Raw genomic sequence first — 72,089 nt, forward strand, 5'->3', positions numbered from 1 at the left:
ACTCCCGGAGGGCCAACTGATTGTGGGAGGAGACTTCAACTCAGTGGTCTCTGGCCACCTGGATCGCTATCCACCCCGTGACATCGGTACTGCGAGCAGCTGGCCTACAAACTTCCTTGAGGCCCTAGGCCTCATGGATCTTAGGAGGGCATACCACCCTGAGTGCAACCAGTACACGTTCTATTTGGGGGCGCACACCTTCTCTAGAATAGACTACTTGTTAATGCCTGCTTCCCAAAACGACGACAGTACGAGAAATACGACACATGGCGAGAGGGATCTCCAACCACTCTCCGGTGTGGATACATCTTGCCCTGGGTGAACACAAGAGTGGGGAGTGTAGCACCTATTAACCCGTGGTACCTCCGTAACCCTGCAGTTAAAACTGCACTTTAACAAGCTTTAGACCACTATTTCCAGGACAACGAAGGGTCCATCTGGTCTTCCCTGACTCTTTGGGAAGCATTTGAAACAGTAATCAGGGGGCAGGCATTATAGGCTATAGCTGGAGTGCATAAAGAGAAATTCAATGACATGGTCCGCCTCGAAGCAGATCTCCGCCTTGAGGAAGAAATGGAAGAAGTGAACCGGCAGGAGGAACTCCAAACCCTGCATCTTAAAAGGGACGAGTACAAAGCAATCCCTACAGATATGGCTAAGACCTTGGCAAGGTGCAGGGATGGCAGACTATATGATCAGAAAGATAAAGCAGGGAAACTGATTGCATGGTTAGATCAGAATGAGAGAGCAAGTAGGCTGGTCCCAGAACGAAAGAGTCGCTCCGGCAATATGCTATCGGATCCCCAGGCCACAGTTAATGAATTTGCAGATTACAAAGTGGTATACACAAAAGGCTCGGAATTACTGGAGGAGGACTCGACAGCGCTCCTCGCTGATATCACCTTACCTATTCTGTCAGATGAGGAACGACAGACTTTAGACAGTCCCCTTGCAGATGGCAAAATAGCACAGGCGATAGGGAACCTCCAACCAGGCAAAGCCCTGGGCCCTAATGGGAAACCCATTGAGTTATATAAATTAAACCCAGATAAACTTGCCCCTCATCTCAAAGCCATGTTCGAGGAAAGTAGAAAACGGGGTCAACTCCCTCGCGACCAGAGAGTGGCAACGTTGGTCACCATTCACAAGGAAGGAAAACCAAGGGATATTTGATGTGGGGATACTCATTTGGCTTACATCTGCCCCCAATTGTTAGGTCTGGCCTGGAAAAAGGCTTGACTTTTTCTTCTACCTCCGTTGTCCATCATTTCCCTCCCCCGCCTCCTCCCTCCGTGATTCATTGTCTGCCTCCCCTTTTCCAGTCGGACCTTTCTGTGTCCCCTGAAGTACTTTCCCACTTGCTGGTTTTTTCTAAGTTATGCTATGCTTTAGAAAATGATGTAACTATGTTATACTGTTTCCCTTTCTATGTTATGCGACACTCCAGAAACTGATGTAACTATGTTCTGAAACAATGTCCTACCTCATGTAAAGCGCTCCGATACCTCTGGGTCTAGCCAGCGCTATATAAAACTTTTCAAACAAAATAAATAAACATGCTCATTCTATGGACCAATTTCCCTCTTAAACGCAGAACCCAAGATCCTAGCTAAACTACTGGCGAATCGGCTTGCTCAGGTCATATGCAAACTGGTGCATCCTGACCAATCCGGCTTCATGCCTCATCGTAACACAGCTTTAAATTTACGTAGGCTACATGCGGTTCTGGGAAGACTGGACACAATCCAGGAAGATGCGATTGTGGTCTCACTGGACGCCACAATGGCGTTTGATACCATTGAATGACCATACCTTTTTGCAGTACTTAAAAAGTTGGGCTTCGTCGGATGGGTGGAGCTCCTCTACTCGGCCCCACTAGCACAGGTAGTAGTTAACAACAAGAAGTCGGATGTGTTCACCCTGGGTCATGGCACTAGGCAGGGCTGCCCACTCTCGCCCTTGATCTTTGCTCTATCCTTGGAACCACTAGCGGCATGGATACACAGAGACTCATCGATTAGAGGGCTTAAGTGGATGGAGGATCGTAAATCTTTGCATGCTGATGACATTCTCCTTTATCTCGCCTCCCCGAACGCATCACTGCATGTGGTTCTCGACAGTTTTACTAACTTTGGGAAAAACTCTGGGAAGTAACTAAAATGGAGCAAGTCTCTACTGTATGTCTTGCATGGGGATCCTCCCACCCCACTTCAAGGTTGGCCCATCCAGACAGCACAAGAGGGCTTTAAATATCTGGGAATTTTCATCACCTTCGACACTAAACGTCGCTACGAACGCAACCTCCTCCCCCCACTGCAAAGATGGAAGCGCAATGCCACAAGCTGGAAGGCACTGCTGTTATCACTTCTGGGAAGAGCTGCGCTCTCTAAAATGTTGTCCCTGCCGCGCATCCTATATGTCCTGCAGAATTCCCCAGACCTGGTCCCGGCTAAGTACTTTAAAGAAATAGAGAGCATTCAGAGAGAACTGCAGTGGGATGGTACACCCCACATTGCTTTACACAAACTCACACTTGGGTGGTATGACGGCGGTATAGGGCTACCAGATATTAGAAAGTACTATTGGGCAGCCCACTTGGCAGCGGTGAACCACTTTACCTACCGCCTTGGAAATGATCCCGGGTACAGAATGGTTAGATGGATACTCCCCAGTGGGAACTTTAACAGAGCGCTCTACTCCAAACCTCGCAAATACTTCCGTACGGGAGCAACACAAGACTCAGTCCAAGTCTGGCACACCGTGCACCGTAGCCTAGGGTGGGACCGAAAACTCACATTAGCCACCCCATTATGGGACTCGGAACAACTGGGTACCCTGGGGAGGTCAAAGGGGTTTGATAAATGGAACCTTATAGGGATTTCACAGATCGGCGACTTATGGGAATCAGGCACAGTGGTAGAGTTTGCTTCACTCCGGCACACACACCAACTGGCAGACACTGAATATTTTAGATACTTGCAAGTCCGACGCTCCCTCCAATCGAATCTGCCAGAGGGGACCTCTCCCACCAGCATCCTCCCCCCAGAGGACAGATTGCTTGATGGTTACCTGCCAGATAAAGTAATCTCCCTTACCAACAAAAAGCTTATCAACAATACTGCAGATCCCCTTGTAGCACTGCGGGAGAGAGGGGAGAGGGACGGGTTTGAACTGGATGATGAGGAGCGGCAAGAGGCAGTAGCCCCCCCCCCCCAGGGAAGTGGTGACCTCATCCAGATTACGGCTTGTCCAACTGGACAGGTTGGCACATAAGGGCAGGGCGACAGACGACCAATGCAAGAGACTGTGTGGCCTAGAGGGCTCTTTTATGCACATTATATGGGAGTGTGGGTACATCCAGAAATATTGGAAGGGGGTACATGACTGTATGAGCGAAGTGCTGGAAATAGTGATTAGGCCAGAAGCAAAGAGGTGCCTTTTGAACGTGTGGGAGCCCACAGACCTCAACAGTAAAGATAAGATATGGGCAACCTCGGGCCAAATGGTAGCAAAAAGGAACATTGCACAACTATGGGGGGCAGCAGCACCGCCGAAGATTAAAGCCTGGAAGGCAGATATGGACTGGTGCATGATCAGGGAAAAACGGTCTACATAGCATGAGGCTGCCCTAAAAAATAGACCGCTATCTGGGTCAAATGGAATGCTTATCGTGGGTATATCTGTGAGCCACCTGTCCTTCCTTCCCAAGAAGAGCCAACATCACTGTAAATAGAATAACTTATTTTGTCTCAGTGTAACGGTGCTTTGTAAAATGTTTCTGTCATATCCTCATAACTGTAATATTCATCTAAGTGACTGTTTGAAGCTATGATCAACCGACGGTTAATTAAAAAAAAACGATTACCTGTATAGGTAGGATTTATAAGGCACATATACTTTTTGTTCTTAGACAACAAATAGGTATAGCATAGCCACCAGGGGGTTCCTACATTTAGGTTGTCCCATAAAGAGGCGTGTTTGTTGCAAACATCAGGGGGCTCTTCAGGATTGCCTGAACCTCTTTTCTATATGTACATATATTTTTTAGAACATAGTGGCCAGCCAGTGATGGATTGCCGACCCTGGACTGGAGCATCTTTTTATCTCAATTGAACTCCCCAGATATACAGTGGTGTCAAATAGGTATTTAGTGGTTTGGTACAGGGGTAAATAAAAAGCCTGTACCTGCTATAAAGAATGCATAATAAGGATATGTATACCTTTTTTCTTAAAGATATGGAAAATTATCCATGAACAATTTAAACAAAAGAATACAGCTTGGTACCGAATGCATTAGCACCGGTAAGCTGCATGGAAATTAGTATGACTACACTTGAGGCTGCACCGGGTGGTGGAAGCATGACGGAGGCATGAGTGTTGTTAAACGCACTGTGGGATGTAAGAGCACTTATAGTTAGTTTAACAAAATTGTGTTATTTTAATATTATATTTTGGTTTTTCACCACAAGTACCTATGTAAAGTTGTTCGTAGACACAAAGTGGTTGGGGATAAATGTAGTATTTTCAAGATATTAGGCTTCCCAATATGTGAAAAACGCTCTCATTTCTTTTTAATATGATAGGTTTTAAAGAACAAGTTGTGTTTTTTTAGTAAAAACAGAAAGGAGAAAAGTTAATTACATGTTTGTCCTGATAAAGGTGGTCAGATTGATTTTATCCACCGAAACGCGTCGACGTTGGAAACTGTTAAATTTGTTTAAAACAGTAAAGACTCAAAGAAGGAAAATCAATTCCTCTGTGTTGTGCTGTATATAATTGCAAATTAACATCCAAATGACAAATCTGAATGTCTTATGATATTCCTTTCATGTGTACTGTTTCGTGTGGAGACGCGCACTGTGTCTTGAAGCACGAGCCACAACATTGATGGTGTGAGGCATTTGGTTGTTGATAGATTAGCATGAGCTCTGCACAGCCCCTAGATTTAAAGCGTTAACAGATGCAGTGAGATCAAGCATCATGCAAATAAAGAAATTTACCTTTACTGCTCGATCTCCAGTGTCATTTCTACATACACGTACCTGCATTGGTTCCATTGTAGGTTAGATGGAATGTAGTGCGGAACACCAAATCAAACACAGCATCAGCACATGGTTAACTATTCTTGTAATTACATTGTCTTTCCTCAAGCAGATTATCAAACAGATTTGTCAATGAGTCAGAGCAATTTGAGCTAGTATCAGTTGGGCTAAAACATCTTATAACTACTTTTGGAGTCCCTGAGGAGAAATAGGATTTGTTTTTCCTCCAACTAGTTAACCTTGGTTGTAAACTGTTGAAATTGTGCATCATGGGTAGGCCAAATCTCCAATGTTTTAAAGTCACTTGTGGTTATTTTACTCCTATTGGGAGGGAAATGGTTTGAACTGCACTCCCTCTTGCAATGTGAACAAGGGGGGAATTTATAAACATTTACTGTTGGGTCAATCAAGTCTACCTACTGCAGCACTACGAGCGAGAAGACTTGAGTCTGGCAAGTGTACTTCATAAAGAGTAAGCCCCATTTATTTAATGTTACAATGCTATATTATTTGCAGCAGAGGGAACTACAAGATTGAATGTGAATTACTAAAAGAAAATCAATACTTAGCCGTCTTGTTTTATAAGACAATTTGTTCAGAACTGGTCTACTGTGTTATACAGCATATTGTTCTGAAGAGAAGCAAAAATGAATTTGCCCAACCTTGTTCAATAAGGGGTATTAATCTGATTTGGTACAAAGCCATTCAAGTGCACACCTATGTTTTATTCATCCACTAAATCACTCATTTTACTTCAAAGAAGTAAAATGGCTGCCTAATGCAGACAAACATTTGCTCATTTTTTGCACAATGTCTTGACTACATGTAAAATAAAATCTAGCAGCCTGGCAGAAAATAAAAAATAACAGAATATGTGATCCTTGTAGTTTATGTTCGATTCAAAATCTCACACATATAATATTTGTATGTCCTGCACGGATGGAATCTAGAGGGCAATTTTTAGGTCACCTGTTTTTAATCAAGGAATTGTAGATCTGTGGCTTCAGAATCTATAATCTAAAAGCGCTCCACAATAAGTTTACGTCTTTCATAATTTTTATCTTTGTAGTGGTGTTTTTTTTTAATGGTTGGATTTCAGTTTCTGTGGAGGCAGATTGTACTATATACTGAATAATGTCAATAATTCTGTACCCTGGGCTTGGCAAACCCTACAGTGCTACAAATGGTCATGGCTCTTGGATCAGAATGTAATAGTCTTATGAGATAGTTGTTTTGTAAAAAGGGTGTTGTCTGTGCAGACACACATTCATTCCAATTTGCCAATATAATGCTTAGCATGTTCATTAAGGAATAGAGTAGCTTTCTTGTGACAGACATTGGGTCTGGTATGCAGCACATTTGTTGCCATCCTCAAATTCTCTTGGGGGAGGGCGAGTGTGGGGTGTTAACAGCCTCTTTTGGCAGTTCCTTAAGGGGTTGCCAAACTCCTTCAGTTCGGTCAGCCATTAAATGCAGAGCAAGAACAGGGTTTGGTTCTAGCACTGGATTCAGAATCTGACATTGTAAGGGTTTGACAGCATTTATCCTAACGAGGAGACTATTCTTTTATACTGGCTTTAAGTTCTACATTCACCTAAGCCAGGGAAACCCCACTTGTTTCATAGCAGCCTCCATTAGTTTGGGTCTGCTGAAGTCTTAGCATACTGGCTGGCTTTCCGTTCATATTTAAAATATAATGACATGTCGCAATCACAAAACAACCCAATGATCAAAGGTATAAATAGAGGGAAGGCCAAATAATGGCAACTGATGCATGCAGGTATGGATTATTGAGGAAATAAGCAACCAGATGGGGCGGGATATTGGGAGCTGTAGGAAAGAACAGGGAAAACGTTGTATTACAAACAGTAGTACAAGGAAATGATCCCTATTTTCCCATCCCCTTCTAAACTTTCCCAAGCACTGCAAATAACTAGTAGTGCAAACATCCAGCTTGGACCTTTAATGTCAAGCCACCCATGGAATCCAGTTAGTTAATACTGAGATGAAAGAAATTAGTGTCCATTAAGAAACAGCCTCAAATCATCATACCAAAGGATTGCTGCAAGGGTAGCTCACAAAAACAAGAAAAAAAACAACGTAGCCCAAAAAACAAAAAAAGAGTTTCTACAGTCTCGATCTGGGGCAGCGACCTTGGTTTGGTCCGCAATCATGTGGCTGGCGCCCATCTTGGTTTGGTTGGCTGTTACAGACTTACTCATATGTGTCACAGGCTACTGGCATACTAAAACACATAATCCAGTGAAGATAATATACTTTATCTCACAACTAACCCTTAAGTGAGCAGGCAATTTATTTATGGGAGCAGGCTTCCAGTAAAATGTGGAGGCTCTGCACCATAAAAGACATTAGGAGTTTTGCAATCTCCCTGGGACATGGAAGACTAGTGCAGATGCTGCCTTTGTGTTCTTGTGGAGTGTAAGGTGGCAGAGCTCCAAAGCGCCACCTCTACTGGGATGGCATCTTTATTCTGAAAGCAACAAGGAAATAATTATAAATCAGATATATTCTTTTGGCTACACTGGGCACATGCTTCAAACTAGTCCTTTCCTATTACTTGACGAAAAGAGAAAACCTTTTTAAGACTGCCATGCACTAGCACAATCAGTGGGAATCTGGGCAAGGGAATTGGTAAAGGACGGGATTCCTGCCGGGTAGGAAGGTAAAGGTTAAAGTTAAGTAAAGTAACTGTAGACAAAGAGCCCCTTTGAAGGGCTTTGCATAAAGACATAACATGTTCCATGTTTTTCAACCACACGACTGCTAGAATGATGTGAGAAATATCCGAATATCAATTATGTCTCCAAGAGACACAGTGCTAGAGAACTTTTCCTTCCCTTAGATAGGAGAAGGAATCTTGGCTTTATTCACAGATTGTCTTTGGGAGTTAGTAGGGAAAATAGAAATAATCTTCAGCAATATGTGTTCAAAGTAATATTTGGCTGCAAATGTAAAAACCTACAATGCAAAAGCACGATCACATGTAAATGAGAGTAAGACTAAGAAAAAGAAGCCATGAAAAGGCCTAAATGGGATGGCAGAAATCAGATGTCTAGATAGAGAGCTTATAATATCTAACTGATCATAGAAATAGCCACTGAATATTAAGTAGCTTTATGTCTTCAGCAACTATACTGGTTATTTTCTCCATATAGTGGGGGAACTGGGTGGGGGCGGGGGAACGAGAAATAGCAGATACCACTTTTTGTTTAGTGTATGGCAGATAACGCTCAAAGAAAATGTCTTATGCGAGAAATAATTAAAGCAGTTTTGGAAAGAATGCAGAAGAATCTTCTTTTGTGAACTGCAAAAAACAGGTTTGTTACTTATTCAACGTAGACTTTATTTGAAAATCTTTGATGTTGGGATTGCTTTAGCAAGGCTTAATGCAATTCAGAAAAACATAGCTCTATAAGAGAAAAAAAGAACCATAGCAAAACTCTCTGTCCAAAGTTTTATTATTAACTCTTGCTAAGATCATTACCAAGTAGCGACATGTCTAATATCTTAAGGCCAAGTCGCAAGTTGATTGGAATTTTAGCATTACCTTTCTTTTTTTTTTAAGGATGTTAGGTAGAGTGGATCTTGTAGGCGCTTTTTACTTAATATATGTAAAAATAGATCCTTAGCCCATGATGCACTGCACTTTTGTTTTGCAATGACTGGACTATTAAGATGTTTTGGTAGTAATCTGAATAATTGTTTAATGTTACGATGTTGTATTACAGCATTGTATGAACTACTTGATGCTGAATTTAATGTATGAAGGCTTTGCATGCCTATGTGTGATTTTAAAATACTAATTTCTATAAAATGAATTATTGCAAATACATAAATACTTAAATTCTACTTATTCAAAATGGTTGATACCAATGAACGTCTTCTCCCTCCGTGTACAATACATTTGAATAATTATGTTACTTATGCAGAGCCTGAAGGGGGAGAAAGGAGACATGAAAGCAGGAGTGCGTCAACTTTGTATATTTTGATTAATAAAAACAGCTCTCTAAATATATCATAACTATTCATAAGGAAAAGAAAAAAAAAAAAAAATCACATTATACTTTGACTTGTGTCACATGGATGTGTTCGGCCCAGTTGAGAAACGCCATCATTAAATGCTCACATTATTAAGTTGGCTTCTCTCCCTAACCACAGTGACACTTGGCACACGTTCATTTGTGTGCACACACAGGATAACATTCCTCAAATTCAGTTAGCTCACAATACCACTTCATAGGCACTCTAAGTTCAGCACGCAGGATGTTATTTGTTTTTGGCTGCTCAGCGACAGAGCTATCACAGCAGAATAAACAATAGTGGCCTGACTAGGGCTTCGGCATGGTAACATAGAGGATGCTTTATATACAAGACATCAAGCCTTTGTATATTTAGAGGAGCATTTCCCTGGCACTGAGAGGTCTGTCCATGCCAGAATTCCAGCTCAAATGATTCCTGATCTCATGTGAGGGATGCTGTCCAACTCTACACCAAGACCGGCAGCGAGCTGACACTTACCCATAGTATTGGTAAGTGAGACTCTGACAGGGATTTGGCAGACCCACTCACCTTAGACATGATAGGGTAGAACACGCTAGGTAGGAGTACACTGTATTACAGTACTTGTATGCAAGAATACCGTTTTCTGTAATCAACAAAATGGTTACATTGTTCATCTTCTTCACCATTCTCATAATGTTAATCACATTATTCTGTTTTCTTCTATTCATCATTGCAGCGTAAGTATTTTACTCAAGAATCACAATGCTTCAATGAATATTGAACCGCATACGGTGCATTTCTTGTGTATCTCTTTGGGTATGCATAAATAAATGAGGAAAAGGGTCCTAGATCGGTTACCACAAGTTCCTTGGGGAGTCAGGGTTGTCATGTTCTGAGGTACCACATCCATTTGCTACCCTGTAAGGATAGGAGTACAGACGGTGCACTGTGAGCTAGCAGGACTAGAAGCCAACATATCTTGAGGGGTGCTAAAAATCAGTCTTGCACCAGTCCAACATTTATGTTGTCCAAAAAAAAAAAAAAAAACAGTTTTACTTGAGAAAGTGTAAGCCGTATGACACTTGTATTCAAATTAACATCACATGGATTATTTAAAAAAATCATTAGATGCACTTCAATAACGCATTTAAGCCTTCTGCAGCCTCAATCCTCGAGTATTATTAAACAAAAAAGGCAGATTGTCCGAGGCCATCCATGCTTCACAACGCCACCTATAAAATAAAACGTACTATCAATTAAAGGAAGGCCAGGAAACATAAGCTTTCATTAACTTTTTATTTCATGAATATCCTCACTTTCTTGCATCTCCCGATCACAACAGAATCTTCTGCAAAGTGCATGGCCTACAGTAAATTATATATACTGATCGGCCTCTCCGCAAACCATGATAATCCTTAAAAACAACTTTGAAGGTTACCTCAGCAGCATGACTTGTTGATTCTAATGTACTGGGATGTTATTTCTGCGTAACTGACCAAAATTGCTACAGTAAATGCAAAATATTTTGTGGTCATCTACGAACAAGTAATCGTTATAGGATACAAGCTTGCACACAAAGGAAAATGAAATAACAGTTTTTTTCATGCTTAAACTGAGACTTGTTAAGGAGCCAGGACATGGACCACATGAAACCATTAACATTTTGTTAAGTTGTAAATAAGCAGTTAATTACTGCACTAAATGATGACTGGGCAGGGAGGCTTAAGCCCTCATTCAAAGTATTACCAAATTTAAGTTTGAGCAATTAAAGAGTAAATATAATTGCTGGCAAACCAATCCTGTAACTCTCTGGCCAGATAACCTGTCACCAAATGTTATGGAAATGCCCCTCTGTATGAGTGTAAGGTATAGGCAGGTCATCATGGGACTAGGTTTTATTTCTTCTGCTGAAAGCACTGGTGGCAGCAGAGCTGCAAAACGGACACTACATAATTTTCAGAATCTTAAGTACAACACATTAGAAAGAAAATAACTGGCTTCAACAAGCTACTGTTGGATTGTTAGAAAGCAGGGAAGACAAGAGTCTTGTATTAATTCCATTGGTTTTGTCGAGATTGGCACTGTGTCACAATGAATACATCCATGTATTACAATAAAGGAATTAATACTAAAGTGTTCAAATATTGTGCAACACAGAATATCATGCATCAGAAACTCCGCTCTATTCTTCTTTTGGAAAACAGTCTTCTTGTCAACGACCATTTCAGGGGTGCGGATGATTGACATGTCACCGTTTGACTATTAGTAATAGGGGACATCTTAGTAGCATGCTTCAACTTTCATCTTACCATCTCAAACAATAACTTATACTGCTTTAAAACTCTTGGACATCATTCGTCTGTTTATCTATTTTCAAGCACAACATTGGTTAAAACACAACGTTAAGGCACAAAAAAGCAGAATGACAGAAAACAATCTTAGTTTCGAGCAGAGTAGGAAAGTAGATATCTTTTCAGTGCTTTTAGGCAGAACTTAGACTCAGTTTCTACAAAACATTACGTAAAAGGGAGACAGATTCTCAAGACTGAATGAAAATTGTTTACAATTTTTGGTATGAGAAAAGTTACTGCATGTGATTTCTAAAAAAAAAAAAATAGTATTTCATATGCTTTACACTGCTTACCAGGTAGAGCTCCACTTTAAGAACCATTAATACCCACACTAAATATTTACAGTTTCTGCAGAAAGACTAAAGAAATCTTCCTACTAGAAGCTTTAAAAATCACTTTGCATTGGACGAATATTGACATCCGTGAACTCAATGAAAGGTCTGTGGCACAGGTTACATGATAATGAGTCATGGTGTTCAAACCCCTACAGACCAAAACGTCAGCATTGCTGTGGTTAAGGGCCCGAGCTTTCCTGCAAAGCATCTGGTTTGGAATCTAAAAGCGGAGGAAATTCTAGTTTTTCACAAATAGTCTCTGTTGTGGGTAAAAACTGGGCGATCTCATTGGGCTCCGTGAACAACGGAGGCGGCACGTTACTCAAGCTGCTTATTTTGCTTTCTTTGGATGTATATTCCCTTAGCATGAACTTCTTCGAGGTATCATAGTACAAACGTGTGTCGTTCATCCGGATGAGAACACCGTCGATACGGAGAAAGAATCTCAGGAGCAAGAAAAGGCTGGAGGGCATTACACGAATCTTCACACTGAGGCTAGAAACTCCATGGTCGTGGAGCTCATCTTCAAACAGAAGAACTTCTTCGAAAAATATTATCTGCTCTCTAGCTTTTAATTTTTCAGTATCTATGCGCTCTGCTGTAGGGACAACACTTAACGTTACTGTATCCCCCAGTAACGTTCCCTTGTAGTCTGTGGTGTATGTCCAGTCGTAAGGTTTCACAATTTCTTTGGAGTGCTCCGATTCGGACCTACTTTCCTGCCACTCTTCGGCACAAGCCACTTTCAACATACCTTGATTCTTGTTGACACATTTAAGCGCATCAATGGCATTGAACTCTAATCCAAAACCGCTTTCGTGTTTAAGTCTTAAGACGTTGTCCCCAAACATCATCTCAGGAAGGCAGGGCATGTGCATTTCCTCAGCCAGCTTTTCAACATCAGCTGATTTCATTATGTGTGTCTTCTCTGCAGTCACTTTCCATGGTCCAAAGGTGAAATCCTGCTTGCTGCTTTTAAAACCGTGGATCATCATGTCTAATTGAAATCAATGCACTGAAAAATGAAAAAATAGTAGTGAGCAGACCCGCCACTGTATAATGCTCCATATACAACTTTTTTTAATGCAGCATTGTAAATAAGGCTCACAAAAATATTTTGTTACAAGCAGAAATGGATTTCCATACTCCATTTGGAGAAAATAAAGGTTTTACCCAATTCAAAAAACTAAAATGAAACTCTCTGCTCATTCTTACAAATGTTAACTCTTACATCAATTTAAATGTTTTCCTTAAAATATGCACGTTTTCCACCTACACACATTTGGAGATGCTTCTCAGAAAGACAGACAAAACCAATAGGCCTGGCTTTAATGTGCTTATGCATGCAAACTGCATTTGCGCATACCTGTTTCTTTAGTACGTTGGACATACTGACTTCGCCAATGCTTTTTTTTTTTTTGCTTTATAATTCAATTGACACAGTAAGCGCCATAGAAGAAATGGAGGTGAAGGTTCTATATCTGTACTTCCACAACACTTTCCCATATTACCTTTTTTTTGCTCCTAGTGCAGTAAAGACCGTATAAATTCATACTGGGAAATAAGCCCGACCATTGGCCACCTGCTACCATCGGAGGGAGGCCTGTTGCTACTGTAACCATAACGTGCAGGGGAAGGGGGGTGTGGGCGCACAGAAAAACGCCCCTGGTCGTAACCCGTGGCTTAGAACATCACCAAAGTGTTATCTGTCAGGGAGCTTTATGCGAAAAGGTTAATTACCAGTGTTTACACATTTCCTTTTAGTGAACATAAAGAACGACACCTGCAGCACAGGGTCACGGGACTTGTATCTTAAAACCGCTACATATATCGCCTTTGAAGATAACAAGGTCCCTTTACCCGATGTGCTAAACCTCCTTTCAAGCACTTTAATAGTAATAACTGCACGCATCAGTTAAATAAATGCCTCATAACTCTTTACTTCAGGTCACCGGTACGTTAGGTCTCGCCTACACAGCATGCATGCGCTACTTAGGAGGACCTTTAGCCGTCGTTCTGCTCTTTTTGGAAGCACATACTCCTGCTTGTGGCGGCATTCACCTTGCGGGAGCGCGCCACAAGCATGAGTATGTGCTTCCAAAAAGTGCAAACAGCTGCTGCTTAGCGCGCGTGTTCGGAAGCATTCCCAGGGCGTCTCTTCTATTCTGTGCACTCCCCCCACCCCTCCCACTTGTCAAAAGAGATGTGTTGAAGAGGAGTCGTTTTGTAAATAGAAGCACCGCATGCAGCACTAGAAAGGATGGACACTGCGCTGGCTGTGTTTGAAGGGGTTTGTTGTTTGTCTGAACTCTGGGACGTTGTCAATAGTCGGGGCACACGTGCCAGTCAGGGGCTGCGGCGGGGAGGTATGCTCAGTTTTCATTGTCACTTGGAGGCATTTTCGGGAATCCAAGGCATGTCCCCCTGAGACAGTGCATGGTTCGGGGCCTCTTCACATGCCCCGTGCTGGCTGCGGTCGGTTCTCTACTGCTGGCTCTTTGCTCTGCTGTGATTTTTTTTTTTTTAAACCCGCACATCTAGGCGTTCACATCGCTGTCTGTGCTGCTGGCAGCTTGGTTTCTGTTCCTTTTTTTTCCCCTTTCGAGTGTCAGCACTGATGTTGAGAGCAGTGCTTGCTTGTTCTTAAACTCTTGTTTACAGTCGTATTGTTTTCTGTTTTCAACGCGGGCCGTGATTTCAATGAGCTATTGCAGTTACTTTGGAGGTTGGTGTTGCGTTCTGAATTTTTTAACCTGATGACAGCAGTGGTTTGTCGCAGTGACTTCTTTTTCCAAGGCTGCCGGTACTTTCTCTTCCTCTGGCAGTGTGACTGTTGAACATAAACTTATTTATGCTTTTGAAGGCAGAAGTCAAGCCCACTAATGCGGACTTCGCAATTTTTCTTTTTAGTGGTGGAGCGGAGATAGCAGCGTGCAAGTGAACCAGTGCACTCACTCACAGTGGTGGCTCAGAGATGGGGGCGGGGAAGCGGTGTCATTTGGTATCCGTCCAGAGTGTATGGATCTGAGGGTCTCCAAGTAATAAGCGGTTCTATTCACTAGATGTTTTTCAACATACCAAATCTTTCAATTACTTGGAGACGCACTTGCTGTAACTAAGATTAGCAAAATCAAACACTTTCCAGTGAGTGGAAACAAGATACATCGATACTCTACATTAAATGCTGATGTAATGAATAGTATATTGCACTCTGTGAGTGGGTGTGTGTATCCATCTATCTAGATAGATGGATAGGTGGATAGACAGACAGGGTGCAGCGTGTAATAGGACATTCATTGCCATTGCTGAGTGTGGAATGACTCCTCGATGTCGCCGAAAGCACAAAGCAATCGCCATCTCTCCACCCCCAAAGATCTCAACGGCTCTCACTTGCCCTCGCCATCACAATGCTCGCCAGACATGGCTTTCCTACTGCAGAACTTCCGACGTGACTGGAAGTGCGCGAGTAGGAAATCTGCCAGTTCAATTGCTCCTGGGACGAGTGCATGTGAAAGGATGCGTAAATCTGCAGCTGAAACGGTGCAAAATATGGATTTGGCTGTTTAAAGGTGCTTGTTTGAGCTGCATTTCTGGCACCAAACAAGTTTCACAGGTCCCCTTCTTCATATTGCATTATGGGACATGTAGTTTCAAGTGTAGCACGACGTAACCAATACAAAACCATGAAAAACGGCGCCCGAAAAACTCCGATGGAAATAACAATTGCCGAGTTGCTAAAAATGTGTCAATCTTATGACAAAACATGATGTTGATAGCTTTTAAAGTATGTGCAAGTTTTGTTTTCTGCACGTTGTATGTAGCGAAAACGTGCTTTACTTGAGCACCAGAATGAATTACTCAAGATCAGATCTTTTCTCTAGGCACGGAGATATTAAATGATTTGCTCTGAATGACAACATGTTGAGCTGACGCCATGATTCAAATCTGGTCAGGTTCGGCTTTTGTGTTGGTGGTGCAATCTCTTGGTTGGCTGCCTTCACAGACGAGTCTTTAGGAAGTCCCTCGTTCTCTGCTCTGGGGTTCATGCTTTGGAATTGGGAAATGGAGGTTCTGGGAGGGAGGGCATGTCAGCATCTGAATGGTGTTAAATAGGCCCTAGCACAATCTGGATAGAGGCGAAGGGACACTAAAGAAACTGGTCGTATAGGGGAAGGAGTTTGATTTAGCCTTTGGGTGTGGGCTCTGAGAGGATGGCACAGTCCAGAGCAGACAGAACTGAGGTTTAGGCAGTTTGTCATGGCCGATGCAGGCAGTTTCAGCTGGCACAAGCAGAGACGTATGAGGCAAGCAGACTGCATTTGAGGTAGCCTGAGTTAAGCAGAAAGGTATGGGGGAAGCAGAAAGAGGTGCACCTAAGTCAGGAGCAGTTTCAAACGAGGCGAACAATTGCAGATGGAGGAGATAAGATCACATTTTTGGACAGGAACCGGAGGCAGTGAGGAAGCTGGTTGCTTGAGCGCCATCTGCACTAGCTCTAGGCAAACTATTTAAACAGTTAACTCGAATTTCGTGAACAATCAAGGTCATCACTGCTCTTCGATAGAAGAGCATACACTCGTACTTTGCGGATTTAAAGGAAGTTACAGGCATGCTGTGTGTTCGTGAAGTGTGTTGCAGCTTACAAAGGGCCTCAGTCTGAGTGTTGAAGTAACTAAACTCCCACTTCACCATCCCTTCCTCTCTATCCAACTCCCCATTTTACTCTGTCTTCTCCACTATCGGTTTGGTTCACTTTCTTTCATTCTTTTGGTCTCTTTCTCTCTCACAGCATTATCTCTTAAATATTTACCCACCTCTGCCTCTTACATTATTTCATCTCGCTGTTCCTCCCCTCCATCTTTCTCTTTACCCCGCCGTTTTCCTTTCTCTCCCTCCTCCCCTCATATTCTCTCCTAACTCCAAAATTCCATCTCTATATTTTTGTTTCTTGGTCATTCATTCTCCCTCTGTCTTTCTCTCCCGCTCACTAATTCTCTTACTCCCAATTTCTGTCTCTCTCATTTCAATATTTATTGGGATACTTTCCACACAAACTCTCTTGGACCAGAATCGGTCTTGGAATTTGGTGCACAGACCCTATGCTGTAACTTGAATTGTCCCGGTTGCCCCCATATGATCCAGACTCTCCTTGGGTTACAAAAGTTTATGTTCCCTTTGGGCATACAGTGAATAGCCATGTGTGAAGAGTGTACAGTGGGGGTTTAGCTTCCCTTGAAAAACAAGCATTGGCATAGCCAATAGGTCTCGCCTTTGGGACCGTATATGTGTTTAGCCATGGAACAGTTGATGTTGTTGCACCAAGGATATTATGCTGCATAACTAAATACTTATAAGTTCCCAAAGGCGAGACCTATTGGCTATGCCAATGCTTGTTTTTTATCTTCCTTAATATGTCAGCACCACTTCACTGCAAAAACCTTTAATTACACCAAGAACCACAGCTTCCCTCCTCAGATTCACTAGACAAGATTGAACCTAATCCTGAGGAAGGTGTTAAGAATTTCAAGATACACCGAAACGCGTCGACACATGGACTAAATATAATATTGTTTTTATGAATTGTGTATTGTATGTATTGGTAGACTATATACAAAGAAATAAGTACATGAAGAATAAAGTGATAGTTGGATTACAATACTATGTGGAGAAGTAAAATATCTAATAAGAATGTCATTTTGCACTGTATTTAATGAATATGTACTTATTCCAAAATTGCTAAGCTTCTATGAAAATTTGTGACTACAGACTTCGTGCATACATTGTACCTAAATAGTTTTTTAAACAAAATATATTGTTTTAACTGTCATTCAAAGCTTATCATTAGATCTAATAATAGTGGAATAAAGAATTTTTGATTAAAATCACTATGTGTATTGACAATTCGTGTTTGAGGAGAAAAACTTGTTTTGGTTCAGTGTAAACTAATATTTTAAATAATAGTGAACCTTGACACATAGGGGAAACTTTTTTTTGTACAGTACAATACTACCTGGTCCCTTCTGGTCCTACCAGGGTAACTCTCATATTTTGAGATTGCAGAGACTTGAACCAGGTTCCATAGATTTGAGATCAACCGCCCTAGCCGTTAGGCCACATCATTTCCCCAACGCTTGTTATCCCTGATCAGGTGTGGAAGCGCTTTTCGGCGAGTAGTAAGCTACTCGGGAACCCAAACAGGGCATCATTGACATTTTAATTCCGCCCACTTCAGTCTGCTCTTTCACATGGAGAACAACTGCATGCCAAAAATACCTCCCACCAGTACAAGGAAACACTATTGCAGTTTGTGCTTTTCAAGACAAACACGTTTTGCAAAAAAAATTAGAAAATAAAAACAAGCAAAGAAACAAACAACAAAAAAGGCCGCATCTTTTTGTAGGCCTGCATACACCTCCACCATCCATGCGAACAATTTGGGAAGGTGCAGAGGGTGAAGCAACATGGAGTATGGGTAGGAGAGAAGCAACAAGAGGGAGAGAAACACGAAAGAGCAACGTTAAGTGCAGTGGCGGAAGAATACGGGTGAGAGAGGAACACGAGATTAGGTGGGGCAGATAAGCACATGGTCAGAGAGGGGACGCTTTGGCCAGCATCTTTTCTGCTAACATGCATTTTGCCAACTGAATTGCTCGTAATACCTTCTTAAAATAAAAACACAGGAAAATCAAAATGAATTAAAGTTGATAGGACAGCATTGCTGCAGATCCCTTTTTATTTTCTCAGTTTTGGGGACAAGAATACCCCCTATATGTTATATGGCACATTACGGTGTCCTGAGAGTCTGAATGCCTGTGTATCTGGCTTATTTTAGCCCTGTCACCTTAACCTAATTGTGTGTGCAGAGGTCTAGGCATATCGCCAGCTATGCAAAGTCCAAGACCAGTCATATAACCAAAGTTTACCCTTATAGTGGACCCAGGACCACTGTCCCTGTCCTTGGTAAAGCCCATGAACAAGTGGTGGCAGTATACCATGGCTTTACAATAGTGTGAATAGACCATTTTATCCTAGGCACAGAGTGCAGCGTACAGGCCCTTCTCGTGTAAAGTTCCACTGTTCTGTGAGTACCCAGAACCTTACACCAGCCTCCTGTGTCAATGAGTGCATGTAGCACATGTGCAGAAGTAGGACTCAGCATAAATCTTAGCTCTGAAGTCAGTGCCGTCCATTGTGAATGTCATGGAGGACGAGGACAACTTCCCCAGACAGTGGAAGTCTATTGCCAGCACTTCTGTGGCTGGAGAATAGAGGTCCATAGAGTGAAGTGAGCAGGAAGAAGTCAATGCTACCTTTGGAAATTCCACAAAAACTTTTGTTAGCAAGGGGCTGCCGATTAGTTCATCCTGCCATTTGGTTTATGGAAGGGGTAAAGGTTGGGACTCTAGATTCTGTGGTGCTAGGTGAGGAAACTTCAAAGTCAGGCCTCTCTTTGTCCGTCCCCAATTAATGCTTCAGAGAGGCTGATGACAGCTAGGTGCAGAAACCTTATATTTCATTGTACCAGTGTTGAGGGTGCCCCAGTTTACCGACAATCCCGGTGCTACCTGCTGTAAGAAGCCTCACTCCACACAAATACTTTCTGGCGTGCACCCTGGCAAAAATACAGGAAAAGGGAACCATCCCAAAACAGGTCAGATGTTTGAAACAGTGGACCCACATCACCTGTCTAGAAGTTGTACATACAAGTAGGAATTAAACCACTGCACCTTGTTCCAGTATCAAGGCCTTCACGACTAAGGAAGGGAGTGCTTCACCGAGTACTTGAAGGACTGTGTGTGTGACCAAGACTGGTGTCGGCCTGACAGCCTGTCTCCCAAAGGTGAGAAGACATCACCTGAAGTCTGCACTTTCTGCTGGAAGAGCAGAGAGTCTACCTAGTGCCTAGAAGCCTGCCTGCAGAATGAGGAAAGAAGTCTGCCATTCCCTTCAGGTGGAACACTGTCCAGGAGTAGCAGATCAGTATGTTCCCAGTACTGAGGTTCACGCAGAGAACGTACACTGCAGGAAAGCAAATCAAGGAGTGACCTCTGCTGCAAAGTGTCCATCTATACTCTCAGAAAGGACTTGGTGGGAGCAGGGACTGTAAAGGCCTCATCATGGCTGCAACTGCTGTGGTAACTGGGTCTGCACATTTGGGGCTGCAAGTGGTTTGGTGAGTGTGCTGACCCAATCCAGGGTGCAACTGCTGTGGTGACTACATCAACTCGATCAAGGATGCAACAGCTGTGTTGACTGCAATGGCCCAACTGGGGCTTTAACTCCTGTATTGACTAACTGCACAGTTGGGGCTAGTACCTAGTGTGGCGTCATACAAGTTGCCCAGTCAGGTTTAGGTCCATTTCCTTGGCAAGATGGGCAGCAACAGCTAGGTCTGCACCTGCACACAAGCAACGGGGCCACCACTCACCACTGACCTTAGCTAAGGGCTGTGAGCACCCAAGTACAGCTGTGCCCGGTCTCATCAGTAGCCCCTCTATCACTGTAATTCTTTATCTGCAAGACAGCAAGGCCACTAGAACTGCAAAGGATAAGCGTGAAAGGCTAACTTGTTACTCATCACATTGGAGATAATTCACATCAGAGTTAAGAACTGTTGAAACACATGAACGGAGTTGGCCATTGAAAAAAAGCAAGAAGTAGATTCATGCTTTTGCTGTAATTGCTCGCGGTTGTGCGGGTAAACTTATTAAGGGTCACCCGGGGAGGAGTGGTGGCAATTGCATGAGGGCAATTAATGGGTGAAGAACTCCAAGGGAGAATTCAAACCAGGATCACTGCCCTGTATTACATTTTATTTTGTTTTTACTACTTTTGTGAGATGAAGAATAACTTTCTTTTGTAAAAAGTCAAACACTGGGCTGTATAGCTATTCTGTATATTTGACTGTTGAGTTCTGAGCTCCTGCGCCACACCTCCCCAAGAAGCCTGTGACTGCTTGCCCTCACTATTTTGAGTCAAATGCGAAATGGGTTGCACTTGGTGCTGTTTCCAGAGCCTAGCAGGACAGGCCTTACGCCACGTCACTATTGGCAAACTAACTAGCTCCACCTCCACAGCCGGGGCGCAGTAGTCCCGACATGCCTTACACAAAACGGGAAGAAATGGAAGGAAACTGCATTTAGAGGCTTATAATTTAAAAGAGCAAAAACGGCATTACACATGTAATGACTCCCAACAAAAGCCACAGAGATTGTCATGGTAGACTATGAAATGTTTCTCCAACAACGTTCGGGGTCGACTCCCTTGCGACCAGAGAGTGGCAACGTTGGCGAAATAGCACAGGCGATAGGGAACCTCCAACCAGGCAAAGCCCTGGGCCCTAATGGGAAACCCATTGAGTTATATAAATTAAACCCAGATAAACTTGCCCCTCATCTCAAAGCCATGTTCGAGGAAAGTAGAAAACGGGGTCAACTCCCTCGCGACCAGAGAGTGGCAACGTTGGTCACCATTCACAAGGAAGGAAAACTAAGGGATATTTGATGTGGGGATACATTTTTGGCTTGCATCTGCCCCCAATTTTTAGGTCTGGCCTGCAAAAAGGCTTTACTTTTTCTTCTACCTCCGTAGTGCTTCTTTTCTCTCACCCGCCTCCTCCCTCCATGATTCATTGTCTGCCTTCCCTTTTCCAGCCTGACCTTTCTGTGTCCCCTGAAGTACTTTCCCACGTGCCGGTTTTTTCTAAGTTATGCTATGCTTCAGAAAATCATGTAACTATGTTATACTGTTTCCCTTTCTATGTTATGCGACGCTCCAGAAACCGAGGTAACTATGTAACAATGTTCTGAAACAATGTCCTACCTCATGTAAAGCGCTCTGATACCTCCGGGTCTAGCCAGCCCTATATAAAAAAATTCAAATAAAATAAATGGACTTCACATGAGAACATGTGAAAATTGATGCCCATAAATCATTCATAAACTGTTCCAATCTCTTCCCCTATCCTGGCTCCAGGTACCTCTTAAATGTATGCCTACACAAAAATAGCTGCTTCTCCTAAAGCACTGCAGATAATGGGCACTGTGAAACTTTCGCTGTAAATATTACAGATCAGGAGACTTTGAAAGTTTTTTTTTTATTTTACTGCTTAGAGCTTTCTCTATTTGGCCCCATCACCGGACTTCACGCTAAAGCAACACGATTACCCAACCAGCACTAGAGAAGCTGCAGACACCGCTACTACAATTTGTTGAAGACAGACTACTATTTATCAGTTCTTGCAACATATTCTGTGGACAATGCTTTAATGAACAGAATATTGTCATTTGCTCATCACAGTAGTTCCTAGGCCAACTCTGGGGAAGAGGGGGAGACAGACGGCTGCCTTTATCACACTTTTGAAGCCAATTTTACCCAGACTATGTTTCACTCAGAGGATAGACCATTCAGCAACACTGAAAATGTACACAATATGTACCCCTGTGGGCATGCTATACCGCTCAGTACCTCAGTTAAACTCAATTTTCTGCTCTGGATAGGCACCAGTTGTCAGCACCTCAACTGCATGTTTTTTGCCAACAAAATATAGTGAGCATATAAGGAAACTCTCATGTGACCATTTAGATCCATACCTCTTAAAAACCAAAGGACTTGCCTCTTTGGAGGCTTCTCCTTGGAAACCTTTTCACTCTGGCACTTCGCACATCACACACAAGAAGACTATCTCCTCTGTAAAGCAAGTCTTGCCACAACTTGGCCATAGTCATATGCAGAACACAAAACAGCATTCCCTCACCAGGCTCTGGAAATCTGTTAGAGACTCCTCTCCTTCCAGTCATGTTAAGGGGCTGCTTGTGAAGCAGTACTGACACACTGACTCTAGACATCAATACCAACATTCTATTTGGATTCAACTCGCAAAAGTGAAAAACAGTTGTAAACAGAATTAACAGATTGGGTTGAGGGGGAGCTTCTCAAACAACACTTGAAGTACACACCACTGAACGTCATGACATCTGGGCTTCAGAGGAACAGTTTTACTAGGCAGCACATACACACACAAAAAAGGGTATCACACTAATGTTACAGATTCATGCTTCTTCCTGCAAAACAATCTAAAGAGCTGTTTATCAGAGAAGAACAGAGTGTTTGCAACAAAAAAAAACCACAACAAACACTGAAATTTACCAGTTGTGGTTAACTATAACTTGCACCATTTGCGGCTGGTGCCAGGTCAAAGGGGAGAGTGAGGAACAAAACATTAAACAAATGATTTAATGCCCGCTGCATTGCTGCTCTTCTGGCTCCACTGTAGGCACAGGCTCTAAGACTGTCCTGCGGCCAATCCCAACGCTGCTCTCATGCATGAGAGCAGCATCAGGATTGGCCTGAACCGCCTGGATTTGCACTCCCAGAGTGACCGAGAGCCTGTGCCCGCAGTCTCCAACCCAGCAACGCAGCTGGATTTGGGGACCGCTTCGGTGCGCATGTCAGTTTGGCCTTCCTGAGACAGCCGGCCAAACCCACACACACACTGACAATAGTGCACCTGTATGATTATCTTCGTTCAATGAGTATCCTGGAAGTGGGATACTTAACTTACTTCGGTTGTGCTTTGTGTGCAACGACATTCTATATGTAACTATTCATTTTAGTGTTACAATTTTTTGGCCTCAACTTTCAAATGGTACAGACAAAAAGGCCTTAAATTTGGGCAACCGATTTCTTCTTTCTATACAGAAATCTGGCACTGTGGATATGAAGATAGAGCCTTCTGCACTGATTAAGCAAAAGTCTGGAATGCTTTATCGGAAGTAGTGAGCAAGTCCTCTTTAAACTGTGTCACTGGAGTTAGGCCCACAGATTCACTCATTCACAGTTCTACTGCTGTGGCCTTAACTCACCCCTTGGCCTACATCGGGTTGATGTGGATGGATTGCTGTGCACTGCATGAATGATGCATCTGTGCTGGGTGTGTGTGTGCCTGGGAAGGGTGCAGTATAGGGAAAATTCAGCATATGCATGTTAAAATGTATGTGCTGGGCGTATGTGTGCCTGTGAGTGGTACAATACATGATGGGTGTGGTGCTGTGCAATGCATGTACAAGAAGTACGAGTATGAGCGCCTGTGAGTTGTACAGAACATGAAATATACAGTGTATGTATGTTAAACGCATGTGCTGAGTGTATGCGTGCCTGTAAATCGTACAATACGTGGCGGGCGCCGGGTTCCATTTTGGGAGACCCAGAGCTTCATGGTGAAACATGGAGAGGAGGAAGAGTAATCCCACCAGACTAATTTGTGTATGGCTGCAGTCCTGTAAGATGGGTAGGACACACTGGAGAGGGGGGGGGAGCCAGACTTCTCACCAACTCTTCAAAGGTTGCATTCAGAGAGGCCACATAGAAGAGGCCTGGGCACATTTTAGGAAGGAGATGTGGCTGATAAAGCATAGGGCGGAGGCCCTAGGCTAATCTTTTGATACAAATATAACATTGGCTGACGTTGAGGTGTAAACTCTATTCACTCCCATGGTCTGTGTTGTGGGGGTATCAGCTTTTGAGTAGCTCCTGCTGTGACAACAGAGGGAGTGAGAACTTCAAAAAGAACAGACACCCAACAAGAACTTCAAAGACTTAAGAGTAAATCACAGGTGGTGTCTGTAAATGGACTATAAGAAGGGGAGCTTGAGACCTCATGCAGTCAGATTACCTGTGTGAGGAGGTGAAGTTCTACAAGACTTCTGCCAGTGACAAGGGTTGGGGGCAAGGCCTGCTAGGATCCCTGCTGGGTGAGGAGACATCACTCAGAGAATCCAAGACCACCTGCCCTGGAGCACTATTGCCTGCCTACTTGCCATGACCACTGGGCCCTGTGAGGAAGAGGAGTGTTGGAGGGAGCGAGGCCCAGTGGGGTCCCAGTCGAGTGGACTCCCTTTACGAGGCGTGAGGAGCCAGCTGCTGAATCTATTGGATCGTTGCCCGTGTGCAGGACAAAGAGGTGACCCTTCTATGCCACTTCTTCATGCGGTACAATAAAGTCCAAACATGGAGTTTTAATTGCGGTTTCTAGGAGTACTAAATACAGGGCTTCGTGGAAGTGGCATGCAGTTTTCATAATACATGCACGTCATTGAGAAGACACTTCAGATTAGCAAGGGCTAGGGTAATATGTTCAGAATCTAGGACTGCTCTAAGCAGGGTCAGCATATTTTGGGGAAGTCAGGTGAAAAGGGCCAACCAGTAATCAAGAAAGAAAATTACAAGAGCATCTACGGCTAATGTTAAGTCTTGTGCAAATAGTACAGCTTGTAAGCGTTTAAGCTTCTGGTGTTTAGGAATTGTAGATTCATCTATGGCTTGGATATGCTCATTGTGGCGGGGGCATTTTGCAGACATCAGATTTCAAATGAATGCTAGTATTCTAAAAGATTTCAAGCCAGATATGTCTGCTGTTTCAACTAAATTTGAGGGAGACAGTGCAGGTCTGATAATGGAATTTGATTCAGAGCTCAACTGATAAATTTGGGTGACATCAGTATTCTAGTACACACAATATGCCCAGATTTTTATGGTCTTCAGCTGAATCAACGTAAATATTGAACAGAATGGGTGTCATTACACAGAACCAAGGCCAGCCAGATGGCACTGGAATCACAGATGGACTAGAATATTTTTATTTCACAAGTACGAAGCAGATAATACTCTCATAGTCCATTAGGATGAGAAGGCAATGGTGGCCTTCACTAAAATACAGAGTATGTTATCGAATAACATGTGTTGCCGATTCTATGTCACAGGCACCCAGACCTCAAATAAGACCAATGAGTGTTGCTGATTCTATTTCACAGGCACCCAGCCCTCGAATAAGACCAAACACCAAAGCAATAAAAGGAATGCTTGAAATAATCTCAGCTTCTGGATATCCATCAGGGCCATATTCCAGTCTATCTTTGTGACCTGGCAATTCGGAATGGACTGTTTCTACTGGATAAGGACTAACAGTGATTTAAATACGGCTTGTTCCTTTAGGAGGAGAAATGGTTGGCAAATAGCAGATAAACTTGAATACTGGTCCAAGCAATTACCAGTAGCTCAGACTCATTTGGGCATTCCAACCATCACTTTTTAGCTTCATTTGAACACTCTAATAAGTTAATTAGCCTGTACTTTTATTTTAATAGGAATACAACTCATTTTTGGAGTCATCGATTACATGAAATGAGAGCCAGAGATGGAAAGGTACTCCTCAAACAGTGGTCTCCAAGATCCGGTTTTTAGGTCTCGGAACGTGATTCAATGTTCATCCTCCTGTCCTTTCACTATCAATTAGCCTGGTCATGTGGCCTTGCAGTTCTAAATATCACTATGCATGCAGCAGCTCACTATTCCCTCCTATTGTTGTTTTTCTCCTCAGCGTTGCAGAATTACATTGAATGACTTTCGGGCAAAGCAGAGTAGGCCATATCCAACCAGCTCGATGTGGCAGTTGCAATGGAATGGTGCAAATTTCTAGTCAATCACTGTTCTATCCCCTTACTACACAGTTCCCCCAAGTCTCCAAAGAGTTTTCTAATTAACAAATTTCTTCAAATATTTTTAACTTTAGTGTCTTGTTTTTGGTTATGGTGCTCTATAGCAACAAGAAACTTAAGTCAACGAGCATTCTATACATATCAAATAACAAACATACTATTTATCCCGAGAGTGGCAAAGGAGTGGAGTAAGAAATCAGGAGGGATATACACTGCATGAAGTATAGGGAACTAACCAATAATAGTAGAGTTCCTGTCACTGCCCCTAGAGCAGTGTTCTTCAATCTGTGGGGCACGCCCCCCAGGGAGTGCGCGCCACCATTCCAGGGGGGCGCGCACTCCACAGGAAAATCTGATGGCTGATATTCGGCCGTAACGGAGGTTTTGAAAACAGCGGGATGGCAACCCTCACACCTTCAGCCCTTGATGAGCTGTTAAGAGGTGCTTGAAGGTGACTGAGAGGGAGGGGGCTGCAGCTTCAGGCGCAGGGGCATCTATTCAGATGCAAACAGCCCTGAATGCGTCTCTGCAATTTAGAGGGGCCTCACACATTCCCTTTCTGCCCAGGGCCCCAAAGATCCTAGAACCGGCCCTGATTACCCCGAGGCAGCACGTGGTTCTCTTTACAGAGCTTAATTACTGTCACTAAATTGTAAGCAAACCTCGGTTCTGCAAACATGCAGTCTATAATTGGAATAAAATAAACAAATGGCACAATCGCACCCACACTGATTAAACAAAGTATGGAGGACAATCAGTTAAATCAGTTATCTTGGAGTATCTCCTTTAAGTACTGTAAATCACAGTGGGGGATGGCAAAACTAACATTTTGGAAAGAGAGACTGTCTTCTCGTTGTCTTGTCCAGGAGGGGGTGAGGAGCCCTACCCCTCCCTGGAATACTTGAAAACTGCATGCCCACCCCTGTGCCCACCCTGGTGGATCCTGTCCAAGTCCTGGAGTGGCTCCTGTAGCGAGGGTGAAGTTCTTGATGGGCCTCTTCTCAAAAAGGCTCAGCTCAAAATTAATATGAAAAGGTGGGCGAGTGAGTAAGTGAAGGGATGGGTGGATGGCTGGATGAATTAGTGAAAGGGTGAATGGATGAATGAAAGATTGAATAGATGGAGAATGAGAGAGGATGGATGGATTGATGAGTGAGTGGAAGGATGGATGAGAGAAAAGGTAAATAGCTGAATGTATGGGTAAAAGGGTGGGTGGATGAGTGAACGGGTGGATGAGTGAACGGGTGGATGAGTGAACGGGTGGATGAGTGAACGGGTGGATGAGTGAACGGGTGGATGAGTGAACGGGTGGATGAGTGAACGGGTGGATGAGTGAACGGGTGGATGAGTGAACGGGTGGATGAGTGAACGGGTGGATGAGTGAACGGGTGGATGAGTGAACGGGTGGATGAGTGAACGGGTGGATGAGTGAAAAGGTGGATGAGTGAAAAGGTGGATGAGTGAAAAGGTGGATGAGTGAAAAGGTGGATGAGTGAAAAGGTGGAGGAGTGAAAAGGTGGAGGAGTGAAAAGGTGGAGGAGTGAAAAGGTGGAGGAGTGAAAAGGTGGATGAGTGAAAAGGTGGATGAGTGAAAAGGTGGATGAGTGAAAAGGTGGATGAGTGAAAAGGTGGATGAGTGAAAAGGTGGATGAGTGAAAAGGTGGATGGATTGATGAATTGATAAGTGCAAGGGTGAATGGATGTAAGGATGAGTGAAAGGGTGTATGTAAGGATGGATGAGTAAGTGAAAGGGAGGGTAGATGGACAAAAGGATGAATAGATGAGTGAAGGAGTGAAAGGATAGATGGATGAGAGAAAGGATGGATGAGTGATAGAGTCAATGGATGGATTAATGAGTGGATGAGTAGATGGATGGATGGATGGATGGATGGAAGGATGGCTAAGTGAAAGGGTCGAGGAAAAGGGAGGATGGATGGATGACAAAGGGTGGATGGGTGGAAGGATGAGTGACTGGGTGGATGGATGAGTAAGTGAAAGGATGGCTGGATGGGTGAAAGGGTTAATGGCTGGATGGATGAGTGAATGGATGGGTAGAAGAGTGAATGGATGAGTGTACAGATGGATAGGGTGAAAGGGTGGATGGATGGATGATGGATGAGTGAAAGGATGGATGAAGGAATGGTTGAGTGAAATGATAGATGGAAGGATACGTGATGGATAGGTTTGCAAATGGTTGAATATGTTTGGATTTGGCTGGGCTTACTTATATACTATGGCGTGACCTCCTCTGATGTGTTTGTAAAACGTACCTATTGTCCTGAAGTTTTGTCCTGAATTTTGACATTCTGTCCTGAATTTTTACACTCACCGTTGGCAGTAGCAAAAATCCATCCACAGATTGACCGTCTCTGTGGTGAAAAACAGGCACACCCGTCACATTAATGTTGGTGGTGTTATCAATCTGTCATGTGTAAAACAAAGCATCCTAGTAAAAACAATTTGCACACATTTTATCTTGGAACATTTTGTTTGTTTTGAGCTGTGTAATAAGCCTGTCATTAACCACACCCACTCACAAATCTACAGTTCACTAAACTCCCATTGTGTTGAACATTATTTGCCGGATATGGCCCGGGATATGCGGGTGGCAGTCAATTATGTAGTGTACAAGATTCCAGAAATTTCTGTCAGGTGGTGGGGGGGGCACGACATTTCAAAAAATTCAGTTGGGGGGGCTCAACCTACAAAAGTTTGAAGACCTCTACCCTAGAGGAAAGTAATTACTCCAACTTTTTGGGGGGGAAAAAAGACTATACCTCAAAGAGCGTGTTTAGAGGCCTATAGATTAGAACGTGCTTACTTTGAGATTTTATGGAACGGTCAGGATCAAACTCTGCAACACATTTTATGAATATCCTGAGGGCAAACTAAATCTGGATTACCATTCTATTGATCGTTTGCTATATCCACCTGCTTGGACATTTCTGACCCATGCTCCAAGAAAGTCCCACTTTCATTTACCTCTGTACTTATGCACCCTCCTTGTTGGCTGTATCTGCGCAGACTTTTGTAGGCATTAGCTGATCTTTTATTCAAAGTGTTTACCTCTTAGACCATTGTACATAAATCTGCATTCACTAGTATCAAAGGTCTGCAATCTTTCTATGGTACTGGGTTAAATTATGCTTTATGAACCTTTTAAGGTCTGGACTAAGAGACATATTTAGCTGTTGTGCCAGCTTCGTATAATTAAAGAATAATGAATACAAATATATTAATATGTAGAGGAACTTTGTGCCAGCTCATTTTATCAACTGGTCTGTTCAACGGTCATAGACTGGGTCGGCCCATAACATGTGCGAGCTAGGCACACGCCCAAAGTGCTGACCTCCAGAGGGGAGCTAGAGTTTCCCTGTGACTTGTGTCCAAAGAGAAGTGTGTTTAAACACTTTTCTAAAGGCATCTGGCACCCTTGTCTGCTTTTTCTTAGTTTACATGCCACTCCTTAATCTTGCCCCCTCAACATTCTCCTACTCCTCCCAAACCTTTCAATACATAGACAGCTAATGAGCGTAAGTGGGAGTGGCGTGCTAAATTCCGATTCACCCAGAGGGCTCTAGGGGCAAAGGCCAGTTCTGGTCATAATTATAATTTTTCTTCGGCTCTCCACAGCTAACAGCATGCGCTGGTCTGGCGAGACATTTTGTGAGGGCTCTAAAAAGTGCTACCATGGCCATCCTAGAGCTACAGTGCATGTGTGCGGGCGCGCGCCCCGCGCTTGATCGCGATTACTTTTACTTTCGCGGCCGCTTTGATGTTTGATGGCGATCACTTTCGCGGCCGCTTTGATGTTCTCCGTAAGCCAATGCTGCACTCGCGGCTTCAGCTATGTTGATGCCCTTTGACCTCATGCTAAAAACACGCCTCAGTTGCAAGGGGAAGCGACGCTTGGCTTCAGACTCTCTGAGTGCAGCAAACACTGGGCCTGGCCGCACAGGCTGCTTGTGCACAAGTCTTCGTTTTCTTTTCACCCCTGCCCTTCTTGTCTGTGTCACCATGCGTGACTGCGTCATAACTTGAGCCCACGCAGTAATATAGAGGTTATTGCTGGAATCCAATGCTCAATATTGAAGGATTTCCTGTGTGTCCCCTCTTCTGTTTCAAAATGCACAATTAGTGAAATGTAGGGAAATGTTGCTCTTTCCTCCTTGTAGTACGACTGACAGTGCATGCCTAGAAATACCTGCAAAACATAAGTAAATAATCACAGGTGTCGTGATTAACTAATAGCGCTCATTTGAGGTTTCGTTTACAGTGGATTTGAAAAGTATAAAATTACCAAAATTATTATTTTGCTTGCTTCCCTCTGTTTGCCTGTACCGACGTTCACACATGCAGGGAAGCGTTTTTGTGAGCCAGGGGGTTGTTTTTGTGTTTTGGTCAAAATTGAGGCATGTTCATAAAGGTCACAAATTATATTTACTGTAAAATACTTGCTGAGTTTATTTAAATAATCTTTGCTGCTGACGCTTCACATGGCACCGCATGTTCTTATGTATCCAAGTGCATTTTGTCTTCACCTCACAAGATGCTTGTTAACTGCCTAGCATGTCAGAACACCACCCGAAATAGTTTTTTTTGTAAACGTGTTAAGAAAAATATTCACATCTACAATGCCAGTAGTTCTAACTCTCATTTTCTAGATGATCACTCCACTGGAAACAAAATAACATAAGTAAACAAGCATTGGCATAGCCAGTAGGTCTCGCCTTTGGGACCTTATAAGTGTTTAGACATGCAAAAATTGATGTTGTTGCACCAAGGATATTGTGCTACATAACTAAATACTTATAAGGTCCCAAAAGCGAGACCTATTGGCTATGCCAATGCTTGTTTTACTTTCTAATGAGATTTCACACGCACGCTTGTTCTGAGTTTCCGCTCTCTCTGCATTCCGTAGGCACAGCTGTGGGATGAAAGTGTCCCAGAGTGGCTCGCACACTCCTCGCTGAATAAATAACAGTATTAAGGTGTGTGTTTGAAGGCGGAGTGACAGAAGAAAGTTACGTGGGCACCTCAGGAGTTATACTGTAATACGCTGTAATTTATTCTGCCATTATTTGCATGCAGCATTTCTAGATACTACAGCGGCAGGCCGTGCATTTGCCTCCATAGGTAAAGAAAAAGCTACCCGGGGGTATTATAGGCAGTCGTACCACGGATGCTAAACTGGGATCGCATCATCACAAGTAAGAACTCAAAAACCTATTCTGCAATGAATGGTCACGTGGCTTGCTCACTGGCAGCCGCAAATTAATTAACGTTAGAAAATCCCAATACAGGACTACGGGGGCCTGTCATCGTCTTTGCAAGGTGTCTCTTCTAGCACAGCGTGTCCCCAGCATCCACTGCTCCTTTTGGTTCAGAAGAGACGTGTCTAAATTATGCTGCAAAAAGGGAGACTGCCAACATTTTGTTTCAGAGCAACCTGTCAGAAGTGGCGTATCCGACACTGTTGTCTGGTTGTCAGAGAGTTGAAGCCCAGGGCAACCCCTGTTTATTCAGAAATCTCCAACATTTGCTTCAAAGGCCTTGTCAGAATTATTATTAGGTGCAAATACTAATTAAATACTCACAGTCACATACATAATAAAACGGTTCGCAGAGTTTGCGCTATTCCTTATTACCCCTTTATGGGTAGTTATGCGGAAATCTAGCCGCTTGCGAACCGAATCAAAAATGTGGATATTCTAAGTTTAATTTTGGAACTAGCATATGTCCTCTGGGGGTCTGCTTGGTTCATGCTGTGTGCAAGTCTATGGCCTGACTCCTGCATATTCATCGCCCTGAGTTGCAGGCAGGGCACAAGTCCTAAACAAGCATTGAAAATGCAATAGGTCTCACCTCGGATTAAGTTAAAGTCATTTGCTTTGCTAAAGGTATTGTATAGCAAAGCAAATGGCTTTAACTTAATGAAAGGCAAGACCTATTGCATTTTTAATGCTCGTTAGGTCTTGCATTCGCTGTCTGTTGCAAGATCTGAGACGTATTGTTAGCTTATAGGGGCCTTCAAGCCCACCCATTATTTAACACTGGTTGGCATCATTGTAGCTCTCATTTACTTGCTTATTTATTAGCGTGTGTGGGATTTCCTTAGTTTTCTTGCGTTTGTCTCTCCCCTGAAGCATGGACGCATTACTGTGTCCTTACATAACTCACTTTTTCAAGGTACTACTTTTTTAAGCACTCAAGTTTTCCATCTGCCTCCCTGATGTGCGTCTCTTCCCCTTCCCATGCTGCTCTCACCTGTGAACTTCTCCCCACCATACCTCCAAAATTAGCTCACTCTTATGTGCACCCTCGACCCGTGTGCTTCTACCACGTCCAGCTCCCTACTGCCCTCTCGCCAATTTGCTTTTCTTCCCTGCCCTCTACATTGTTCACCAGTTCTCTCCCTCACCAAACCTTTTCTCTTGCTTTCAACCCCATGTTGCTTCAGTTGCCACCAGCCCACATGTGGCTTTCCTCAACCCGCTTTTGCCTTATGCTGCTCCCCAACCCCCTTCAAAAAAATAAATGCGTTTGCTCTTTTTACTTGCGGATTCGAAATGCAAAAGATGCTTCATTTAGTGATGCACTCGCCTACAAAATAAGACAATAGGCTTTTTTCTTATTTAGCTATGCTAATTAAGAAAATAGCTAAGTGGTAGTGACAAAACCAACAGGGCGCCCCAAAGTCCAGACCTATTGGTTTTTACCAGGGCTTGCTTAAAGAGTGGTTTGAAAGGTGCAGCCTTATTGCACTACAGTAGGGCACCGTTGTAAGAAAGTGGCTCTGTATATACAGTTCCCAAATAGGTACAATGTGTACTGAGTCCACAGTCCCCAGAGGTTTGGCAGAGGCTAAAGTTAGATATAACCTTACTCTCTAAAGTGGTAGCTTGGTCGAGCAGTAAGGCAGTATCAGAGGACAGAGTAAAGCATTTGTTGTACACACTCAGTCAGCAAATGGTCTCACACACTCAAGAACTGAACTCTAGGTCAATGGTTTTTGTATAAAAATATGTAGTCGTTTTATTTTAGAACCAACAGTAGGTATCAAAATATACTTTCTCAGATTGAGATGCTTTAGACAAATACTTTTCAATAGGCAATAGACTTTTGAATATAATAGTTACAGTGGTTGCAATAGGCAACACAATTCAAACACAATAATCCATTGAGCTCAATGGGAATTTCAAGTTAAATGCCATTAGTTACTTTAAGGATTACTTTTCTAACCACAGGACTGGATCCTGGATTCAGTCCTGGGACATTTCCTGTAAACAATTGAGTAAAAGCGTTTTGGTTACAGTAGTGCTTTTTAAGCAATATTTTGGTATTTTAAAAGTTGACACTTAAAAACTCACAGAATCATCAATGTTATCCTAAGGGAGGAAATTCACTTAGCAGGTAAGTGGGGTTATTGTTACTTTTTCTAACTCAGTGTTGGATCCTGGATCCAGCACTGGTGCATCACCTGTACACAGTTGAAAGAATGTGTTTTGGTTATACGTGAGATTTTTAACTAATATTTGCAAGTTTGCAAAATCGACACTTAGAAACTTTTTCAGCCAAAACCAGGCAATGTTATCCTAAGGAAGGAAATTCAAATTATAGGTAAAGTATGTTCTCGTTACTTTTGTAACCCAGTGCAGGGCTCCTAGGTTCAGCACTGGGACATTATCTAAAACAGGTAAGTAATTATGTTTTCACAGTTGGTGCGATTTTTAAAGAATATTTGTAGTTTGCAAAAATCGACAGAAGAAAAACAGTCAATGGTTTCCTATGAGAGAAAATTGAGTTAGCGATAAGTATGGTTGTAATTACTTTTCAGGGTCAGTGCTGGGCACCAAGATCCAGCACTGGGATCTCTCCTGATAGCAGGTGAGTATTTTCGTTACTCGGTTGATTTTAGGTGAATATTTTAAAGTTTAGAAACTCCACACTTAGAAGAATTTCCAAGTGAAACCAGTCAATGTTACCCTATGGTAGAAAATAAAGTTATCGGCTTTTGGGTAAGTACTCGACTGGCTGAGTTAAGGTTCTGGGCATAGACTACCAGGGTCAGGTAGGTACAGTTCTTACACCCTCAGCGGCACAGGGGCAGCCGGGTGCAGTGAGTTAGGCCCAATGTTATCCTATAGGAGGCAGGGGGCCCTTGGTTGGTGGCTATTGGCTAGCAGGCCACGCGGCTGTGGGAGCTGGGCTCCTGGTCACTTGCTCAGGGCAAATGGGGAAGTAGAGTAGAGTAGAGATTGCACTGCCAGGGGCACTCGGGCGGCTGGGTGCAGGGTGCTTTTAAGCCATCGGGCGTTCAATGGATTGGAATGGAGAGGCTCAAAAACAAACAAAGACTGCAAGCTCGGGGACTAAGATTCTTCAGGTGTGACCACCACTTCGAGAGGTAAGTTGGGTAGTTGGAGGCTAGGTAGGCACCCAGGAGTTGGACAGTGGGGGCCGCAGAGCACCGGGGTGCATTTTGGTGTCAGGAAATCTTACCCTATGCTGGTCGCAGTTGGAGGGGTCCCTGGTTCTGAGGCTGCAGGCATAGTCGGGAGAGTCGAGGTGGGTCCTTGGGTGCTGGATTCAGGGTCACAGTCGCAGGGGGGACATCCTAGGGGTCATTGTCCACTCCAGCACAGGCCAGGCTTGGCGGGTGAAGAGTGTGCAGAGTTTGCAGTTCCTGGCTGATGCCAGGGGTCAGTTACTTGCTTTGAGCAGTACCACTGGTCGTGGGAGTCCCAGTTGCTTAGAGTCACAAAGTAGGCATGTCCTCAGGGGTTTGTGAGGTTGCTGGCCACTGGAGATGCCGGGGTTTAGCAGGAGCAGGTTCGAGGGTCGACAGGCCGGTAGGGCTGGGGCCAAAGCAGTTGGTGTCTTCCTCTTGTTAGCAGCTGCACGGCGGGTCTTCTTGTTTCTTGATCTTCTTTGCTGTTTCGGAATCTGGATCTGAGGAAGGTTGGCTCAGGGTGCCCCGAAATACTAAATTTAGGGGCGTTACAGGTAGGTAAAGGGCAGAGACCACTGGGTCCCTGCCCTGGGGTGGATACACCCCCTATCCTGCCACTCTCCTGTGGGAGGGGGGCAGTAGCCTAGACCTGATTGAGCAGGGCTTCCCATCTTCAAGATGGCGAGAGCCCGAAGATGTGCTTTACCTCGCCTCCCCTACCTGAGGGGTGGTGTTGGCAGAGGCTGGCACACCCGCTTTCCTTCCTTGGGGTTTCCAGCCAGTCTTCCCGCCAGAGTGGGGGTCAGAACCGCTAGGGGCCAGTTGCTGAGTACAGCAAGTGGCCTGGAGAAGCTCACAAAGGCGGCATGCCTTTGAAGCTTCCCCTGCCCATCCTGGGGGAGGAGACCTAGCACCTCACCCAGGATGTGCATTGTTGCAGGCCCAGGAGAGTGGATGGCTCTCTACCCAGGGGTCCAGCAACATGTCTGCTGTGTGGCAGCCTAGGCAGCCCCTCAGACAAGACGTGGATTGTATGTTAGGTTCAGGGGTCATCTCTAAGATGCCCTCTGTCGTGCATTGTACATTAAATCCCACACTGGCATCAGTGCGGGTTTAATGTGCTGAGAAGTTTGATACCAAACTTTTCAGTCTTCAGTGTTGCCATCATGGTGCTGTGGAGTTCGTGTTGATGATCTCCCAGCACCATATACTCTTAGATGGCAGCACTGCACTTACAGTGCCCAGGAACGGACCTGGGTACTGTAGGGGCACAGGGCTCATGCACCTGTACCCACACCACTGGCATAGGGCACCCAGCTAGTGGGATGATTGATGTATGCCAGGGCAGTGTGTGTTGTGGGCATGGCGCACCATGTTGACTCTTTGTTTTGTTCTGCACACAGACACTCAGCCAGTAAGGGCAGTGTGTGTGTGTGTATCAGGGTACAGGGCCTCTAAGGGTGGCACATTAAGTGCTGCAGCCCTTAGGGGCCTTCCCTGGTCACAAGGCCCAGGGTACCTAGTGTACCATTTACCAGGGGCTGACATGTGGCCAGGGATGCCAATTGGGTTAAGGTTTCAGCACAGTTTTAGGGAAGGAACATAGGCCCTGGGCACCTGATTGGCAGGAGCCCAGGGCACACTCAGTCAAAGTAAATCAGCAATTCAGCAAAAAGTGGGAGCATACCATACAAGAAAGATGGCACTTTCTCACATTTTGGGAGAGGGGCTTTTATATAGCTAGGCAGTCTGCGAGCACAGTCGGTGCTAGACACTTAGCTAGAAGCAGCGGGATAATAAAATGAGTAATTGGCGCTTCGTGACTTGGCAGCCTTAATCTGCGCTTGCTGTAGTTTTCTCAAAGAAATACTAAAATCGGATTAAACATCCCAGATGGCGCGCTGTCCGTTTTAACATTACAGTGAATTTTGCTGCCGCCTGGTTTTAAGGTAATTGGAAGTATACCCTATGCAAGGATCTAAGCGGGTCAACAGGCAGATAACAGAACACAGGTCAGCCAGAGGACAATGTCATGCAATCCTGTTTTACACAAAAACCATAGACCTGTGATAATCTTACATGGTTTGGAATCATGAGAAAAAGATTAACCTAAAAAATTGTAACATAAGCATTATAACCTCAACTAAGGATCGATATGTGGGCTAATTCGCTTGTGGTCAAGCCTCAGGAAAGACCAACACTAAAATGTTTTCAGGAACACGTTCTACGTGCTTTTAAATGAAACCCGTGCCTCGAGGAATGACCAGTGCATGACAAATATAGGACCAGAATCATCTCTCGCCGATTGGGCTTTAACTCGCCATTTTCTGCCTTTCACCCAGCGCTCTGTAGTAAGCGGAAGAATATTTGTTGATACAAAAAATTAACATGAAAAGAACGTGACATTTGTAGTGGGCGAAATGCAGAACAAAATATTTCCAACTACCGAGTTCAACCATCCTTCTGCCCAAATACCGATGCCGGAGGAACTCAAAACAATACACTAAACTAAAAATCCAGTGTCACAAAAATTACGAGAGAATGGCCGTCTTTGATGATCACTGACCGCTACTCGAAGAGGCTGATGATAAATCCAGCGCTTCGTTGGTTTTCCGTTATCAATTTTTCCGCGCACAAGTCACCATTGCTTATAAACGAAATACTTCCGGTTCGCATAACAGCCAATCCCGTTGCTAAATAGATTCCAAGTCGTTTGTGAGAGCGAGAGACGCCTAATGTGTAAGGCGATTTAGGATTGGAGAATCGTCGGCATGACAGCCAATCCTAGTGCAGTATACTGAATTCCGAAATGTTCATTGGCTGGAGAGTCCGCAAGTGCCTATACAACAGTTATGTGGGCGCTACTACAGATGCCGTACGTCGGTTGGTGAGAGAAGCACAGGTTCTGACGTTTATAATTTGCTACTGGACATCTTCTAATAACAAGCATTGGCATAGCCAATAGGTATCGCCTTTGTGCAATCTTTTAAGTACTTAGCCATGCTTGCAGCACATTAGCCTGGGTGCTGCAACACCTACTGTTACTTCACGTGCCACTGGTGAACGGTCACACACACCCATGGATGGGCTTCCTTCCGTGCTAATTAAAGAGATGATAAAGTCTTTGCAAATTTCAAAAAAGTGTATTTATTTAACATAGAAGCTTCAACACCAATAAGCACAGCACCCTAGAACAACCGTAAATCGGATAATTAGGGGCAAGTAAAGAAGTGAGAACCAGCCTGGGTCTCAAAGGATCAGGCACTGTGAAGTGTCACGGTGCAGGAAACAATACACCAGAAAACAGGTGTTTACTTAACCAAGTATTTATTAAGGATAATAATATCATGGTATTCTTTAGACTTTAATTGGTGCTCAATTATTCTTTCCTTAACATTAAATTGTGAATCCTGAATTTCAATCACTTTAGAATTCTTTTCTTTCAGGCTTGGGGAAAGAGTTGGGGAAAGGCTTGGGGAAAGAGTTGTGTTACCATGTCTCCCTCTCATAAGAAAGAACGGAGAATGTCTAGTTATATTGTTTGTTCTTTGTTGTACATATCAACTCTCTCCTGAGTGAATTCTTGTACCGGAAAACCTGCTGCCAGAGCAAGTTGAATACTCTCCTTTAGGAAACGGTTGACCCTTTCGACTTGTCCGTTGGATTTTGGAGAATAAAAGGGGGTTTTCTCTTGCTGGATACCTTTTTGACTTAAAAATGTGACCATCGGGGGCGTGGCTTGCTGCCGTGCAACATGGCCGCAGCCTAAAGGAGCTCCGGGACCACCAAGAGGTTCCTCCAGCCATCCGTTCATTAATCCGCATGGAACATACCCCAACACGCTTCCACGGTGATCGGAAGGTGTTCGGCCCCTGGTGAGCGAATTTCCCGGGACATCCTTGCTGTGGTGCGGCACCGGCGAACAAAAATCATCTGAGGCCTGTGCGCGCCTCCACAGCAGCGGCCTCGAGTGAGGGACAAGCCCAGCGAAGTGACGCTCAGCCTGCGTCGGCGGTGCCCTGTGCGGCGAGCCCCCCCGCATCACAATCAAAGCGGAGGAGGTCCGGCTCCGGGTAGGCATAGTCCGGGGGCCAAATCGCACCGCTGTGCGGCAGCAGCAGAACAGAACTGCCCGAGACCTGGACACACATCTACGGCGGCGGCCCAGAGTTTGGCAACGGCCCGGGGGGGGTGACGCCCGGTCCGTGACGGCCCCCCTCCTCTCTACCACGGAGGGTAGGGGCAGTGTGGACCAAGCAATATTGAGGCCCTCCTAGGACCCTGAAGCCCCGGGGCCTCTGCCAAGGAGTGCACTGTGGACGGAGTGGCGGCGCCGCATACCTCATGCCACATAGCGCTGACTCTCATTTGGAGGTACCAGGGGGATCTAGCATAGACTTTGTGCAGGGCGGCCCTCCTAACTGACGGAGCAGGTCTCAGGGGCGAAGGCTGACTTGAATTGGGCGCTGCGCTGGGCCCATAAACGTACTGTAAGTGCCCCGGGGCATCGCCAGTTCTAGGCGTAGGGCGTCATCCCGCATTTCCGCCCGGCCGGGCTACGTTTGGACAGAGTCAGTACCAGGCCCAGCAAAATAGTGGACTACGGGGAGGAAATCTAAGGCTGGATGCCACGACCCCTTAAGTACCCCACCAGACGTAACAGCGACACAGTATACCCACCCCATTTACTGGGACGGTGTCCCCGCCAAAGCAGGAAAACCGACAGGCCGAGCGCGGAGTCCACCCGTGCGGCAGGCGGCGGCGAATACTGCACCATCTCTAGAGTGGGCACTTTTTGCCACACACAGCATCATAATGGGGAGTAAGGGCCAGCGGGCGCCGCAACAGCTGAAATTAGACACATTTGCCTACTCCAAGGACGTTCCTGCGCTGCCAGATAAAACAGCCACCAAGGAACAACCCCCCACACAGGACGGCCAGCATGAAGTAACACTGCAGGACATTATGGCCGCACTTACTAATGTACAAACAACGGTGGGGTCAATTTCAGCGGATGTCTCATTTTTACGCCTGGACTTCCACAAAATGGCTGCGAGAGTGAAGGTGTGGAGGACGTAACGTCTTCTCTGGTCAAAGACACCACCAGCTTGCAGCAGCAGGTCAAACAACTAGAGGCCGAAAATAAGTTCATGGCGGAGAAGCTGGATGCCCAGGAAAGGCGCACCCGGCGCAACAACGTCAGGATCACGGGTATTCCAGAGAGTGAAGGTGGACCAGCAATGGACCTGTACGGTTGAAGAGCTAAGCAAGACGAGACTTCAGCTGAAGGGACTATCTAGCTTCTTCTCTGTCGAAAGGGCGCATAGAGTACCAGGAGGTAAACCTAAACTGGGGGCCCCCCAAGACCTTTGCTGGCCCGCATCTTCAACTTCTGTGACCGCGACGCCATTCTGCAGACGGCACGGGTGGCCCCGCCATTGCGCATCATGAACTCAGTAGTTTCCTTTTTCCCGGATTCTACGGCTCCAGTCACCAAGAGAAGGCGGAACTTCCTAGAGGTGAAAAAGGAACTACAACGCAGAGAAATCACATACTCTATGTTGTTTCCAGCAAGATAAAGGGTTGTGGCAGATGGCAAAACCTGGTTCTTTGAGGCTCCGGAGGAAGCCTATGACTGACTGGAGGGATGGAGACAAGTGGGACGTACAGATAGACCAGCGAGTCAACATCAACGGCGTTCACCGCGGGAGCACTCTTCAAGCAAAAAGAATGGCAGAGATACCCTAAACGACACACAAGGGGAGGCTGGAAGGTGAGGTCATGGATCCCACAGATCAAAACGACTACTCAACAACCGCAGGACAGGCTGGTAGATACCGGCGGCCACTGCAGCACTGAGAGAAGAACCGGCACGGCTGGACGGGGTCGGCTGGCACTGGACTAATTAGAGACTCTGCAGGGGTCGACGCTGACACTGATACTTACAATACCATAATCTGCTAAATTGGGGACAATGCGGAGCCCCAAGGGACATCTCAGACTTCATCTCCCGCACGCAAGTACTGTTTAAGGAGTTGAAGCACTCTGCAATGTTGGGGGGGCGGGTAGTTGGGAATCCGTCTTGCAGGGGAGCAGGGAGGGGGGAGGAAGGAGGGGTGTTGTTCACGTTGTCGTTTATTGTTTCAAAGGTAGTTTCAACAGAATATTCACAGCCGAAACACTTTGCCACTGGAAAGGGGCCGCTTGAACCCACAAAGAAACAAATGTCCCACACAGTTCTACGACCATAATCTCTGGCCCCCATTGAAGAGACTCCGCAGTGATGTGAGATGGTGGCATTCCCTCCCACTGACACTACTTGGGAGAGCAGCCCTGTTCAAAATGATGGCTCTGCCCAGATTCTTATACGCGCTACAGAACACCCCATCACCTGTTCCAGACTCCTACTTCAAATCAATCGAAGCGGAAGTGGGATACCTCCTATGGGAGGGAAGGCCCCCACGGATAGTGCAGTGTAAGCTAAATCGGAGTTGATATGACGGGGGCACAGCCCTTCCCAACATCAAGTTCTACTACTGGGCCTCCCAACTCATCGTGATTAATCAATGGCTCCACGCCCCACAAGACGAACCTGCATTACGTATGGACAGGCACACCCTCAGTACAGACGGGATTATGGGAGCCCTATATGACAACAAACAGAAGCAGGGACTGAGGGGTCCTACAGCACACACTGTACATGTCTGGTCAGTGGCACAGCGGGTGCTAGGTTGGGAGGGAGTGATGACAAAACATACACCACTCTGGGACGCCCCCAGGTTGGGTACACTACGCACCAGTAAAGGATTTTCCCGGTGGGACCAAATAGGCATCTCCATGGTCGGGGACCTGTGGAAAAAAGGGGAAGTGGTGACTTTTGCCCAGCTAAAGCAACATATCAAATGGCCGGGACTGAGTACTTCAGATATATACAAATAAAGAACGCACTCACAAAAGCTGTACCCCCGGGAACTGACCTCCCCGATGCCTCGCTGCTAGAGGACCGACTATTGACAGACCACCTCACCAAAAAAGCGACCTCCCTAACATATCGTAAATTGATTAATAACCAAACAGATCCTACCCAGACTCTCAGGGAAAAATGGCAAGCTGAGATATGCGAAATGGACGAACAAGACTGGCAGGAAGCTCTCGCTTCCCCGCGAGAGGTAGCAATCCCTTCCAGGCTAAAATTAGTGCAACTTAAAATATTGCACAGAACTTACTACACCAGGACCACACTTTATAGGATAGGAAGGGCAGAGTCTCCGCTTTGCCTTAGAGGCTGTGGGGCTGAGGGTACCTTTTACCACACACTATGGGACTGTCCCCGCATTGCTACCTATTGGAGTGCGATAATCGACACACTCACCAGGGTCGGTGGACATGAGATCTCCCTCGAACCGAGGAAATGCCTACTCAATGTGTGGGAACCAACTGACTTGAACCACGCAGAGCAAAACTGGGCGACGATGGGTATGGCGTTTGCCAAACGAAACATTGCTCGACAGTGGGGGGCTCAGGCGGCCCCCTCTCACAAACAATGGTGCTGTGATCTAGACGGCGCCATGGTGGCAGAAAAAGCAGTCTTTGTTAATAGAGGCTGTCCTCAAAAATGGAAGAGGGTGTGGGGCAGATGGAACGAATTTCATGGGAATATATATGCTCCTCCACCAGAGGACTCAGATCCGGACCTGAGCGACTAAAAAGCGTTGGAAGAGCATTGAGGGACAACACACCACATCTTCACTGTTTAAGGGGCTGAGACAAATGGCAAAATTATTTGTATATGTGGAGAGCTGTTTGTGGCAATGGAACTGAAAAATAATTGTACTGTCTTATAATATGACCTACTTAATTGTATTTGACTGTGAACCACTGTAAACCTTAATAAAAATGTTTTTTTTAAAAAGTGACCATCTTCTCTGAAACCAGTTGCTTGCCATTGTCCGATACTAACATTTTAGGTAATCCTTCTAAAGAAAAACATGTCTCCAGAAATTTTATAATGCAATCTAAATCTATGGTTGACACAAATTTGAAATAAATCCATTTACTATAATAGTCGCTTACTACAATTAAACATTTGGAATCATGATCTAAAACATTGAATGGACCGGCAAAGTCAATAGCTATTTTGCTCCAAGAAGATTTAGGGATCTGAACCAATTGCATTTCTTGTACACGAGGTTTCTAATGTTTGTCTGACTTGAAGACGAAGAATATGAAGACCTTACCACAACAGCGCCCCTACGTACAATAGCTAAACCGGATGAGGCAGCAACAACAAGCCTCAAATCAACATTAAACAGGAAGGAAAAAACCCACGCTGCAACTGCGGCCAGGATCAAATTACAAATTTCAAAAGGGAAATTAGAGGGTGCTCCCGGCCCCAACGGAATCCCTCCAATAATTTACAAACAAGACGCCGATTTTTGGAGTGACACCCTGGCGCCAGTTAGCAAGGAAATCAGGGAAACAGCAATAAGTCCATCATCCTGGAGAGGATCAATAATAAGTCCAATTTACAAACAGGGCGACAGGAGCAACCCAAGCAATTACCGACTCATTGCTCTAATCGAGACTGAAGCAAAGTACTACGCAGGACTTATCTTGGAGGAATTAACATCCTGGGCAACCCTCAAGCACATCATTCCAATTAATCAAACCGGATTCTGCAGAAGCCAGGGCACAATAACCAACATCATGGCGCTAACCCTTCTGACAGACGCGGTAAAAATAACGAAGAGATCGCTATTCCTATGTTTTATAGACTACAGTGCTGCATTTGACCACGTAGACCGCAGCAAACTCTGGCAGAAGCTGGAAAAATGGGGGATTCCCGGGCCACTCCTACAACAGCTGATGTCACTACACACCAACACTTGGGTCAAGATCAAACTGGGCTCTGGTACACACCTCTCAAGGCAAATCAATACCACCAAAGGCTTAAAACAAGGATGCGTCCTAGCCCCCATGTTGTTTAATCTTTTTCTTGCAGACCTCCCAGGAGAATTGGAGAAAACCAAATCGCATGCCCCGCGGCTGGGAGACATCACGCTTTCAAATCTCTTATACGCAGATGACCTGGTCCTTATTAGTCGGTCCCCCATTGGACTCCAGCATCTTCTGGACACCACTAACACATTTTCAATAAACAATGAATTAAAAATTTCCCTAAAAAAAACTAAAGTCATGTCAGTAAATTATAATAAATCAAAGAAACACGAATGGTTTCTGGACGGACAGAGGCTAGACCGTGTATCCACTTACAAATACCTAGGCGTACTTCTAGACAGCAGAGGTTCATTTAAAAACCAACTAGATGGAATTCGACGGAAGGGCACAATATTCCACCTCTCAATGAAGCCCTTGAAGAAAGTCCTCCCTGACCGGTCATTGGATCCCCTTCTACAGGTGATTAGAGCACGTTTACAGCCTATGCTCACATACGGCAGCGAATCAATGCAAGGGAAAGACGCCACGGTTTTAGACAAAACTATCAGTCAAGCATACAGGGCAATTTTCCATCTGCCTAACTACGTCTCCCCTGCCCAAATTCGACTCGAATTCGGACTCCAGAGACAAACGGTGGAGAGAAGAGGCGCCTATATAAAAAGCTGGCGAAAAATCAGAGGCGCAGAGCAAGGATCCTTAAACGCCCATCTTTGGACCGAACTCTCCACCCGGGAGAACTCCCCCGCCAGGAAGTATCTAAACGAATCCCTGGAGATCCTGGGATTGATAAATCTCTGGGAGTCATCTACAAACATCAAAAGTTTCAAAATCGTGGTTACAAAAGTAACCAAAATGATTTCATCCTTAGACGACAAAGAAATTCTGGCCAAGAGGGCTCATGGATGGCCAGTGTTGAAAGACTACAACGCTCTGAAACCGCAGGATTACCTGAAAACGGGCCTTACGCAGGTGACAAAAAACACATTTTTAAACCTGCGTCTAGGCATCCTACCAATACTACCCCACTTGCCACCTTGGAAAAGGGGAACAGAAGACCATCTCTGCCGACTTTGTAGAGCAGGGAAAGAGGACCTTATACACATAATCTGCATCTGCCCAATCTTGAAGGACATAAGGCGCTCCTTACTTCGAGCTCCATGGAATCAAAAGGGCATAAGAAGCTGCAGGCAGGCTGTGATGCTGTGCTTTAATCCAGTTGAAACTCAGCTAAACTGCAGACTGACAAAGTACTTTGATATAGTGGCTTGAAGGCTTCTGAACTAGCCACATGGCTCATTCAACGAACAGCAACCAACAGCACTTCAATCCAATAAAGGACAGCGGGTTTACTCACTTGCCAAGTTACAGCTCTGCCTGGCAAATTAAATCACCTTGACTTTATAAACCTACAAATGGACAATACCAAAAAGTAACTGAGACTTTTATGATTTTATTGAATACAATCATTTTTTTCTTTTAAAATCACACTACAAATGTAAATAAGGCTTATTACGTATTCTCTTGAAGTATTTTATATTGTGAATTTTTATTAATTGTACAATAAACTTAACTAACTAACTAACTGACTTGAGACAGATTACACAACTATCAACATATAAATTTACATCCGAGTCCAAACCAGGCCACCAATAATGTTGTTTTAGCAATTTTGTTGGTCATTGTTGAACCTAAATGGCTTTTGTGTGCAAGAGCAATTCCATTTCTTCTTACTTTTGTTGGTGGAATCAAGCGGTCATCCTCAAAAGGAAACCTTTTTCAATACAAAGCTCGTCAGCGACTTGTACATACGTTTTGAAATCAGCAGATAGATTCCTAATAGGTGGCCATTTACTCAAAATATACTCTTTTACTTTGATAAGAATAGGATCCGCTTCTAACAGATTCAACCATTCGGATTCATTGCAAACCTGTAAATATTTACTGAACTCACTAACATAAGACACTACCCATTCAGTGTTTTCTTCAGTCCTGGGTTCAGTAACATTCAAGGGTAAACGTGACAAAAAGTCTGCTCTTACGTTATTTTTGCCAGCTATATGTTGTATAGAAAAATTGTACTCTTGCAGTTTTGCTAAAAGCCTTACCAACCTTGCAGATAATTTGCCATTTACCCTGCCATAACCATCCATTAAGAAAGTTAACGGTTTATGATCGGTGATTAGTTCAAACCGTTTTCCCCATAAGTACATTTTTGAGCTTTTCTACAGCCCATACACAAGCAAGGGCTTCCCTCTCAATTGTGCTGTAATGTATTTTTGCATCCAGTAGACGTCTTGAAATGAAAGCTATTGTGTGAACATTACCATTGACTTTCTGTGTGAACATCGCACCAATGCCTACTGAACTGGCATCAACTGTAATGATGTTGGTACCGTCTGGGTTATATGGTTTCAAGGATGGGGCCCTGACAATGGCACTCTTTATCTTAGTAAATGCGGCTTTTTGAAGTTCAGTCCACATATACTTTTCTCCTTCACGCAGTAACATGCGTTATGGTTCAACCACCTCTGAGTAATTTTCTACAAAACGTGAATAGTATTCGCTGAGACCCAAAAAGGATCTCAGAGAATCTTTATCCCCAGGTTCAGGGGCATCTGAAATGGCTTTCACTAAGTCGAGTTTGGGTTAAATACCATCACTACTAAGAATGAGGCCTAAATACTCTATTTACGTTTGAAGAAACTTACATTTGTCTTTAGAAACTGTCATGCCTCTCTCATTGAGTTTGTGTCTAAAATTTTGTTATGCTCTGAAATGGTACTGGCATGAATGAGAATATCATCTTGGAATTTCTGTACGCCAATTACATCTTTTAGAATACATTCCATCAATTTCTGGAAAACACTGGCTGAGGAAGCAAGCCCAAATGGAAGTCTCCTGAATCTGTAAGCTCCCAATGGGGTAATAAATGTGGTATAATCTTTGGATTCTTCGGACAATTTGACTTGATGATAAGCCTATTTGAGATCAATCAGGGAAAAATACCTTGATCCATTGGTTGCTGCCAAAATTTCTTGGGGTTTCGGCAAGGGATAACAATCAACCAAAATATTTTTATTAAGAGATCTCAAATCGGCGCACATCGCCATTTAAAAAAAAAATCAAAACTATGGCGGAAACCCATTCTGCTGAATCAGTTTGTTCAATTACCTCTTCATCTACCAACTTGTTAAGCACATTTTGCAGATCGGACTTAAATGACAATGGAATAGACCTTACCTTTTGTTTTATAGGAAATGCACCTTTCTTAGCTTTATGGAGTGCTCAAAACCTTTGACGCATCCGATCCTGTCTTTGAAAAGAGACTCATATTTACTTAGAACAGATTCAATTTTGTTCATAGAAGACAATGGATCAGAAGGAGATACTGAGAAAACAACAGAATCATCCAATATAATCGGATCATCCGCACCAGGCTTGAGAATTATTCCCAGGCGTGCTAAATCCTTCCACCCTACAATATTTCTGCCACTCTCTTTAACATAAACCTTTGTAGCAATAGATCTACCTTTTATATTTAAATTATCTTGGAAATAGCCTAACATATTTATGTCGAAATCCCCGAAAGCCCTGGGGTTGACATCAGAAGCAAGTAAAACTACATGCGGCCAATATTCTTCGTATTTCTTGTCAGAAACGATTGTGATTGGTGAGCCGGAATCTGCCATAATATTCAATTCCACCTTACCTATGTGTGCTACACCAAGCGGAACTTTAACAGAATCGCATTGATCACCTAAAGTTAGAACAATATTGGATAACATATCTTCCTCAAAGTCATCTACTGTATTAATTTTAACTTTTGGATATTTTTGTGCCCTGAAATTTTTAAAAACACCTGCGAAATGCCCTACCTTGAAGCATTTAGAGCATTTCTTCCCTTGAGCTGGACATCCTGTGAAATCCGCCTTATGATTCCTTGAACCACACCTAAAACAAATAATCATGTTAGAATCTGTACAATTACTTACTTTACTTCTTTTGTCATTAAAACTCACCGCTTTCTTGTTTTCATGAACCAAATAAACATTAGACTTTGAATTACTCTCAGAATAGAGCTCTTTTGAACTTTCAAGAGATTGTTCAATACCCTTAGCAATGTCTATAGTTTCTTGAAGAGAAGGGTTCCTGCAAGCCAAAAGTCTCTCTTGAATCTTTTCTCAAAACAATAAAAAACAAATTGGTCCCGAATATACACATCAACCATTTCGTTAAACTCGCATTTGGTTGCCAACACTCGTAGACACACAATGTACTCTTGTCTCGTTTTCTAATTGTTTACGCATGGCAAAACGATGTCTGCCAATCATTATGTTTGGCTCCTCTTCAAATTGTTTTTCTAATCTCTTTATGGCTTCCTGGTATTCATCAAGGGGTATGAATTGACCTGGAGGCACCTCATACTCTGGTAAACTGTCGAAGATTTCCTGACCTGCAGCCCCTAATAATCCAAACATAATAGCTTTTTTCCTCTCTGGCTCGTATTTCTTACCATCAATGGCAACCAAATAATTCTCAATAGCGCACAACCAATTTTTCCACTTCATAACTGGTTTGCCTGGATCAGTTAGAAATGCTGTAGGGGCACTGATATTTGAATTACTGGCCATGTTATTGCTTAACCCCGAGTTCTCTTCTTTTTTGATTTTAAAAGCAATTTTCAAAAATTTCACTTTAGCTAACCACAATCTTTAATGTACTCAATTATTTATCTCCGTTTATTTTTACCTAGAGTTCAGTGACTTTAAAAAAAACATAAAACGGAATTTGCTTGACTCGTCTTCTTGAATGAAAGAACTCTGAATATAACTTATGGCATGAATAACGTATGATTTCTTAATGAAAAATGTAACATCACATAACATCACATAATAAAGTTTACACCCTATTGTGCCCAGCGTATACCAAGCGAGAAATAAAATGATGCAAATTACCTCAGTTTATTTCTTATGGTTCCGAAGCCTTAATTGCGGTGACTGATTTCCTAATGCACTCACTTGAAGTGGTGAAACAAAATGGAGTCCCGTAACGTTGTGATGTTATTGCCGGCATAGGTTGCTTTGATCACGTCACCTGTATTTGCATATACAGCTGAAGCTGACGTCGAAACTGTCAGGTGAATCCGTTGGGAAATGACAGTTGAACGGACGGTTTTACTGCCGTTAACGGACTTCTCACTGTGGCGGATTTTTCTCCTCAACTACGATGAATGAAATACAAGCAACAAAACGTCCCAGAATTTAAAAAAAACGTAGCTCCTAAGGCAGAAGAAAACAAATGTAGAAACTTGACTTAAAATGAAATCTTCTGCAATTTTCAATTCTGATGACTAGATCTTCGATCACCGCCGATAGTATCTAGACGCCTCGAAAAAATATACACGAATAAACGGCAATTAGTAACCAATCAACTCGTAGTGCGCAAATTAATTAGTAACTTGCCTGAAATATGAAATACTGCAGTCCTCTATGAATTCAATCCGCAAACAAAGTCAGCTGATGCGGGCCTTTCCTCAGAAATCGTCATCCCATCCTCGTCGCCATATGAAGTGTCACGGTGCAGGAAACAATACACCAGGAAACAGGTGCTTACTTAACCAAGTCTTTATTAAGGATAATAAGGCTCACGGTCAGCTGAGAAGCAGAGTGGCTGTGAAGCAACAGCTGATGAGAATGAAAATGGCGTGAGTTAAATAGAGAGTGAAAGTTCTAAGTGATGTAGGAGATAGCTAACCAATTAAATGCAGTGTAAACAAAACTCACTCCAACAGTTAACACAAGATATACAACACACTGAAACACTAAGAGTAGCAATTGGCAGGAAAATCCAGTAGTACCGTCAACATCTCCTGAGAAGCGCCAAACCAGCTTAAAGCTCACCAACAGAATACAGATACCCCCAGTTGCCCAACAACTTGATCAGAGAGTACCCATGCAACACCAACAACCCCATCCTAGCCATGGTTGTTGCTTATTTATCTTACGCAACTAACAACAATTGACAAGGCCAATAAACCTGGCTTGTTGTAGGTGTAATGTTACTTGTATTATATATCTGGATGCAATGGCAGAAACAGCAAATTCCAGTCGGAGGGCACACTATGCGTCCGGGCTACACCGGGGAGGAACGGGAGCAGTCGCCTAGGATCCACGCAGGAAACTTTCCTTGAGGCAGTTCTGACAAACAGGGGTTTCCCCTCCCCTCCTCCCATGGGGCCAGTAGCTTTGGTTTTTAGGGCTTGAATCTAGGAGCCATCCAATTGTGGAGTGTGACACTGATCACGCCCACACAGTGGTACACTCTTGCCACTTTTGGTAAGAACGGAGCCTCCATTTACATATTTAGTTCCTGATGATTGCCCTGGACCCTCCTGGGCCAAGACGGCAGAAACATGTCGACCTCTAAACACAACGGTTAGGGGACACTAATTCCCCCACATACCGTCACCTGCTTTTAAACATCATATAGTTACCTTTCACATTAAAAAACAGAATGAGGATAACTATAATGATTTTTAATCTCACTCACTTATACACGGCCCCCACTTAGTTTAGAAGTGCATCCCTGTCGTCAGGTGGATGCCCGCCCTCTATCAAACCAAGGTTTTAGAGGGCGAGGACTGGTCAATGATGAAGCATGACACCAGGTGGTGTGTGAGACCAGTCAGTTACTTTTTGTGAGATATCCCCACTCACAATATAACTCAAACCTTATAGTGGTTATCACTTTAGGAGCAGCTCTTTTGTGGTTAAACACTATGCGTCTGCACAGATTTTTAGCTTAAGTGTTTTTTCTTTGTCAAAGTTGTATTTATTAGCAACAGGTAAGAAAGTACAAATCATGACACTGATAATATCACAAAATGGACCGGCAAGCGAAGAATATGCAAAAGAAAGGTCCAGACCCCGACCCAAACCCGGACATAGACGGGGCAAGCTTCCCCACTAGTAATATATGCCAAAGTAGGTGTACAGCTGTGCGAAAATATGAGGCGTAGCAGGCCCCAAAACTGTGCCCCGGAGATCCTCCAGCTTAAGTGTTTTAAGCCACGAACTTAATTACATCGGTCACACCCTTTGAGAGAGCCACCCCCTCCCAGTTTTTCCATCCCACTTAAAGCCCTGATAGGAGGCATGTCTCAAACACACAGAAGTCAAGTGTCAGAGTCTGTTTTGTAAAGTTGGGCACGCTTACCACTTCTGCACATAAAGAATGTGTTTGTCCGCGGCCCCCACAGGGGGCCAATCCAGCAGGGCGGCCCTTTAGTGCCATTTTGGCACCGCCCACAGCCGTTCTAGTCATTGGGGGCTCCTCCAGGAGCTCACTAACCAGGGCGCCACTGTGGCATCCTTCCGGTGTGCCAGGTGGGGGGGAAGACATATAAGCCTCCCCCGCCCCTCCTGGCGGTCTCTGTTCGCCAGCCTCGCCTTCGTTGGCTGGAGTCCCTGGTTTTTGGCTTTCCCCACCCCCAGGGCATCCTTTGTGCGTGGCGGGAATGGGGTTTGCAACTGCGGGGCCTAAATGCCGATGTTGCAAAGGTTGTGGTCCCTGAGTACATGCATTACTGGTGGACCAGCACGTCCCCCCGCCTCTGCCTTCTTCACCCCGGGGGCACCGACGAGATTGTGGGGAGCATTGGAAAGAATTACTGGGGAGTTTGGTGCATCCGGTTACTTGCACGCTCTGTGGCAGGGGAATTAGCCCAATTGAGAGTGCGTCAGCTTAGCATGCGAGAGGTAGCGGGATCAATGCCCGGATTCTCCGGGTGTGCTCCATTCCGAATAAATAACAGATAGCTGTGTATTTCAATGTGCATAAACAGGTGGTGTTTAACTCGCAGTGGATGCATTTTCAATATACCGTGCCAGTTGTTCTCCTCTGCTTCATGTATCGGCCCCTTGGTGCCAAGCGATGCGGTGGCGCAATGGCTGTGCTGACAACTGGGGTGCTGAGTACGCGGGCCTCTGTCCCAGCGTGGGCACAACATCCTGCATTTCTGGCCAAATCACTTAAGCGCCCGATCCTACCAACTAACAGATGGATTGTCCTTGTTGGTGCTAGACGTTGAAGGGGCACTGGATTGCTGTATCCACTTAAGGGCTGTGGGTTCAAATGCTGATTTGGTGGGCCGCGGTCTATGGGTTACATATCTCCCAGCAGGCAGCACGTGCAGGACGGCTCAGGGAGGGGAGTTATAACACGATGTTTGAGCAGGAGCGGGTCTCTGGTGGCTTCTATGTCCGCTGCTTCTGTGTTATTGTAGGGGTTATGAAAACTGTGAATACAGAGCTCTGTACTTTGGAAATTGAAAATGCGCATATTTCAAATGAAGCACATCGAGTCCTTTGCTGCATTGTTCTGAATGAGAATTATGTTTATGGCAGTGCAGCGACATGCATGTGTCGGTTAGTTACAGTTCGAGCTTGTATTTAAACCGGGTCGGGTTTGTTGTGCTCCTGCTTCTGCTGCCCCCGGACCTATTGTGCTCCCCCTTTTGGTGCTGCAAACCACGGCACCGTTCTGACACATGCTTACCAAAGTACTCCAGTCTGAAACGGTGTGTTTACGCGGTGCTGGGGGCAGGGACAGCCGTCGTTTTGATTATTAGAAGTATGCCCCCCCTTTACTAGTGCTGGTGGGCTGGGTTTAGTCCTCCTCTCCCTGTACCAAGCACTACACAAGCCGACAGTGTGTGCTGCAATATAGTATCGGTTTCTTGGTGCAGCACCAAGAAAACCTAGGCGGAGGCCCAAAGAGATGTTGGAGGCCTGACTCAACCGATTCCGCAAAACGAAGATGCAAACTATTTTACACAAGAACAGGCGGCAGGGTTGCTCACGGGTAGGTGGAGACGGCCCTAGAGAGACCCCTCGACGTTAAGTGCCCCGAGGGGGGGGGGCAGGCGCGCAATACCCATTGGGCTCACCGGGCTTCAGCCCCCCCCGTCATGTGTGTCAGCCCGGCTGAGACAGCCTCGCGGGCTGGCGTCCGTCTAATTGTAGCCGCACCAGAGTACTTCACGGGTCTTTAAAAGACCATTTACTCGTTAATGAGGCTTTTGTTGTGTTGTCACCCCTTCTTACAGCCACTCTGCCTATGGCTGGAAGACTTAGCACCCCCGAAATCTTTTTCAGCCCCCCCCGAAATCTTTTTCAGCCCCCCCCCGAAATGTGGCTCTAGTTGCCCGCCTGGGGGGGGGGGGGATGTACGGTTTTAGTAACCAAGCCTTGTATCAGTCTCATGCCCTGCGGGAGGGTCGCGTCGCAAGGCTGTGCATTATTGCAGGCGTTGGGTTTATTGTGTAAATGTGGGCCATTTACCCCCCCCCCCACCCTTCTATACGTCCCGTGGCTCCAACCCCAGCGGTTGCATGGGTGGAGAGGCTTGAGCTGCCGGGCACTATGGGAGCAGTGACCTTGAGTCCCGAGTCCCGACTAGTTGGGCAGCTGTGGGGGGTGGTGACTAAGAGCAAGCATTCTGCGGCATGGGCGCCCCCGCTGTGTTTGAACAATATATAATTACAGGCTACACTTGTAAATTGGTTCAAAATTAGATTGCTGGCAATAATTTAGAACTACGCGTCAGACAGTCTGTGATGTGCTACGTGCTTGGCCTAAACGCGAGTCTTTCACGACGCAGCACAACTATAAACAACTGTGTAACACACAGGTATCATTTGGTCTTGGGGGAGGCATGGGCACGTAGCTAATCTGCAGGACATACATCGCCCCTCATGTACAGTCTCAAGCCGGCAGTGACTTCATTCAGGAGTTCTGAATTTGAAAGTAAGGCAGCATAAAAATGTGGAGGTGTGTACAGGAAAGAGAATGGCGCCCCATTTCATATGTGGTCAAGGTTGCTCGCATGTTGCCTTTCAGTTTGTGTGGTACTGGACGGGGAGCCTGAGGTGGGGCAAAACAGTATGGGGATGAATATTTAGCATGTGAAACCAAATTGTACTGCCATGGTGCCATAAGGTGTTAAGGTCACTTGGTGGCAGTGTTGTTCACTTTGGTAATGCGACAGTTTCCCCTAGCATAACAGCACCAACTGTTTTCAATGTGTTGCCTCTGTAAGTTATCAGTCGCAATTCTCATGCTTGTCCCGGTAGTGAGAATTCCACGTCTAAACCTCCCACAGCATTAGAGTACCTCCCCTACACCATGCATAGGTGCTCGGCCTGGGGGCCGAGACCAGAGTCAATGGACCCAATGGATGCAACAAAGTTATAATAGTGGCTCATGCAACTAATAAGCATTGACAAAGCCAACAGATGGAACTTGTTGTAGGTGTAGTGCTCTTTTGGTCAGAGGTGGAAGTAAAGTGTAGTGTTCCTGCTGAATTGTTTTTATCCAACGCCGAAGTGAGAGCTTCTAGTGCAGGGTCAGAATCATTAGGCGACTGCAGCACGACAAGGGTCTCTTAAAGGGTGCATGCTAATTAGTCCTTAAGGCCTACCTCTTGCCAGGATGGCAAGCAGGGGTTACACGGGGGATCTAGCTATTAGCGGCCCTGTCTTGTGAGCAAATAACCGGCATGAAATTTTGAGGTGAGGCTGCGGAGTTGCTCTAGCATGGTTTGCCTCATTCCAGGGCCAGTGTTTGTTACTTTTCGGGGTTAAGGTTCGAATTCTTAGTTGCGTTTGGGTACTTTGTCAGGTTGCCCATATTCATGCAACGCTGCGACAATGTTGTAATTCTGTGGCGAGTTGAACTAGGTTGTAACATAGGAGAAAATTATCATAGATCTTGCAGTCCCTTCTTCACAGAACATAAGAATTTTCAACATTCTGCAGCTATTAACCATGGATAAGGCAATTTTGTCTCCAACGCGGGGATTGTGCGCTGCCATTCCGTTTTCAAAAGGGCTGCCGTTTTCTGGTTGCGGCACCTGGCTGTCACGCAGGTGACCTGTCTGGCTGTTGAGGAAGAACGGAGAGACTCCGGTGGTCTCTACATTTGCCTGATAAACTGCTTCTAGTGGTTTCGTTTGGCTACGGCTGGGTTTTACACACATCTACATGTTTCTTGGCTGGCGCAGCACTTGGTCATCGGTTGTTACCCTTGTACTGAGGATCATCCAGGAAAGGGGGCAAATTAGGGCTTAGTCACCCAGAACGATATGCACAAACTGACATACGGTGCATTAGAGATTTTACCACACAGGACTGGGGGTGTCTCATTGGGCACACTCACTGCCTGTGCATTTTGCCTTGGCCGGTTTGTTTCATCTTTTCATAGAGAAGAGATATGTGAGGTATCTAATTGCTCACAGCATGGCACATTAAGGTGGCCGCAAACCGGGTTGTTACCCATTAAATGTTTTATAATAAATGCTTTGGGGCACCTGCAACAGTGAGGGATGCTACATGAGTGCCTAGGACTTGAAGTTTAGTAGCACTCCCCTCCCCCGGGCCAACAGGGCTTTCAGCGGAATGGCCCCAGGCTAGTGCTGGTAGGATGTCACGTACCATTAAGGGCTTGCTACTATTAAGTCGTCCCAAAGTTTTGGTGTCAACCTGGGTTAGAGCAGTAAGCCTACAGTCCTTAGGAAGCATTCAGCATTCCCTCAATCTAAGTAAGGGCAGTTATCTGTACAGAATTATCAGCGAGCGGGGTAACATACACCGGTTATTCAGCGCCATCATACCTCCGGGGCACGCGCGCTTCGCGAGTATACAATTAGGTTAGGGTCCATCAAACAATATACAGAGAAAACTGTAAGAGTGGAAGTAAGGTCAGTCGGACATCCCTAGTCGTCTACCTGCGCGGCCACATCGTGTCAAGAGTTGCTTGGGGTAAGGTATTACACTACTGCCTGGCAACATTGATGACCCATCCACACCCAAGCGATTGCACTCGCAGATACACTTAAGACAAACATTCACAGGGACTGGTCAACACATTATTTGTTCATTATAGTTGATCAGGAAATGCCTTCTCAAATCTGGCACCAGAACACTAGGTTAGTCAGGGCCGACTTGTCAGTTGGGCGACTTGTGCAGGCGAAGACTCATAAGATTTCTTGCACAGTCACACCAGTTCAGAATTGAGGCATTGCCTTAGGTATCCCTGGGCATAGGAAGGTCTGACAAGCAGCCAGGGGGTTACAGGGCAGGTGCATTCTGCTCTAAGCTTAGTATATGCAGGATGCATCACCTAGGTGCAGTCACCATAGATCGAACTGAACAGGCAACAGTCCGGCAGGAATAGAGATGTTGAATTGATTGCCCACTTACCAATATGACTATTGCACAGTGGGATGGAGGGTGGTTCAAGGGACATGGGTGGTGTGGCGGCAACGCCAGACGGCCAGCTTATGTTCTGCATCACCAACCAGTAGGGTGCCAAGTGGCAAAAAAACAGAAAATAGGTTTAAAATATGCGTGTCTCTGGCTTTACAAGCTGTGGGGAGCCGGTCTCATGTAGAGGTACGCCCAGGTGAAAATTATGTACTTCTTAAGGTTCGCATGACCAATGCGGTCTGTGGTATCTCTTAGAGGATCCACTGAAGGTGTACTACAGCTAAACAGGAAACTGGGAATCTTGATTTCCGTCACTCTGGCAGGTTTAAAGCATCCAGGGTCGGAGATGGACAGTAGGTACTGTGCATCTGTGATCCGACGGCAGTTAGGCAAGCGGGGTGCGCTGCGTAAGTTGTAATTGCACAAAAGGGTGAGGTGTCTCCAATTGTGGGCACAAGACATAGATTGTTTCAAACCAGCTTTGATACCATTAAGAGGTTCACCAGGGTTTAGCAATCAAAGGGGTTTGTGCAACCCTCTGGTCAACGGGGGAAGTAAGTGCACCCCAGAACCGAGGGTAGGTGACATGTTCCTGCAGTTAAGCTCAAATGCCCGCCCGGTTAGCAATGGTAGCCTCGCTGGGTGGTGATGCTGTCAGCCAGCATAGTGTGCTGCTGTCCCAAGAAATGGCCAGGATGTCAAACTGACGGACAAGCTAGTGATACGTATCAGGAGGTCCAAGACCGATCAAACAGGGCGTGGGGCGGACGTAGTCCTGGAACCGCTAGGTATTGCCCAGTGGCCATAGTTAGGGATTACATGTCCATGCGTCCTGCGGCACATGGGTACTTCTTGATACATGCAGACTTGGGTCCCCTGACTAAATTCCAGATCGACCGGATCATGGCCGCCTGCCTGTGTCGCACAGGCCTTGCCTGCCCCGACAAAAAGTATTCCAGCCACTCATTCAGAATTGGGGCGGCTACAGCGGCATACAAGGTTGGCATGGGGCCGGAAGGCATAAAGAGGGTTGGGCGGTGGCAATCGCGATGTTTTGAGCGTTATATACGCCCATGAAGGCTCAGCATGTAAATATAATATGAGTGCAGTGGTTTGTAGTGTTCTTGTTGAAGTGTGATTAAATAGATATTAAACAAGTTTGTAAAAGATGGTGTCCATTTATTCACCAGGTTCCCGAGTGTGGGTCATTGGCCATTCATACGTTCACAGGATGGCTCAGTGGGTAGCATGCAGAAATTGGATGCAGGGGTTCACACAAACGCAGTTTGTCTGGATGGGCTTCCTGGGAATGAGATGGAGCAGCATCAGGAACAGACTGGAGCAACGGTTGGCGCTAGGGGGCGCCCTCCCCAGCTTCCTAGTGATCCATTTGGGGGGCAACGACCTTGTTCCCATGGGGAGGAGGGCACTTTTACAAGCCTTGAAGTCTGACCTGGGGGAAATCAGCAAACGCATGGGTCAATGCGAACTCTGGTGGTCAGAAATCATCCCTCTCAGAGATTGGCATGCCATGCGTAAGTTCACAGGCCAGAGGGGTCTGGGTTTCATCAGGCACCAGCTGATCCAGTCCAGAGGCTAGGGATACTTTAAGAGGGATGGGGACCACTTATCTCCGGTGGGGATGGACCTGTTCCTGCTTGACTTGCAGGAGGCACTGGAGATAGCAGGTTGTAGGTGACAGTATAGTTCGCATGTGGAGGTGCTCTGTCATCGACGGCAGCCTCCTCCCGAGCTGTGGCGGAGTTACAGGGTGATCTGGAAGCAGACGGGTACAGTAAGGGTACCTCTGCGGCAGACCGGTACAGTAAGAGTACCTCTGCGCGGCACAGTAGGGGTGCCAGAGCCAAAGACCAGGAGCCTCAGGGCAGGTTCCTGGAAAACCGCGATGGCACCCCGTTAGCCCTTCAGGCGGTTGGGGGCCTGACCAACCGGGGGTTTGCCATGCTACGCTCCGCCCTGAAAAGGGCGTTAGTAGAAGAGACCAATGTGTCACGTGATCCGGAAGAGGATCACCAAAGGTGTAGCACAGTCTGGGTGTCGTCCCACAGTGCGTGCTGGCTCATCAGGCGGGCGGGGCAGCATAGGTTGGCACAGCTGCCCTCCCTTGGATCGCCGGTAAGATAACCTACATATTGCATACCCTTGGGTGGAATAAACCTGCAGCAATATTTTCCCACAACAAAGTTGTCTTGTGTATTTATTCATTCTTGCATACTCAGACTGGGGGTGGGAGAAGTTGCCGGTAATGGCACTATGTCTCTAGGGTGTTATATTTTACATTTTCATTCTATTTTTCTAGTAAACAGGCTGGAATTTCGTACGGGGTAAATTTATTATTTAAAATGATTAATCGAACATGGGTATTATGCACGGGGTCTAAGGAAAGCAGATATATATGGCGCACGTTGTTCGTAGTGGACTCATAAGCTGCGGGATGCACCTCGTGACTTGTTCGCGTGGAGCGCGGATATGACGGTGAAGGAACCACTCAAATTTCACCTTCTACTTTATTGATCAGAGCAGACAAGCCTCGAGATTTCCCCCTCTTCAAATTAAGGAATTCAAAAATCACTCCGGGAGCAGCGTTCGGAGCAGTTCGAACCCATATGTCACCCCGAGCCTTCAATAATTATATTTGCATGCAGAGAGCGCTTCATAAATATGTCAGCAGGGTGAAATATAGGCAGGCATTTCAAACTTTCTATTTAAAAAACATGAATTATGGCCACTAAAAATGTGTTCCCATTTAAGGGTGATACAAAGTATTTGGTATCTCGTACAGAAGCCCATCCATCATGCAGACAATAAAGGCAGGTTTTTGCCTTACATTGGAAATTTATGGCTGCCCTTCTCTGCCCTAATAACTCAAGTATTGTGTCAGCCCTTGACAGGCTCTGCGGCAAAAAGAGCAGTGCGTTATCAGTCAAAAATCCCTTTTACATTTTTAGCCAAACTCTGATCAGCCAGACACCCTTTTAATGTATATATTACATCATTTTAGATCATTCGGCACTTCCAGCAGAGGATGTATAGTGGTGGCGTGCACTGCTGATGAACACTGGCGTGAAATATGATATTCGCGAACCGAATACAGCATCATACACTAGCCTGTCTGAGGCAGGGGTGCAAATCGAAGGTGTTGATATTTTAATTAGTGCACAACGTGCTGCGAGACAGTGGCAAGGGTGGGAGTGTTTGTAGTGCATTGACTGAGCGCGCCCATGTTCTTTAAAGTTCGATTTTGTTCGCCTGGTTCGTATAATCATTAGGTAATTTTAACAATCAAATCTCTCGGTGCACATGCATTAATCATTTGGTGGCAGGACGTGCGTGAATTGCACGTACACACACTTATTGCATGTTTTTACCTCCTTACATTGTGTTGAAAAGTATCAGCGAGTTTTGTCTATCGAGATTATGGTGAGTTCGGCAGTCGAGATGCGTATATCGAGGCCTGCGCCACGAAGCGCGCTCTTCAGGTGTGGGAGCTGTAGGCGACAGCTGGGAATTTGTGCCACGAAAATACCTCTTCACCCGGACTGGCCTTCTGAATCCATATAAAGGGTTCACAAGTGGAAATAAACACGGGTACGTCAATGAAGGCGGGGGCACTTAAAATACTCAGAGCGGCCCGGGTGGAACAAAAAGAGAAAGACAAGAAGACCTTGAGTGGTGCGCGTACACTGTAAGGTATGTAAGGAATGCAGCTGCCACTCCACCTTTAGCCATTTGCAGGTTACGAAAAATAAATGACACAGGCAACAACCAACCGAATGCGTGGGGGGAAGTCCTAGCCACACGGACAAGTTTGGAGTGCTCACAAGAAGCCTCCCATAGAGCAGCACATGCCCACTGCGCTAGGCTTGACCTAAAATTTTGGGAGAGTGACAGGTTGAATAGAGCTCCTGTTTGCTGCCCATGAGTCTGGATGACATAGGAGAGGGAGGTAGGGTGCCGGACTGTAACAGCAGTGCATCATTTCTAAGTATGATTGACTACGGGCGATTTATTTAATGCATTTCTATATAGCGAGGACTTTCCCCAAAGGTGTCAGCGCGCTTCACAACAGACCCAAGTACGTTACATGAGGCGAATTTTACATATTTACATGTTACAGAAACAAACGAGAAAGAAGAAAAAGTAGAATAAAACAATAGATGGCAGTCACAAAAAAAAAAACACATTAGGATGAAGATTGTACAGGCATAGATTACAAATTTACACTATTGAAAGAACTTCCTTGAGGGACATGAAAAGGAATGTATTAGTTCTGGAAGTGTCTTTGGAGTAGAAGAGATTTGAGGTCAGTTTTGAAGGTCCGGGTAGAGGTGGTGGTATGGAGTAGTGGAGTAAGTGAGTTCCAGATTCTAACCGCATTGCCTGAGAATGATTGAGCCATCGATCTCTACCTTTTGAATGTGGGGGGCTCAAGCAGTAGATTTTCCACATTACAAGAAGGTCTAGAGCCTCCAGAGAGTTTAAGTTTAATTGCAGGTATCGAGGGGAGGAAGTGTGCAAGGCTTTGTGGGTGATACAGGCAGTCTTGTAGATTGATTTTGCCTCGATGGGAAGCCACCGAAGAGAAGAGAAAATGGGTGTGATATGGTCACTACTTTTGGCCCCAAAGACAAAACGAGCCGCTGAATAGAAAACGGATTTAAGAGGGGAAAGGTGAGATTTGGGGAGGCCAGCAAGAAGAGAATTGCAATAATCCTATCTAGAGAGAACCAGAGATTGGACCAAGGTTTTTAGGTCTTGCTCCGGAAAGAAACGTCGAATCCCCCAAAGAAGGAGGAGTTGGTATTGTGCATTCTTTGCAATGGAATTGATGTGGGAGAGAAGATTGAGCCTTTTGTCAAGTATGACACAAAGGGTGATGAGACTAAGTGATGGATTCTGGTCACAGAGATACCATCGGACATGTCAATTAATTACTGGCAGTCTGCCAGCAGGTTATCCTTGTGGCGTCCTGTCCGCCCAGGAGCAGTGGAGAGAGTAAATTCCAGGAATGGGGAAGCAAAGGTTTTTGGGAAAGCGGAGCCATGAGTACGCTTGTCTATGGCAGGGAAACAAGCATTGGCGAATTCGCCTATTCGAAGCCTTTTGCTTTGTCAAGTTTCTTTTGTTATGGTTTTTTTTGTGATCAATCACAGGACCATTAAATGGACCTGGGGTGCTTTGGAAATTGCAGGGAAGAAAGGGGTCAGTTGAAGCACATGCTGTCTCTGGTAGGTCACTATCTCTAATCCATTTAGTACGTTTGCCTGGGTTAGACATTGTTACATGGGTGATACAGGTAGCATTTCAAACTTTGGAGGTCGGGACCAAGGGAGGAGCTGGGTGGAGGCTGTAAAGATTAATTAGGAAGGCTAAGCCTGGAGATGTCCTAGCAACAGGGAGCAAAGGGAAGACATATCTGCCAAGGTTTCAGATTGCTTATGTGTGACATTGTCATCATTTCAAAGTAATTATGAGTGACATTTCAACGACTATGAGGGATTGTCATCATTTCAGAGTAATTATGAGTGACATTTCAACGAATATGAGTGACACTTCCACGCAAGCAAAATCAAGCAATGAAGACGAAGGAAACATAAATATCAGAAATGACACCGATTTCAGCAACGGGAAACTCAAAGAAGATCTTAAAACTCCTAGCTGCCATGTTTTCAGACTGCTTATGTGTGACAGTTCTATAGTTTCAGCTGGTGTATGACACTCTAATGTGTGACACTTTGAATAACACTTTATCATGAATAAAGGAAAACAGTGATAAGTATTTAAGTACCTCTCTGTGTATGATGCATTACTGCGTCCAGCAAGATCACACAATAAACATACGACTAACACAAGCTAGACCCTTTAGAATTACCAATGCTTGTAAGTAGTATCAGATCCATGATTAGAAACAATAATTTTGAATTGAATAAATAGAATTTAAATTGTTTTAGTTCTGACAATAGTAGGGCGATAATCATGTGTGACATAAGCATTTTGCTGCCGTTGTCTGGACAACAGCACTAAAATGCAATTGTCTAACCTCTGGTTAGTGGGCAATGGTTCCAGTGATTTATGGATGAATGTGGGTCCAAAGTGACTTAGGGGTCAGATCTACTACCTCTGATAGTCTTGTCGGTTCTTTTACATATGTGTCTGTTTGGTCTGGGCTGCTTCCTCTTACACGATTGAACTAAGTTGATCCATGCAAAATAAGAACCCAACCAACGTTTGCGGCGCCATATCATGTAGTTTCCACTAATCAGTAAGAACAGCACGTTTGTGGAAAACGTACATTTTGGGATGGTGCCAAACGGATTCCGTAAACCCGTGCAGGATATGTTTAGTTCCATAGACCAGTTGGCTCACAATGCCAGTATAGGCCCCCCTTAACATAGTTCTGGCAACCACTGAGCATGTGTCGCAACTGGGGATCGGTACCAGACCGAAGGTAGCCAAAAAGGAATTACAGGAGAGATGATTGTGTTTCTGGATATTTATTTGTGAGAAACAAAAGAAAAGGCAAACGTCTGTTTGATCACAGGACAGGCTTGCTGGTTTGGATGGTCCCGTCTTCACCAGGGCTTTTCCTGGACTTGGGGTTTAGTCCCGCATCTATCCCCTTCCCAGGAGTTGGTATTGCTGGTGTATGAAAAGGAAAGGAAAACAATACCGGAATCAGTGTTTGGGTAGTGTGTATTTCCTATAGCAAGGGAAGAGGAGTGAGGGAATAGGTCACCTCTAACCTAGCATCAAGTGGACCCCGACGTGACCTCCCTCTAAACAACGCCCTTCCCCCTCCCGTGTCCCGTGAACCCCTGGACTTTCGCCCGTACCTTGGCAAATACAAAGAATACACAGAGGGACTTTTTTCATTAATTAATGAACCAGGGTGATTCTTATATAGAATATATGTGCTGCAATGATGAATAGACAGCAGCAGATGAAAGTTATAATAAGCATCTGAACAGTGAACACAACAAAAACCCTCACCCACTAACAATAATTAGAGTAATGCTTCATCAGAGGGTTCCAACCGAGATGCCTAGCGCATCTGGGTGTGCTGCAATTCCTGAATTACAGCTTAGCATTGTTTTTCCTTAGGAACCGCAGGGACCAGTCTGATAAAATCGCGTCAAGGTTGCCCACCACTCAAGACAATTTTAATGATAGGAACCTTGGGTAAGGTTAAAAACAAGCATTGGCATAGCCACTAGGTCTCGCCTTTGGGACCTTATAAGTGTTTAGCCATGCAACAGTTAATGTTACTGCACCAAGGATATTGTGCTGGATAACTAAACACTTAAACGGTCCCAAAGGCGAGACCTATTGGCTATGCCAATGCTTGTTAGCATTTGAGTGTGATTATAGAGGTATGGGCGAAACCGTTTAGGGCCATTCCGTCCAGAATTTGATGTCCTGTGGTGTTGAAAGCACTGCTAGATAACAAGGGTATAAGAAGTCGGGAATGGGCACAAGTGAAGGGTATGACATGAAATTCCAAATGTCAAAATCATAAAATGTGTGATTTAAGATATGGATGTCGTTTAAGAACAAATGTGTTATTTTCTTGAAAGTTAAAAACAACCAATAACTGCATTGTAAATAGAGACACGAGTTTTCCATTTTTACTATAAATGCTTCCCACTCTTTATTTTAAAAATCACAAAGAAGTAGAGGTTAAGGGTCTGATTTGCAAAGGGACTTACGTGTAGTAAAGGTACAAGTGTGGAGTCTCTGCACTCTGGGCAGCCTCTCTGTCCAGCGCACTGCAGTGAGTGCAGTGCGGAGATTCTGCCATGAGTGAAGAGACACGTAACTTTATTGCATATTAGTCCCTTTGTGATTTGAGCCCTAAGCCTTCATTTAAGGGTCTCACCATATGTTCAATCATGTCTGCTAGATCAAACGTTATGCATATAATCAGAAGCCCTAGTATTAAAACATGCCATCTTGTAATGTGCCATACATTGTCATTACCTTTTCTGTTTGCGAAAGGCACCAGTTATCGAAAGTAGTAAAATAAACTTTTACTAAACTCACCTTGGTGAAACTGCAACGATTGCTGCTGCTTATTGAGGAGCATAAGGGCTGGTACCCAGCTAATGCCCCGTGCGCTCATTGAGAAAAGTGTGGGGTGACCAGCAATATCAAAGGAGAGGCAGAACGATCTAAGAGTATGAGCATAGACAAGAACAGAGGAGAGGATAGGATAGTGGAATGAAGGGTCCCGAACACAGGAGAGGGTTGAGTAGTCGGTTACAGGACAGGCAGTCAGTGCGAAGGGAAACACAGGGGAAACTGTTGGATGAAAGAGGCAAAGATTTGATGAAGGGAGGACGAAATGGTTACAGGGGGGGGCACAGGGTGGATTAGCGACTTTCAGAAGAGGAAACGTTTGTTAGGAGGATGTTGTGTTAAATCGTAATAATGTAACTGCGCAGGGTTGAGGCGAGTGAGGACTTGAGCACTGTGGACTAATTATAGTGTTAATCTTGGAGCAGATGTAGCAGGGTGAAGTCATGAGCAGGTAAGGATGAACAATAGAATACTGATAATTGAAGATGATGGAGAGAGTAAAGAGCTGAAGGTTTGCACAGAGCGCTTGTGGATGGTGAGGTAATGAGGTCCTGGAAATAGATAGATTTGACACCTCCTAGATCATTATGCAGTGTATGAAGGGCTTGCTTATTAACCAAGAAGTTAGCAGTGAATATGTGCTTTCGCCATTTATGTACTGCTGCCCTCATTTACTGTTATGCGCTCTTATTTCAAGTGTAATTCATGGTTGAGGCCTATCTTTGGTACAAGGTGGATAATGAAGCAGTTGTATGAGCTGTAGTGCAAGACTGAAGTGAGGTCTTTATGAAGATCACGTGGAAAGCAGTGAGAGCAGTGGGGTCCTGTTTTCTACAGCAGATGGGTACATGAGAGAGCGATCTACAAGGAGGCGAACTGATTTGCATGTGAAATGTGTGATGTCAGATGGAGCGATGATGGGTTTAGATTTGGATAAAGTGTTTGAAATTAGCATAAAATTGAGTGGCTTACCTTGCTTGTGGGTGGGATTAAGGAAGGTGTCATTTGAGGAGTGATCAGACAGAAGTGGAGACACTGCCGAAAGCATCAGTAAAATATTTTGGCAAGTTATGGTCACACCAGTGAAAGCAGAATCGTTTGGTGAAGGCAATAAATAGGTGTGTAGCATAATTTCCGCCAGCTGTAACTGAAAGCCATTACTATATAGTTACAGAGACGAATGCGTTTCCAGATGTTTGGAATGAAAGAGGCTTATGGTGCGAGTCCTAATGAGAAAACATCTTGTCATCCATAATAAAACACTGACCAAGGAGAGTAAGATCACATAGGTATGCTTTACTAAGGTAATACCTAAAACAAAACAAATGTTAGATTGGTTTTCAAATAACAGTAAAATCATGAGTCTGAGTCTTAGGACCTGGAAAGCCAGTGCAATCAGGAGTGAAATACGGACAGTATTGGAGCGTGCTAGTATAAACTATGTTCAGGATCCTTTGAGACCCCTTTAAAAATACATTTTAATACAAGTAAAAGGGATAGCTCCTTTCCGCTCCTAAAGCGTCTTTTTTTTAACGCAGAACCAAATGCTGTATGGTGCTCTGTAAAACACGTTAGCGCCACCTGGTGTATTTCATGCAATACGGCCCCAGAAATGTTCTGCCAAATGCAATGGATCTCCGTCACATAAACAAAGGCAATAAAAATCAAACATCAAAGCGGCGAAAATGAAAGTAATCGAGCAGAGCATCAAAGGGCTGGGTGAGAAGGGAGGGGGGAATGCAAGGGTCAAAGCGGCTAAAGTGAAAGAAAGCTATAGAGAAGGGAGGGGGGAGTGGGAGCAGCTGTGCACGTGCATGTGATTGTGCACTCAAGGTTTAGGCCAGCCAAAAGACTGTGGGTAGCACTTTGAAAATCCCACATACAAAATGTCTCTTCGAGCCTTTGGCTCAGCAAGACCTAACGAAAGTGGATGTGATGTGAGACAGTGATGATTCCCCACACACAGTGAGCTGCACAGGGCAATACTGATCCTGCTTTTGGTCTGTCCTGCAGCATCTTGCAGGAGCTGCACGCAGAGTATTTATAATGTGGTCTGCACCTGTGCCCTACAATGTCCTGCACGAGCTGCACATGGGGATGTTGACCCTACCTGTGTATAAACAGCACACACAAGGATAGATTCATCCTGTGTCTGTGTACATAAATATATTGTATGAGATTCACATGGGTGCACAGGTCATGACTGGGTCAGAGTTCTGGAGGGTCCAATGTGGGCTGGACACAGTTGCAGAGATTCATAACAGGTCTGTGGCTTGTGGGAGTTACTCAGAGATCTTGCATGGATCAGTAGTAGGCACCTGGGTTTCATCTAAACACATGAGCCTACCAGATTGTGCCTGGGTGACCCAAAGTGTCCACGAGATGCACACATGCATAGATCGAACCTGTGGTGTCCTGTGTGGGCTGGACAGTGCCCAAGTCAGAGCCCTGTGGGGTTGAGTATGAGCTGCACACAGGTTCATGAATCGAGCCTTCGGTTTCCTATGTGAGCTGCACACATGCATAGATCCTGAATGAGCTGAGCTAGACAGTTCCAGAGCCCTGTGGTGTCAAGTATGAGCTGCACACAGGTGCATGGATTGAGTCTGTGTCCTATGTGAGCTGCACACATGCATAGATCCTGAATGAGCTGGACAGTGCCAGAGTAAGAGTCATGTGGGGTCAAGAATGAGCTGCCCACAGGTGCATAAATCAAGCCTGTGTCCAATGTGAGCTGCACACATGCATAGATCCTGAATGATCAGGACAGTGCATGAGTCAGAGCCCTGTGGTGCCACCTATAAGCTGCGCACATGCATAGATCAAGCCCTTATCCCATATGAGTAGCACACATGCATAGGTCCTGAATTAGCTGGACAGTGCCCAAGTCCGAGCCCTGTGGGGTTGAGTATTAGCTGCTCACAACTGCATAGATCGAGCCCGCTGTGTCCTATGTGAGCTGACCACATGCATAGATGCTGAATGAGCTTGACAGTACCCAAGTCAGAGCCCAGTGGGGTTGAGAATGAGTTGCACACAGGTGCATAGATTGAGCCAGCTGTGTCCCCTATTAGCTGCACACATGTATAGATCCTGAATGAGCTGGACAGTGCCCAAGTCAGAGCCCTGTAGGGTCAAGTATGAGCTGCATAGATCAAGCCTGCAGTGTCCTATTGTGAGCTGCACACATGCATAGATCCCGAATGAGCTGACTTGGACAGGGCTTGAGTCACAGCCCTGTGGGGTCAAGTATGAGCTGCACTCATGTGCATAGATTGAGCCTGTGCCCCATGTGAGCTGCACTCATGCATAGATCCTGAATGTGCAAAACACTTTCAGAGTGAGAACCTTGTGGGGTCAAGTATGAGCTGCATATGGGTGCATAGATCAAGGCCGTGGTATCCTATGCGAGATGCACACATGCATAGATCCTGAATGAGCTGAGTTGGAAAGTGCCTGAGTGTAGGTAGCTGGCTCTGTATATACTATACCAAAGTAAGGTATAGAGTGCACAGAGTCCAGTGAAACCCCAAAGATAGGGCAGTGGCGTAACGAAACTTGAGGGCCCCCCTGCAAGGTATGTGGAGAGGCCACCTCCAGACCCAATCAGGAGCTCTCTGGCCAGAGCACTGTGCTGAACATAACTGCAGCATCATTCTCGCCACAGCTAGGGCAATTTTCGCTTGTGTTGAGGTGCATGAGATTCGCTTGTTTTAGTGTGATATATGCTCTGTGGAGGTCATAATATTGGATTAGTTTGAGACTTCACTGCCTGATACCGTTGAGATGTGTGAAGTATTTTTGTTGAGTCCGTGTCATTTATCTTTACACCCAAGGTTTGCTCCTACCAGTCTCTCACAATCTGCTAATGCACCATTGATATAAAGGCCGCCCGCTTGTATCAGTCCCATCTCCAGACAGTTTCTGATTCTGCTCCAGTTGCCGCTGTGTGGTATGGCAATCAGAACCTGTAGCGGGAGTTCCCTGGCATATGGCACACAGGTCTGCGTGAGCTGAAGAGCCCTCTTCCAAACATAAAGCAATGTTTTTATCAGAACCTCCCTCCCGGGCTTGCGTGGAAGGCCCTCCCGGGCTAGCAGCAGTCACGCCACCTCTCTCTCCGGCGGGACCTCTGGGCTGTCATCCCTGTAGACCCCCCAATAGTTCTCTGTACAGCACCTCCCCTCTCCCCCATTGCAACTGTGCAGTTAGATATTACAGCTTGAAATACATTACTGCCAAACCCCCCTCGAGAAGGGTAGTTTCAGTTTCACCAAAGGTGTCCATTTCTGTCCACTGCCCCATATAAGCTGGAGAAATAACGCACCAATTGTCTGAAACACTGCCCTAGGGATTTCTATGGGGAGTGCTGTGAAGTAGTAGAGTAATCTGGGGAGGATTGCCGTCTTGATCAAGGCTATTCTGCCCATAACTGATAGTGGCAGTATCTAACTACAGGGTAAACATCGTTTACCACGAATCCTTTTCCACGCAGGCAATTACAACGCGGTCGTTACAACGACCGTGTTGTAACAACGCATACCATTACTCCGTAAGTTGGAACAACGACTTGCAGAGGGGGCAGAAGGTGTTGGATTTAAAATCCAACACCTTCCCTACTGTTGCACATACTGGAGTTGGAATAGTAAATGATACTATCCCAACATCCAGCGCCCCCCCCAGAGCAAGTCGCTGTTACGACTTGTGGGGTAATGGTATGCGTTGTTACAACGTGGTCGTTGTAACAACCACGTTGTAATTGCATGCGGGGAAAAAGCATGCAGAGTAAACTGGCATATTCAACTACAGATCGTAGTGAAGCCACAGCTGTTACAACATATAGGCCTTGCGGTGTGTGAATGATTCGGATGCCCAGTTGACCCTCAGTCCCGAAAGTTTCACAAAGTGCTCCAGTGCTCCAATCGCCCCCTGAACATTGGACGCTGCCCCCTTGTATACAGTAACATATCATCGGCATTTAGGAAAAATGTCTAGTGCCATCGCAAACAGCATTGGTTACAGTGGACAACCCTGCCTGGTACCTCGTCCCACTGCGTAGGTGTCAGGTACAATGCGGCCTGTTTACATTCAAGCTACTGGGTTTGCAAAAAGCAACTTGGCCCAACGGCGAAATTCGCTGCCCAAACCCATGCCCGCCATCACTTTGCTTTCCATTTTGCTTATTAATTCCCCCACACCCTACAAGTTGCTTCCTCCTATCCGTGACCTCCATGTTGCTTCCAGAAATCCCATGTTGCTTCAGTCCACCCACCTCATGGGCATTTTTTGTATTTTCTGATACAGGTTGGATCGGCGACTAAAAAGAAAAAAATAGCAGCTACACCGTTTTTTATGCTTGTGCATGAGTGCTGTGTACGCTTACTAAATTATGCAATAGGCTATTTGTTTATTTAGCCATGCTGCACAGCATCGGGGATGCTGTACAGCACACCTAAGAAATGTCGAGAAAACCAATGGGTCCTAAAGGCGAGACTTATTGGCTTTACCAGTGCTTGTTAATGCAGGGCTTTTAAAACGAAGCCTTGCTGATGGCGCTACAAACTGCCTTTCTGCCATTTCTACTTGGGTTAAACTACTCAATGTTATTATTTCAATGTTATCACGTTGTAGAATGGGAGGCTGAGTCGGCCTTTAAACTTGTGATCTGCAGATCACAGCAGATGCCAAAGGCAGGCATTTCATTTACTGAATCATCTCGATAGCTGATGGTGAGATGTGCCAATATGTCACTGCTGTTCAAAACGTTAAGGCTTTTGATAATCTATCTGCTTGCCTTTAAATTGAATAAAGCACAACACATGATCTATTTTCACTTATCTTTCAAAGAAATCCACATACCTCTGTTTTCATTGGTCTCTTTCTCTTCATCCGTATCTTTCTCTTAATCTCTCCCTATAAGGTTCCCAAGCTAAGTCGCCTCATCACTCTCGCTCCCTATCTCACCCGCAGATTCCACCCGCCCCCTCCCCACAGTCACCAGCTCTCTCTTCGTCTCTCTCTATTCCTCCCTATCTGATGTATTGGGTAAGGAAGTCGTATAACCTGTTTTTCAATTAACTTGCCTCTACACCTCTCATAAATGGCCTCTGTTTTACAGAGGGGCTGTTTATGTTTTTGCAACTAATCAAATGTAAGCAGGGTCTGCATCCTTTCCATACAAATCAACGCTGTGCTGAGGGGGCCCCCTGGAGCTTGGGGCACCCCCGCACCGCGGGGGCTGCGGGGCCTTTGTGACGCCCCTGAGATAGGGCCATAGGCATCGGGTGCAGTGGTGGTTACAGGCGTCAGGTTTCTTTGTCTTCAGCAGGCTCAGAGTCTGTTTTGAGAGTTTCTTTTGAACAGAGCTGCTATTCACAGGTGATCCGTTTTTTTTTAAAGCAGTCAGTCATTCCAGGGGTTCTGGAGGTCTCTGGCTGCAGAGCAAGGTGGCTTTTGCTGCCGGATCTCTGGAAGCTGCAGACGGGCCGGTAGGGCTGGGGCCGAGTCAGTTCTTCTCTGCCCTCTCCTCTGCTAGGCGTCTACTTTCGTCCTTTTTCTTCGCAGTTTGTGGGAATCTCCCGACTTGGTTCAGGACTGCTCCCTAAATATTGTATTTAGGGTGCATTTTAATGGTCTCTAGGTCAGTAGCCTATGGGCTACTGACCTTAGGGTGACTACACCCTTGGTGTGCTCACCCCCACATGAGGTGGTGGGCACAATCCCTAATCCTGATTGGAGAGTGCCTGCCATCTGCAAGATGGCAGGCACTGAAGAGTGGGCTTCACCTCGCCTCCCCCACTTGAGGGGTGGGGTCGGCGGATGTGGGCACACCTTCTGAGCTGTTCTAATTTTTCCTGCGAGTCATCCCGCCGAAAAGGAGGGGAGACAGGAAGGAGGCCTGTTCCTGATAGCAGGAGAGGCTGGGGGTCGCGTTACAAAGGTGGCAAAGCATTTGAAGCTCCCCTTCCAAAGATGGCTTTTCCTGACCTGGGGGAGGAGTGACCACCTTTGTCCCAGGAAAGGCTTTCTTTCTGGGCTCAGAGAGCGGACACTTCTGCCCAAGGGGTTCAGAAACATGTCTCCTGGTGGTAGGCTGGTGTTTACCAGTCAGGGAACCCACCAGAGGCTGGTCCTTTTTCAGGGGGCATCTCTCAGATGCCCTCTGAGTGCATTGTATAATAAATTCGACACTGGCATGAGTGTGGGTTTATTATGCTGAAAAGTTTGATACCATACTTCCCAGAATTCAGTAAAGCCATTATGGTGCTGTTGCATTTGTAATGACAAACTCCCAGACCATATAGTCTTTATGGCTTTACTGCACTTACAATGGCTAAGAATGGACTTAGACACTGAATGGGGTACAGGGCTCATGCACCTGTACCCTCACCAGTGGCATGGTGTACCCAGCTAGAGGGGCAGCTGTCCTATGCCATAGGCAGTGAGTTGTAGGCATGGCACACAGGGATGTGTGCCATGTCTACTCTTCACTTTTCTCTGTACCAAACCACAGAGCCTGCAATGGCAGTGTGTGTGTGTGTTAAGGTACAAGACCTCTAAGGGTGTCACGATATGTGCTGCAGCCCTTAGAGGCCTTCCCTGATCACAGTGCCCTTGGTACCCATTGTACCTTTTACAAGGGGCTTACATGTGGACAGAGAAGAGCCAATTGAGAGTACAAAGGTACAGTTTTGGGAAAGAACACAGGCCCTGGGAACCCAATTGGCAGGGACCCAGGGCACATCAAGTCAAAGTGCATCAGAAATCTGGCAAAAATTGAGGATGTTATTGCAACAGAAACTCAGCTTCCTACAATGGTCGGAATGCATTATTTGGTCAGCTTTCAGTTTGTCCCCAATATGCCTTTGCAAACAGCTGTGCTGTCTGGTAGGCTTTGACATAAAAACAAGCAAATATGAAATTCAGGAAAACAAAAGTCATGAACAACTGTGCTAAAGACTCTTTATAAATGTATGGAGAGGCCCAGCACCTCAGTAACCCGCAATTAAATAGCAACACAAAGAGGTCTAGGACCACCCCCAGAGTTTGTGTCTGTGGTTATCGCACTGCA

The 72,089-nt window shown here is 45.1% G+C and overlaps 1 protein-coding gene across 1 annotated transcript; it reads right to left on the reverse strand.

Annotated features, from left to right (window-relative positions):
* Window positions 1-10,347: 10,347 nt before the first annotated feature.
* TIPRL (TOR signaling pathway regulator) lies at window positions 10,348-37,402 on the reverse strand. Its single transcript, XM_085637438.1, has 2 exons — window positions 37,265-37,402; window positions 10,348-12,766 (listed from the first exon to the last, which is right to left on the reverse strand). Exon 2 carries the CDS (start codon window positions 12,744-12,746, stop codon window positions 11,931-11,933), a length of 816 nt encoding a protein of 271 aa, XP_085493564.1. The 5' UTR covers window positions 12,747-12,766; window positions 37,265-37,402; the 3' UTR covers window positions 10,348-11,930.
* Between the last annotated feature and the right edge of the window lie 34,687 nt (window positions 37,403-72,089).

The sequence above is a fragment of the Triturus cristatus genome, chromosome 12, assembly GCF_964204655.1.
Source record: "Triturus cristatus chromosome 12, aTriCri1.1, whole genome shotgun sequence".
NCBI lineage: Eukaryota > Metazoa > Chordata > Amphibia > Caudata > Salamandridae > Triturus > Triturus cristatus.

What these genes read in the sequence shown, in the direction of transcription:
- TIPRL (XM_085637438.1), bottom strand. Translation starts at nt 12,746, where the DNA reads ATGATGATCCACGGTTTTAAAAGCAGCAAGCAGGATTTCACCTTTGGA.